This window comes from Nelumbo nucifera, chromosome 6 (assembly GCF_055504915.1).
Source record: "Nelumbo nucifera cultivar China Antique chromosome 6, China Antique-T2T, whole genome shotgun sequence".
Lineage (NCBI taxonomy): Eukaryota > Viridiplantae > Streptophyta > Magnoliopsida > Proteales > Nelumbonaceae > Nelumbo > Nelumbo nucifera.
In genome coordinates this window covers 23,641,370-23,702,746 of record NC_142654.1, presented here as the reverse complement: position 1 = coordinate 23,702,746, position 61,377 = coordinate 23,641,370, and the positions used below count along the sequence as shown (strand labels likewise).

The window sequence follows — 61,377 nt, the reverse complement described above, 5'->3', positions numbered from 1 at the left end:
CACAATGTATGGTTGTTAAGCAGTCTGAGGTGATTTGAAAGGTTTGATTGATTTAGATGTGTTCGGATCAAGGAAATCTGAATTCCAAGTGGATACGGGTTGTGGGTGCGAGAATGATCGAAATGAAAACTTTGTTTGATGAACGGGTGAATGAAGGAATCTTTAGTTCAAATTAATGGGTAGGTGTTTTAAGAGGTTCGGGTCTGGTGGTTGTGTCTGATCTAATGGTTGAGGTGTGAGTGAGGGATTGATCGGGGCATCAAATTGGTATTAGACAGGTTTAATGGTGGATTTGAGGGCTTTTGGGCTAAAAGTTGGGATTTTTAGGTTTTTCGGAGAGGTCGAATGAGTCTGATTGAGTGTTTAGGGTGAATTGGGTTTAGAGGTGGGCGGACTTAGCAAAAATCAGGTGCTTACACCCATGTCCATGTTGTATAACCAATACCCTTTTTGTCCATGAGGGTAGCCAACTAATATGCAACAATTAAAACGTGTTGCAAATTTGTCACGAGTCCGCTGAGATGCATGAGCATATCAAAAACATCCAAATACTCTGAAGTGATCATAAGATGGGGGTTTGCCAAAGAGATCTTCATAAGGACTTCGCCCCGAGAGCAATGGTGTGGGAAGATAGTTGATGATATGTGCAGTTGTTAGCACACATTCGCCCCAATTTTTGATTGGAAGTCCAGCATGGAATCATAAAACTCTTGCCACTTCCAATAGGTGATGGTGCTTGCGTTCGACAACCCCATTTTGTTGACGAGTATCAACACCAAACCGTTGATGAATAATTCCATGATCATACAAGCATTGTTTAAGGGGTCCATACACAAATTCAGATCCATTGTCAAATCGAATTCCTTTTACTTTAAACCCAGATTGATTGTTCACAATCACACAAGACATAATGAAAAATGAATAGACATCTAATATGCGTTTCAACAAATAGACCCATGTGGATCTAGTGAAGTCATCCATGATGGTTAAGAAGTAGTGTGCACCCATGTTGGATGGTGTGTGGTATCCTCCCCATATGTCACAGTGAAGCAGTTCAAATGGTGCGGAACTATGAATACAGTTAAGTGGAAATAGATTTTGTGTCTGTTTAGATCTAAAACATACACCACAACAAGCTTTATGAGCAGAAGTAGCTATAGGTAAAATATTTATTTGTGACAGTCTATCATAAGAGGCATGACCTAGTCGGTGGTGCCAAATGCTGGAGTAGTCAATGTTGATATTCCCGATAGTATGTAAGGTTGTAGTGGATGATGTTGTAGACAGATAGTAAATGCCATCACACCTATGTCCCATCCCAATCGGCTTATTGGATATCAAGTCCTTTAGAACGCAAAAGGTTGGAAAAAATAATACCGCACAATTGTAATTAGATGTCAATCTACTAAGAGAAATTAGATTGCATCAAAACTCTGGGATGAAGAGCACATTGTGTAAGGTGAGGCTAGGTGAAATGGTAACATTCCCTTAGGAGGTTACAGGTATGGTTTGGCCATCAGGGAGCTGAACGGGTTTAAACAAAACATACTATGGTTCAATTTGTGGAGCAAATGAGGTGGGAGCCATATGATTTGAGACCTCATTGTCAAGATTATAGGTTGAAGAATAAGAAGTCCAATATGGATGAACAAATGCCTTACATGCAAAATTTGAAGAGACTGTTTGTGCAAAACTGTTAAGCATAGTGATAAATTGCTGATATTGCTCTGCAATTAGGCTGGTAATTGGAGAACTTTCAAGTGTGGTGTCATTTTGATCAGAGGTAGAAGATTTTCCACTTGATTTATCATGATCTTGGCCAGCTATTGCTCGTTTTGATTTATTGTCACAGTTTGAAGGGTATCCAAACAATTCGTAACACCGGTCCTTTGTGTGACCATTCTTTTTGCAGTGGTCACAACGATAGCGTGAGCGGTCTTTTAAATTCTTTGAATTGTTCTTCATAGAACTGGAAACTTGAAGTGTTGCTGCATAAGGTACAAGAGTTTGACTTCCAACCAGAGATTGATGCTTATTTTATTGTAACACAAGAGCATAAATCTTGCTGGCATTGGGCAATGGCTCCATGCCTAGGATATTAGATCGAACAGTGTTGAATTTGTCACTCAATCCCACAAGGAATTAATAGATTCTCTATTTTTCTGTTTAACAATAAATTCTTTAGAGGATCCACATGTACAGATACCACATGTGCAAGATGGGATGGAGTTGTAGACAGCCAACTCATCTCACATGTGATAGATTATCTCTTTTTCTCATTCAACAATAAATTCTTTGGAGGATCCGCATGTACAAATACCATATGTGCAAGACGGGATGGAGTTGTAGACAACTAACTCATCCCACAAGCTTTTCATCTTTGTAAAATACACAGTGACAGGCAAATTGTCTTGTAAGGGAAGGGTTAATTCACGCTTGAGATGGAAGATCATTGGGGCATTACCTTAAGAATACCTGTCTTCCAAGTCTTTATAGATCTCATTGGCATTGTCTATGTATGCAATGCTTTCATGAAGGTTACGGGCCAAGGCATTGTAAATCCAAGAAATAACAGTGGAATTGCAGTGTTTCCATGATTGCAATTCAGCTGTCTTGATTGAGTCTGGTTTCTCAATCGATCCATCTACAAAGCCGACATTGTTCCTGGCCCTCAGAGCATTCAACATGGCTTTGCACCAAGTTGGATAATTCTCACCATTGGGGGGGGGGGGGGGTTAAGACGAGCACAACTCCTGGATTATCTGAAGGCTGCAAGTAATAGGGAGAATCTAGATCTGTTATTGCATCACTTTTGGTTGGATTGTTGGAGATGTCGTTCGACGCCATTGATTTCGTAGTTTACTACAAAGAGATTTCTTCGCACGCAAAGGAGGTAGGATTCCCCTGCTCTAATACCATCTAAATTCTATTTGAGCAATAGAAAAGGTAATAATGCTTTCATTCAATCAGATTTTATAGATACATGGCAGCTTGTCTATGCCAGTTGTAAAACAGAGTAATTGCCTAACTAACTAAGCCCCACATGGAGAGTTGTTTCTCCTAATAAGATGCAACAATCATGATGGATGCCAATGGTGATACTGATAGCAACTCTTTTGGGAATGCAGAGGCTTTACAGAAAAGCAAAAAGACTCTACCAAGTCATATTCAACCCATGAACTCGACCACCGGCATTTCTTTAGGGTTTCTCCCAAGAATAGTCAGATATAGAGCATGAGATCATCTAGTGAGCTTTGAACTAAATCACTGCCACCGCTACAACTTTCGAATGTGGTGGTCCTCCTTCCTCCGCCCCCTTTATCCTTTATCTATTTTTAAATTGACTTCTAGAAATGGACTTAGAACTGTTGAGGGCAAGTCAAAGGGTATTTTTTATATAATTTAAACTTAAATCAAACACATGAAATCACGTGTAAACGATTTATGATGGATACTTAACGAAGAGGGAGTTATACATCAATTGTCATAAATAGTAAAAGAGTGTTAGACATCAATTGTCATAAACAGAATGGGAATAATACTAAAACAATAGGGGTATAGTTAGTCAATTTCCTAAACCTTAGGGGTAGTTTAAGAAATTTGCCTGATAGCATATTGTATATAATATTTCATAACTAATGGATCGAATCAATCCGGTCCCAAGAGAGATATCGGAATCCAACTATTAATGGATTGAATACAGATTATAATTGGATTTGATTCGACTTATTTGTAGCCTTACGAAGGTAAATTAATGGATCTGGAGAGGATATATTTTCTAATGATGTGGGCAACATAGATCTATTCATGGATCTGGTAGCCCGATGGCCCAATCCAACTCAGCATATTCTAAGTTGGGCTTGGACATTATTTTAGGCCCATGAGCTTGGGATCAAACCTAAAACACAAGGCCTCGAATCAGCTTGGGCTTACTAAAAAAAGCTCAGCTTGAACCTAAGCCCGACTTAATAATATATGTTTATATAATAAAAACATACTTTGTTTAATATATATATATATATATATATATATATATATATATATATATATATATATATATATATACAATATTTTTTCTTTGTTTCTCTTCTCCTTTTCAAGTAATAGTGATATCTATTATTATTTTGATTTTGAGGGCTTTAATATAATCAAAAAACCTTTTTATTGAATGAAAAATAAAAAAATTGTTTTCAAAATTATGGCTGGACTCGGGCTTAAGACCTAAGCCTGGTCGAGCCAGGTTCAGGGTTTAGGCCTCAAAGTATTATATTGATACATAAGCAAAGTCCGGTCCAAACTCGGCCCAACACATGAATATGTCAACACGAAAGTGAGAAAAAAAAAGACCAAAGATAAAAATGAGAACATAATTACCTCTCTTAATTTTAGATCGAAGGTAGAGATCACAAAGTTACCTCTCACGTAGCTCATAGTCATTCTCCTCCTCCTCCTCCTCCTCCTCTACCTTTCTTTCTCTTTTGGGGGTTTTGGAGAAAACACTCGAAAGTCGAAACAGGTGTAAAAAGCAATATTTACTCTTATGCACGACACAAACCTAGGTCTAGACACAATTATGCATAAAATTCGATGAATTTTATAAGCCTTACCAATGCAAATCGGAACCACCGTATAAATTTACAATGATTCCACATTTGCAATCAAACCAAACGCAACCTTAATACTAGATTATGAATCCAAATACAAATTTACAATAATTGGAGCTCAAATAAAACAGTCTGGACCTCCTCTAAGCAAAAACTTTGCTCACATAGCATCCATACGGACATACATGTAGGGAGATGTTCCCAATGTGCCACCGGATTTCTACGCTTTCACAATGTGTGCGGCAATCCCATAGCCAAAATAAATAGGACAAGGCAAGCTAACAGCTTCATGGGCCAAACCATATATGGGCCACAAAATTTGCGTGCCTAAGAATATATGCAAATGAGACTGATCAATGCTCTGTACTACAACAAAACTCTATAATATAGATGTTAGGGAAAACAAACAGCAAAGTGATATCTCTCTCTCACATACACACACAACGGTGCATAAGCCTTGACATGAAGGTATATAATAATGCTTAACCTCCTTTGCTACAAGCCTACAACCAATACCATTTTAATGGTCATTGCTTCGACAACCTCCACTAATTGGCACAAATATTTTAGTGTGAATATTTCTTGTACTTTTCATTAGGAGATGTTTTCAATACACTGTTAGGATGTGTTGTAGGGTGAACGTTGTGACTAAACCCTTGGAATGACCCCTAGTAATTGCATTGAACTCACACCATGCAACTATTACTGATGAGAGATGCATAGGTTTTGAGCCAGGCATAGCCCATATAACTAGTGAGTGATGGGTGTCACGAGAAAGCAATCTTTGCCATATGATGGCCCGTTTAGGATGATTGAGTTGACGAAGATTCAACTAAGCTGATTCGGCTGTTTTGAATCACTTTGGATAAGGTATTCAAATATGCTAAAGGATACACCCTTCAAGTGACTCAGTAACAGCCTGTAGGTTGTATGTATAGGGCCCACCTTAGAAAGCCAACATCCATCACTATGCTTAAACCCTCCCAAACAGGTACTTAGAAAATAGGGATAACACATATTAGAGGGTCTTCCTCACTCCCAAACTCCCAATAGTTCATAGAAAACCATAGGTGCCAAGAAATTAAGGTTGCATTTGACATTTCTTATTTTAAGGAATTGTCTCCTTTTTTGTAGTTAAAAACTCAGAGTTCATAAGACCATTTTAACTGTAAAAAAAAAAACAAAAAAAAAGAGAGAGATATGTCCTTAAAATAAGGAATGCAAAATGTAGCATAAGACCACGAAGTAGTAGACTAATCATCCTTCTAATGCCATAGAAAACCAAAGAACCAACTATTGCTTGGTAAGTGCATTATGGTTTTAACTGTTGGGATATTCTAAGCTTCTATATCTTACCCCCAACATGCTTTATTGGTCAGGGAGGAGGGGTTCATATTTATTGAGAGTGATCAAGCTTCTAGCTATATAGTAAGTAGATCTAACTATAGGTTATCCCAAAGGGATGTACTTCTAGATGGGTCTATCATCGCAATCCCATATCCAAGTAGCACAAAGGGATGCTTAGGATTGCCGATGACCCTAAAATCCACACGATAAGGTTAAAGTTACATTGCTTAGTGGGTTTGGATTACGAGTGGTGGTAAAGCCGTAAAGCATTGATCGGGTTGAACTTGCGGTGTGGGGATGTATAGAGGGTTAATACTTGGGGATGGTGTAGTATATGTAACCAGAAGGCTAGGTGTATAGGTTGTAATTGTATGATTGGTTGTGCCTTATTGTTGTGATGTGGAAAGGGTGGGAATGGGTTGTTTATGTTGCAATTCTTGGTTTTCCGCTGCGAGTGCAATAAGCCATTGGTTCAGTGTGTGGGGAGCTCAAACATGACAATTGAAATCACTAAATTTAAAAATATGGCTAATCTAGATATTTACGGATTTGAACCTAGAGTGTAATGAGCTTAATTGTCATTCGAACATGCAAAGGTGTAAAAGGCTCCATTTCTAACATACTTCAACTGGTAGTTCCTCGGTTTAGGAAATATGGCCTTGATGTTCAGTTGGCTTGGCACCAATCTTCCTCTCGTTTTTTCTTTTTTTTTTATTAATATTCGAGACCCATTATCAATGCACCGATATGAATCACTAAGTAGTGTTTTCAACATGTCGTTGGCCCCAACCAGTTGAACTATACAAATTGTTGACTGGGTCATGGGTTGCATGCTAAATGTGTATATAAACTTTCAAGGACTATAATTTTGTGCTCCGATGTATGATTTAGATTTTTTGTCATTCTTTTGGGTATTTTTTGAGGTTTATGCATCCAATAAGCCATAACTGCATTCTCCACTATTTTTCGTGGAAAAAATTAAAGTTGTAGCTTGGAACATGTTTATACTTGTATGAGTAATATCTGCCTACTTGCATTCCCCACTATTCTTTTGGGTTGGATCTCGTCAAAATATAAATCAATTTGAACGGATTAGACAAACCAGTAAGGCATATTGAATTGGACTAGTTCAAACTTAATGGTCCAAAGTATTTATTGGATTGGATTGGAACTGGTCCATCCATAATATATCTATATTGAATTGGGCCAAATTGAACCAATATCTGGTCCATTTCAAAATACGTGTCAATCACCAGGTCTAGGTTGGAATCAATCTAAAACTATAACCAATTTGAACAGATTGGATGGTCCAACCATTGAATTAGACTAGTATTCATATCAGATTGGACCGGATCTAGATATATCCCGATTTGAATCCAACCAATCAAATGTTTAAAATAATTAATATTTATGTTATTAATTTATTGCAAAAAATAATAATAATTTAGTAATTTGGAATAGTGATATTAATGATTTTTTAGAAAACCAATAAATTACTACTAATTACTTGATAAAATAATTATTTCGTATACATTATCCATTAGTATTATATTTTATTTATTTTACTTTATGAATGATTAAATGTTATAATTTATTGTTAATGTTACTTATATATTTAAAATACTTGAATATTAGTAAATATACAAGTTTAGGTTGTAGTCATAATTTAATTAATCTAAGCCCAAGCTCAAGGTTTAAGGCTTTGAATTGGGCTTTGGTTGATCATCTACTTGACCCAACCCCCCTAAATTGCACCCTTAAAAGCAATGTGACAGTCGTAATTGGATAGAACCAAACTAAGTACAATTTATGCATGCATTGTTTTTTGGTTTATTTAACTATTTTTAGATAAAAAATATCAATATTCAACCCATATGAGCTATGGGGGATTGGTTACCCCCATTGTGTAGCATAATGAACCAAAAACATAAAAGATCTTGGGCCAAGTTTTGATAGTGCATTGACAATTTTATAAATTGCCTAGCTCAAGTTGTATCATATCCCCAAACTTAATAATATTTGTTTGGGCTTGGGATGAGGATGAGCTAGCCTGTGTTGATTTAATTATAAAACTATGAATAAAATTTTAATTTATTGTAAAAAATATATAAAAACTTATATCCATATATAAAATTTGTTATCTAAATATATATGTTTATAGCTTCCAAGTTGAGCTTAAAGGTTAGTTTGGGCCCTACCCACTAGGGCTGTAAATGGACTCAAAAAAATCTAATAGCCGATTTGACTACAAATCTGATTATCCTGGATTTGGATGCTATAACTTACATGATTAATAATCAAATTAGATGCAAATCTAACCCCATCCAATCCAACTACAAATTGAGTAAAATAAAAAACATTATTTTATGTATATATGTAGTATAATTATGTATACATACATATATATATATATATATATATATTATGTATAACTATATAAAGTTTATAATTGCTAAATTTACTATTTTATTTTTTATATATTTATAAATACATATATGCTTTAAAAATTATTATTTTTAAAACTTTTTTAATTTGTTGTCATTTTAAACACAATGATATGGTTGCAAATTAAATGTGAAGATGATCCAAAACCCGACATAATAATCAAATGCGAATGCAAATCTATATTTAATAATCGAATGCGAATACAATTGGATCTGATCTAAATCCATACCTTTATAGTCCTATTGTCTACATTGTGTGGGGTTGGTGTAGATTTGAGTTAGACCTAGCTTAGAATAAAATAGTTGCTTAAGCCTGGAAATTTGTATGTTTAACCAGGTTTAGGCTAAGTTATAAACATTCATCCCTAAGTAGAGTTTTAAGACATTTATAATTGGGTCATTATTAGTTATAATATTTTAATTAAAATTTATAGTTTTTATATGGAATGCAAGTGTTTTTTATTTTAATAATTTTTTACTTTTCACCATTATTTAATTATCATATTAATATAAATTATTTTTAAATAAATTTTAAACATATTTTAATTTTTAATTTATAAACTACTAAGGATGACAATGTTCCCTATCCTATTGGGTACTCAACTTAGGGTTAAGAATGGATATTGTCTCAACAGGGATGAGGATTGATAATGATACCCAACCGAGATGGGACTAAAGATGGGAGAGTGAATTCCTTGCCCCAAACATTAAACATCAAACATCAAACAATATGAAGGCTTCGTTTGGTTTATGGGATAAGGATGAGAAAAAGGGAATATTCAAAAAATATTCTCTTTTCTCTTATTTGTTTTGAGGGAAAATAGAGGGGTGGGATGAGAAAAATGTGGGATGCCAAATCCCAAAATCATGGAATCAGGGTTGCATCAAAATAGTGTGACCTCGATGGAAGAAACTCGAAAAACCACTGTTACCACTTACCATTAATGACGAGTAGAGGAGGGATAGGCCAAGAAAAACGAACCAGTGATGGCAAATAGAGAAAGGAAAGAAACCGTGTGAATCTGTCTTCCTCCCTTTCTCCCTTTCTTAGTGATCTCTTGTCTCCCTCACCGTTCTCAACGATCTCTCATCTCCCTCATCTTCTTCTTATACATGTAGGAGACGAAGGAAGGGGACTATCGTGGTTCATAACCATAAGAATAGTAGGAGACAGTAGTCCCCTAGTGGTTCACTTTGGCCGTTGTTCAGTGAGGTGCGACAAGGTGCGCTAGAATAATCAACACTGACGGCGTAAACCAAGTATTTTCTTGACCGTTACACAATCAACCTACCGTCTCCTACATGTATATGGATTATGGAATCGTTTGGTCTTGGTCCAACTCCTGGATCATTGCGCAGGACGAGAGATTGCTAAGAATAGTTCAACTATATATAGTATTGGAGAAGTTAGGAACCTGTGTGAAAAAGGGGGGACCACTATGCAGTGGTCGATTAAGCACCGACAAAGGAGGGGGGACTATTAGTGCCGGAGGACCTCTTCGGAGTTTCAGTCTCTCTCCCTCCGTCTTCCTCTTCTCTCTTCTTCCTCATAATAATGTTTTCTTATTATTTTTCCATATATAAATGAAACAATGAAAAGGTAAATTTTTATACTTTCCCATCTCATCCCATCCTATCCCATCCAAATCTTACCAGAAAGCAAAGGGAGCCAAAAAAGCAAACTTGACTGAGACATAAGGTCTTCGAAAAATCAAAGCCACTGTCCAATTGGAGACGAGGCTGAGTTAACATCAGCGCCTCACAATGCTCCACAGCACATACCGACAAATCTCCCCATGGGGCGCTGATGTGAATTCGTCGTGGCTGGTCCTGTGATTAAAGCATTGTTTGATGTTTGTTGGGCTTAATCAATGAACATATTCTAACTCAGCAGTGTCGTGAATAAAAGTGGATCTCTTGCCAAAAAAAATGTCATTCAGCCGTACATTAAGAACATCTTTAGAGTATACTTACAAAAATATATTCCTTATATATGGCTGAATGGCGTGTACCCAGGGTTTTAGCTTACAGAAAGTCCGTACTTGGTTGTTGGGATGCAATCAATCAAGTGTGGAGACAACATGAGGTTACAAACTTCTAACCTTTATGCATTCCACTTCTTTAAGACAGCAATTTCTGACTTCTAATATTATTTGGCGTCAATTCTGGAGCCTCAAGAATGATAGTCCTAAATTATTCATCTTCACTTGGAGGTTGTTTCAAATTCTCTGCCCACTAGAAGTAAACTCCACAAAATTCTTCTTTTATGTAACGACATATGTTCTTTTTGTGAATTGGCTTTAGAGATAATGGATCACTTATTTCTGCATTGCCAATTTTCTAGATTGGTTTGGTTTGGTTCCTCTATGAGCTTTAGGCCTGACTCATACCCAAGGAGAAGCTTATCAAAATGGATTTCTTTTGATTTGAGTAACGGTTAATCTTATGATTTGATTTGTGGTCATTACTTCAATATCCTTTGACACATTTGGCTTGCTCGGAATGCCCTCATATTTAATCATCAACACCAATACCCACAATTCATTATAGAAGAGGCTCGAGTGGATTGACAGTTGCATTATGATGTTATTCATCACTCTTTAGTGATACCTAACGAGAATGTTTATTTGGCCCCAATTACAACAATCCATTGGCTTCCACCACGTAGTGTCAAAATCAATTTAGGTGGTGCCATTGATAAATCTGGCATTGGTATTATTATTAAAGATGATAATGGATTATTTCTTTTTGCACGCGCTATTCTGACAGTAGCTCAGCTTGCACTCTTCGGCGAAGCCTTAACTATTTTGGAAATGTTTGGATTTGTTTCTTACCCTTACACCTCCGTAGAGTATCCACTCATTAAACATGCATTGTCTTGTTTTTCAGCGCACACTTGGTTGTAGCACCCACCTTCTTTGGAAGCTGATGCATTGTGTTCATTATCAGCCTTCCGGCATTTCGGAGAAAACAATGAAGTAAGGTCAACGTTCAAGCTGACTGGCCGTACAAAAGGAAGGATATTATGGTCATTTTAGGCACATAAGAAACACAAAAGCAAAGATCCCAAAAGAGGAGACTGGGAGTCTGGGAGAGCTTCTCAATTCTGGGCAGCTACACTTTGCTCAGACGGTTCAGCGAATTAGTAATACGGGGCCATGGAGATCGAGATGGAATCCATGGCGTCGTCGATTGGAGTCTCAGTTCCAGTTCTTAGATTCCTTCTGTGCTTTGCCGCCACCATACCCGTGAGTTTTATCTGGAGACTTGTCCCTGGAACCCTACTGAAGCATATCTATTCCGCGGCATCAGGAGCTCTATTATCTTACCTCTCGTTTGGGTTCTCATCGAATCTCCATTTTTTGGTTCCGATGCTGATGGGGTACATTTCGATGCTTGTTTACCGCAGGAGATGCGGGATTATCACGTTCTTCACCGGCTTCGGTTACCTCATAGGCTGGTATGCATTAGTTCATGTGGCTATTTATTTTCGATCCGATATTGATTGGTTGAGACTTGCACTTTTCTCATCCTTTTATCGAATTTATCTGATTTTCAGTTTACCTAATTGAATCATAAATTGATTTAAAGTATTGCGCCCTTATATTATAAGTTCTGTGTACAATTGGTACGACTAGATGAATTATATGGCGAGGGAACTGAGGTGCAATAATTTTTTTGAATTTTGGGTTCATACAAATATACAATGTATCTTAATTTAGCTTCATTAAGCAAGAAGAAGGAAGAAGGAGAGCATTCAGCATATTTATGTGATAATAGTACGTATACACGACTAAACTAGAAAATAAAATTCTGCTACGACTCGTTCAGTAGACAGAATCTAAAACTACTCTTACGATGTTCTGTTTTAGAGTAAACTTGTTCGAGCTCTGCGTCAACAGACTAACTTATGAACTCCTAAATTCTTTAGAACATTCATAGTTACTTGTAAGTCTCTATGTTTTATACTGTTTCAATAGAATAAAAAAGAAAATATATTTCTAACATTCTTCTGGAATAAATGTTTGTATATGTTTCTCTTGGGCAAGATCTTGAGTTCGGGGTGCATAACTTCCAAACAAGGATTAAATTTTTTCCTCCCAGAAAGACATATAGTAACTACCTCCAAGCTTCAAAATATGAAATGTGTTGTTGCGTATTCTATGATGCTTATCATTGTTGTTGAAGTGTTTTAAATGATACATTGTGACGTGACACTATCCCTGACAAAATGTGAGAACCAAAAAGTAAAAAAAAGGAGTTTTGGTTGGTTGAAACTCTCAATACACAAACTTTGATCAAAAGAATGATACTTTGAACTGTGACCACCTCCACCCCAGAAAAATAGAAAACACCACAAGAAAATAATCTATTTTCTTCATTCATCTACAGGTTTATAACTTCCAAAACCCAAATTTCAGTGCGGTCAGTAGGGTATGGTAACCTTTGGCATTTTTTTTGGATAAAGTGGCTACCCTCGGACTCAAACCCACATTCTCACACTTGCCAACTTGAGATAATATAATGTTTTATATAATTTTACCAAGATTAAATAAATAACTTGTGTTCATGTTTTATTTAACTATGAAATCTTTAGATTATGACCAAGAGTTCTGTCTTAGCAAAATTTTGTGCATGGAACCAATAAAAATTACTTATATGGACCCTTGTTCTACATGTCTAAATGGCACTCTGTATTTCTTTTTTTTTTGTTCTGATCACACCTGGAAATTGCAATTTCTCCAGCAAAAAGGGTATGAAAGAAGGAAAACTGCATATGTTCTACAAATATTACGTTGAACATTTCCCTCCTATGCTTGAAGTTATACCCTCCATACTACGGCGTAAACAGGTTAAACTCAGATCAAATATGCCTAAATCTGAAAATCAATAAAAATGTACCTAAATCTGATTTCAATTATACTACTTTTCTGATCCAAAACAAATCTTACCCAACAGATTCAGATCAAACAGGGACTGCATTCTGATATTATGTCATTATTAAATTAAACTAAAAAACCAGAATATTATATATCATTAATACAAAAAACTAGAAATGACTTTGGTGTTATATATAAGCATCATTAGTGAAATAAGTCAAACAACTTTCCATGAAACTTGAAACTATGATCATTTAGTAACAATATAACTATTATATATAACAGGGTCAGATCTGGACTGTAGTTGGTTATGATTGGGTTGGGTCCAGATTCTATCTTATTATAAATATATCTGATATTTGAGGTCCAAATCTGGCTTGATCTGATCAGATTTCCGATTTGGGATCAGACTATCAGATCTCAGGGACATTCCCATCATACTCCTATTTACTTGCAAGGACTAAGCGGTTGCTATGGCATAGAGGAGCCAGACAATGCATCTAATTGCTAAGGCTGATTGGTTAAAGAATTCTTTAGCTTCAACGAATAACATATCTTAAAGCAAGATGCCAAGTTACCTCTATCATAAAGAAAACTCTCCTCTTAGGAAAATGCGAGTCTGTCCATGTTTAGGAGATATTATCTAAGAACCTAAGTACCTATGGAGCTGTTCTCAGGCTATTCTGTGGCTGATTTGGTAAGAAATTGGAAAGAGATAGCCTTTCTTGGACTCCTCCTCCCTCTGGGTTCATAAAACTGAATTTTGATAGTAGTTGCTTAAGGAATCCAGGGCCTTCTGGGATTGGGGGAGTGTTTAGGAATGAGGATGGGGTTATTATTGCCATGTTCTCAGGCCCAATTGGAGAAGGAGACTCTCTTAGGGCTGAGATTCTTGCAGCCCTGGAAGGTATCCAAAGAGTGAAAGATATGAACATCAGATGTTTGGTCCTTGAAGGTGACTCGGAGGTGGTGATTAGATGGCTAAAAGAAGAAGACAGTGGCTTGTGGAGGTATAACAACGAGAGGAAAAAATTCAGATGGCTGAGTAGGGATATGGCAATGCAATACAGCTGGGTTAAAAGGACTGCTAACTCAGTTGCTGATGGGTTAGCCAAGCAAGGGGTGAATAGGGAATCTATATTTTGGGCTAATTTTTAACTTTTCTCCAATGTACTCTGTTGGTGGGGAGTTAAGACATTTTACCTCCCCCCTCTTGTTGTAATTAAAGTTCACAAAGTTTCACATCATTAATAAAGTTTCTTGTTACTGATAAAAAAAGAAAAACCTAAGCACCTATGATGCCTAGATGTGGATACCAAATTACCAACACAGACATGGATATGGTAAATGTGGAAATGAGACCTTTTCCTAAGATCCAAGTTTTGGATAATATACAAGCATGTTTATCCCATTCAAGGTGTATCTATCCAAGGTTCAAAGTATCGACACATATCGGCCCGTATCGGCCAATCCGTATCGTGCCGATGGCTTCCCAATATGCCCCTCCAGGGGTTGTATCGGGTCAGACCATGTTTCAGAGGGTAGTCGGGCCTTAAACCGACTCCTCTGAACTGGTTTTGAAAAAAAAAAGATAAAGGTTAAAAAAAAGTACCGATACAGGCCAATATGCCCTATTGGCGTATTTGCCTGTGTCGATACTTTGAACCTTGTATCTATCTTTGAAGCTAAGTGCCATTTTTTTCAGTACTTATAGCTTGCCAAGTTCAATTAAATTCTACCATGTAGAGTTTTTTTTAGAATGATTGTTACAATGTACCATTTATATGCTCTAATAGTATTGATGCTATGAAGACTCTAAAGTGTCCATTAAGTATGTAGTGTTGTATTGGATACATATCATGTCTTGCACCAGTATGCAAAGTATAGCCAAATATCTTGGTATCATGGTTGGGCATTATAAACTTGCTTATACATCTTTCTTGACCAGTGGCTTAAACTTTCTTTGTTAAAGACAAATAGGAAGCAAACAGTGATATAAATAAAAAAGTCTGTCCAATTTTCACATGAGATTTATTAGATTCAATCCCTTACATTTATCTTTAACTCTTATGTATTACAATGCTAGTAGGAATGGATGACCCCCATAAGAAGAAGTCACTGAATTAGGGAAGACGCACAGGGATACTGTATTTATTAAATAGTTGATTCTTCTAAATCTTTTCATAGTAGTTCTAGATTGATAGTGTGAAAGATAAGGTTTAGTTGAGCTGAGTTGGTTCTAGAATAATAACCTTTACAACTTTGTTTTCACCTTAGATGCATTTTATGAAGTAAAAAAGGTGTGGAAGTAAGACTCCACACCTTTTTTGCTATTTGGGAGGAAAGAAATGCAAGAATATTTGAAGAAAAAGAAAAAGTAAGGAAGCCTTGGTTGAAACAATAACTTTTGAGTGTGGCACATTGGGCAAAAAGCTTGAAGCAGTTTTCAGATTTTAAGGTTGAAGACCTTTTCAGCGTTTGGGGTGTTATTGCAGCCTCTTCATCTACAAGACAGCAGAGGTATGGTCTCCAATAGAGGGCTGGAAGAAGCTGAACTTTGATGGGAGTTATGTGGGTAATCTGGGTTTGGGGGGGGCATTAGAGATGAAGATGGAAACGTCATTGCTCTGTACTCTGGTCCTGTGGAATAGGGTGATGTGGCAAGGTCAGAGTTTCTAGCTGCAGCATATGAGGTTGAGAAGGCTAAAGAGTTGGGTATTAATATACTGATCATTGAGGGAGATTGGAAAACTGTGATAAAATGGAAATTGAAGGATCCTGTGATAAAATGGAAATCAAGGGACATATCAATCCGTGTGAGATGGGTGAGGAGATCTGCTAACAGCTTGACAGATAGCTTAGCTAAGCAAGGGGTACAAAGAACACATCTGTTTTGAGCTCAATTGTAAATTTGTTTTGGGTCAGCTTACTAAAGCTGGTTTCTTTCACAACTTCTTGTTGTATCCATGATTTTTTCTAATTAATGAAATCTTTTCTGCGTTGCTGATCAAAATAAAAAAAAAAAGATTCCATAGTTGTCATGAGATATACTTCCAACTCATAGCCTATTATCTAAAAAGGTTGACATCATTAGACCCTTTCTGGCTGGCCCTGGAAGCCTCCTCTAGTTCTCCTTTAGGGACCCCTATCCTACCAAGAAAGTCAGCAAGGTTGTTAGCAGATCTTGGGCTTGGTATCCACTTGATGGGGGTAGCAAATGTCTAATAGCCCAAGGACTGTCTACTCTTGATGATAGCCAGCCCATGCCAATGATGGAAACAGGTAGACTACCGTTTCCGAATTTTGAATTGTCTAAATCCACTGAATTAAACTATAGGTTATGAATTGTGCTTATATATTGTTTACCATCTTGTCAGTTATCTTGCTTCCATTACTTCATTTTCTATTTTTGAAATCTGTTCTTCACTTTCTGCTAAGGGATAAACAATAATCTGCCTATTTTGAAGAAGATAAAAGAGAAAAAACAGCCAAATTTCTGACTAAATATCATGTTTGTGACTTTGTTTAGCCATGTGTACTACATGAGTGGGGATGCATGGAAGGAAGGAGGCATTGATGCTACTGGTAAACATTAATTCAGATCTCATGCATACCTAGTAGGCTAGTATTTCCTATTTCAGAAGGTCCAATGTTTTTTTTTATTATTACTTAAACAAGTTACTTGCTTTGTCTAATTGGTTTTATTTTTTGATTGGTAGATGTTCATGATTATTTTATTGCTGAATAGAAAAGAAAAGAAAAGTTGAACTAAAAATAAAGAAAAGGGATAGAAAAGAGAAAAAGACCAATAACTTAACGATAGATATGGTGCTAAATAGAGCAGGATGGTGGAATAAGTTCATGTAGCCAGCCCCATATGGTTACTATCTATTTATCTATCCAAACCCCATATAGTTTGGACAAGGATTTTTTAAGTTGAATTGAGATAGGAAAGAAAAACCAGAAGGCTAGGTGCTAAATAGAGCAGGATGGTGGAATAAGTTCATGTAGCCAGCTCCATATGGTTATTATCTATTTATCTATCCAAACCCCATATAGTTGGGATGAGGATTTTTTGAGTTGAATTGAGATAGGAAAGAAAAACCGAAAGGCTAGGTCAGGTGCCAACCTCTCCATACACCAGAAAATAAAGAAAGAAAGAAAGGCTAATTTGGTAGGATAGAGCCCCAATAAACTCACTTCTACTTTACCTCACTCTTGATCCTAGGGTCAGCTAAACCATTGATGGATCTAACCCATGGAATGAGATTCCCCCTAGTTGCCACTGATCTAACCTCTCTTGTACAGTGATGCTACACCCATGCATCCTCTTCTCCATCCAACCACCACCTGTGAATCTCCTTCTACCTCCACCTGAGCACAGCCAAGGGCATCTTAATCACAATCCTCCCAACAAAGAATAACCGACCCCGAATAAAATCACTCTGTTCAACTGGTCTATAGTAGACATGTAGTATATTCCCTGTCGGGATTCATAAGCATGCCTTTGATGAGCCACTCTAATAATCTGGCCCAAAGAGCATCTATGAAAGTTTAGTCTAATAGTGTGATGAGCCACTCTAATAATCTGGCCCATCATGATGTTCCTCACCTCGAAAAAACTAATTAGCAATAAAAGAAGAAATTTCACCAACTTCCATGCCCTTTATTGCACATAATTTTAGTTTATTGACCTTGAACCTGAATTGACCTAAAAGATATCTTACAAATTGAGTGTTGGACGTGGAATCCAACACTCTCCTCCCCCTGTGGCTAAACACATCAAACGTGAGGGAATGCCATCCTTAGGCCTATCTGCGCATGCATCGGCCCACCTTGAAAAAATTCACTGTGGAGCATCTAGATAGATGGTGGGGTACATGGAGGGATTTGATTATGTTACGTGCCTTAGGAGAACTCACCCCTAAAAGCTAGCTGTTAGAGGGAGGGAACCAAGACACATATATACCTCCCAACAACATCCCATTACTACTGATGTGGGATATCTTACATTAGCATCCCATACACCATGTGGGACAAATGGATCGTAACATTCCACCACGCTCCGCAGTCCTGGTGCCCACACAGGTTGGCTTTGCACTAGTCCACCTAGTCCCGGCCGAACACTACAGTACCGACATCACCACCTGTGCCGCACGATTGCAACTGGGAGGCATAGTGTAGGCTTTGATACCATTTGTTACGTGCCTTCAGAGAACTCACCCCTAAACGCTAGCTGTTAGAGGGAGGGAACCCAAGCACATATATACCCCACAGCAACATCCCATACTACCAATGTGGGACAAATGGCTCGTAATAGATTACCTCCTCACATCCTATTTCGTGGAGAAAACAATGGAAGTCTTAAGTAGGGATTTCAACACCCAATGGAACTCCAATCTGAACTTGATTAGACCTGACCAAATAGAGAGAAACTATTTAACCCATCCCATATATGGTACATAAATATGAATATTTTCAATGCTGCAATGGCAATGGGTCAGGTTTAGCATGGGTCCATCTCAATCTGAACCCAGCCAGAAACCTGATCAAGGCTGGCCTGACCCTAACCTTATTAGGTTGGATCAGTGTAGGTTTACCACTCTTCCCCCCTCTGCAAAGTGCAGGTTTACCACTTAACTTGACCCACTGACATCCCTAAGTCTAAGAAATGTCATATTAGTTTGTTGGATATATATTTTTAATTTCTTGTTATTTTTTGATTGGTAACTGTTATACTTTATTAGTTTGTGTAAAATGAGTGTGTACATCAACTGCATGGGCTGGACATGACTCCACATATCCCATTTTAGCCATACTTGTTACAATGGCATGCTAGCTTGTGAGCTATTTTAAGTTCTTGTTAATTCCTGCACGATGGTGACTTGTTTTCAAATTTTGATGATTCTTCATAGAAATCTTGAGGTTAGAATCATTCCCAAGCTCTTTTCCCTTTTTCTTTAAGAAATGGCCATCCTGGAGCTCAGATAGGCACATCTTACTTTAGTAATCAAATTGTTGAATTAATCCTTGATTTTCAGCAAAGAGGTTTCTAATAGGTTGATGTGTCTATATATGAGTCCTAATCAAATTTTTAGGGTCCGTGTGCTCATATTTTGGAAAACTTGGCCATATAAAATACATTTTTCATGGGCAGCCAAAGGCTAAATTGTCCCTTTTTGAGTTTTGCCCCTCATTGTGGAAATTATTTTGAGGGCGTTTTAAGCAGTTCATGTGAGGTTTCTGTTTATTTATTTATTGATGAATCAGGTTTCTGTTGTTTCTTAGAAAGTCAGAAGTGAGGTTTAGTAATCTACATCGAAGATTTTTTTATGGCTGTGTAATTTACATCCAAGGATTTAAATATTTTTAAACACCTGGACCTGGGGCAAAAATATGTATTGATAATGACTTTTTCTACTAGAAGAATTTTAAATTGCTATCATGGTTACACCCTCAGCCAAATGTCATTAAACTCTATTTTGATGTTGCAGTATTGGCAAGCCTCAAATCTTCAAGTTTAGGTAGGGTGTTTAGAGATCATGAAGGCAACCATTTGGTACCACTTGGAGAAATGAGCTTCAGTGCAGACTGAATTGTTATCTTTACTCCAAGGGTTGATTCCTGATTACAATTCACAACATTGGAAATTTAAAGGGACTCTCAAGTGGTTATACCAAAAAAAAGATGGATGAAGGAGGAGATATCATATCCTTGGATGCATCTCTACCCCATCATGGAGGCAAGGATGCCAACTTCTAGATTGATCTCTGTATTTAGGTGGACTCTGACGTCTGCCAATTCACTTATGGATTCATTAGCCAGAAATAGGGTCAACATGGGTTCATAGTACTGGGATCCTGCCTAGAGGGATTGTTTTTTGGATAGATAATAGTAATGGGGGTAGATTGCTAACTACAACCCCTTTATACATTGGGAGGCCAATCACCTAGGCAACCAACTAGGCAGGTGATGCAGATATGAACATCATAATGGGGGCAAATTGCTAACTACGACCCCTTTATACATTGTTTTTTTTTTTTTTTATAGATAATAGTAAATTTATTAAAGATCACAAGGATACATATTACAAAACCCCACAAAGAGGCATGAGGTGCCGCCTCTAAACTATATCATAAAGCTTACAACTTAGCCCTAAAAAGCTGATTCCTATGTACCTCTTGTTTGGCTAAAGAATCTGCCAACCCATTTGCCGATCTTCCTTCCCACTGATCTGTGACTGATATATTTGATGTTAACGGATCGGATCGGATTCAAATAAGGGTATATCCGAATCCGGTCCAACACTGTTCATGACGGGTCTGATCCGATCCGATAGAATCTGATAGGCATGGATCTGTATTTGAATCTGATTGGGAACTCTGATCTGATCCGATTTGTTTTCTTTAAAAATTTAATAAATTATTAAAAGAAAAATAAAATATACCAATTTAAAATAAGAAAAACAAAAAATACAAGTATTTTTTAATTATTTTCATCATATGTACATGTTTTTTATAAAAAAATAAATAATATAACAAATTTACAAAAATACAATATAAATAATATATTTATAAATAAATAAATAACATATATATGTATTATATATTTATATAAATAAATGATAAATCTATAACATATATCGGATTGGATGGGGGGATCTGAATCCAACCCAAAGATCTGAACAGGGGTGACCTGAATTCAACCAAATTGGATCGGATCAGATCATGATCCGATCCATTTGCACCCCTATCTATAGAGGCTGCAGTCTATGGCTCTTTTAACCATCTGACCCCTTTATACATTGTTGCTAGTGTTTATAATCTTTTTTAGCTTGATAGGTGTATATAGTAAAGCTAAAGAATAAGACTCTTAATCTATTATTTTTTTTTTCTGAAACTAAAATAAAATTTATAAAAAAAAAGAAATTATAAGAAAGGTGACCACTTCTTTGAACTAGGGGAGTTGCTCAAAAATCTTTTCCCAAAGATCTGAACAGGGGTGACCCGAATTCAACCAAATTGGATCGGATCAGATCATGATCCGATCCATTTGCACCCCTATCTATAGAGGCTGCAGTCTATGGCTCTTTTAACCATCTGACCCCTTTATACATTGTTGCTAGTGTTTATAATCTTTTTTAGCTTGATAGGTGTATATAGTAAAGCTAAAGAATAAGACTCTTAATCTATTAATTTTTTTTTCTGAAACTAAAATAAAATTTATAAAAAAAAAGAAATTATAAGAAAGGTGACCACTTCTTTGAACTAGGGGAGTTGCTCAAAAATCTTTTCACTTTTTCCCAAAAATCATTTGCAAGTTGTCATTTGATCATTTGTTGATTTAATTTGTGCTTCAACAGCTTAGAATTAACATGTAATTACATAATACTTATGCATTGTTACATAAAAATAAGTGAAACATATATGTATTTATATAATTTTTGTTGCCTAGGCATTGACTTGCACTTGCTTTGCCAGACCAAAATGCCTAGGCATTATCTAGCTATCTTAACTACATTTTTTCTCCAACCAACAAAATAACTTGTAGCTCACTTCACAGTAGAATGCAACAACTGATGAGATGCCAAAGAAGTAATAGTTCAAGAAAATCAGCCTATAATCATTAACTAGTCTTGTTATTAAAAATCACATGGAGTTATTGTCTTATTTCCTAATTACCCTTGGCTATTTAGCATTTTTTTCATTTAAAAAGTTTGAATGTCCATTTTCATTACCAAGCTTCAGATCAAATTTATGCTTTGGTAGTTTTGTGATATCTTACTTTTAATCTTCTACAAGAAAGTCTTGACTCTTGAATAAAAGAAGGAAAAAGGGAGTTCTGAATCTAATGCATGTAACTTTTGGTGAAGGTTTTTAATCTTTCATATTGTTTATTTTGTTTAATTATTAATTACTACTTTAACCTTTTCTAAAAAATAGGAGCCTTGATGGTGCTCACGCTGAAAGTCATTTCCTGTGCAATTAATTACAATGATGGACTATTGAAAGAAGAGGGTTTGCGTGAGGCACAAAAGAAAAACAGATTGCTACGCTTACCTTCTCTAATAGAGTACTTTGGTTACTGCCTTTGCTGTGGGAGTCACTTTGCTGGACCAGTTTATGAAATGAAGGATTATCTTGAATGGACAGAAAATAAAGGGGTAGGTTTAGGATCTTGCTTTCATTTCTCATTTGTTACTTTCTTTACTTGAAACTGATAAAATATGAACCATTCAACCCTCTGCTTGCACAGATTTGGAGCCAATCTGCAAAAGGACCTTCACCATCCCCTTATGGTGCAACAATCAAAGCTCTACTTCAAGCTGCTATATGCATGGCATTGTATCTATATCTAGTGCCGCATTTTCCACTTTCCCGATTTACTGATCCCATATATCAAGAATGGGGATTCTGGAAACGGTTGAGTTACCAGTATATGTGTGGGTTTACTGCACGTTGGAAGTATTATTTTATCTGGTCAATATCAGAGGCTTCCATAATTATATCTGGTCTTGGATTCAGTGGTTGGTCAGATTCTTCTCCACCAAAGCCACGTTGGGACCGTGCAAAAAATGTTGATATTATTCGTGTTGAGTTGGCAAAAAGTGCTGTTCAGATTCCACTTGTGTGGAACATCCAAGTCAGTACTTGGTTACGTCATTGTAAGTTTCTCCTACTTCTCTTCCAACTAGAACTATTGCTTGTGAATGTCAAGTTAAATGGTATGGGGTTATTCTGATACCAGAATGACAAGTTGACAACATCCCAATCGTGGTTCACAACTTTGATATCTATGGGCACTTCGCCATGTAGATATTGGAGATATTTCACTAAATTTGCTTAGATATTTGGAAAATCTAAAATATCAGAAAAGATTTCTTGAAGCATGGAAATAGTTAATAAACCTCCAAGGAATCATTAGAATAAATATGATTGCACATTTAAGGCTTAAAACCCGTAGCGAAGAACTGTTTAAATCAAATAAGAGAAAATTGAGACACTTTAATAGGTATCTTTCTCCTTGTCTCCCTTTTAGTCTTTTAGCCATATTCTCTTCATTAAATATGTCAGTTCCTTGTGATTTTGACCTTTTTTTTTCTTTTTATATTACTATATGTTTTGATTAGTTTGAAAATACTCTTTTGTAGTCTTATGCATTTTACTTTTTCGTTTGAACTGTAGTCACTTGGTAAGTTAATAATATTAAAATAGTAAAGCCAACTATCCAATCACCAATTCTCTATGATTCTTTTAGGGCTTTTTTTTTTAAAATTATATATATATATTTTTTGAAAAGGTAAGGTAATTTATTAAAATAAGAACCAGTACAAAGGAGCCTAGGCCATTAGAGGCTGCCTAGAGCCACCACAAATTACAGGTACAACCAGTTCTGAGATCTAAACAACAGGCTCAAATTCTGATTTTTAAACAACTCCGATGCCGACACCCAGGACAGAAGTTTACCCACAACTATCTGCACCATTTCCTCTGAAGATTTAGCTTTGCCTTGAAAAATTCTGTTATTTCTTTCAATCCAGATAGTCCAAAGCACAGCAGCTGGGATAGTCTTCCAAACCAAGATACCTTTCTTGCTGAGACCCTCAATCTGCCAACACAACAGCAGATCCTTCACAGAAATTGGCATTACCCAGCTGATTTCCAAAGCTTGGAGAAAATGCCTCCAAATATAATTCGAGGCTGGGCAATGTAAGGCCAGATGTTCAGTAGTTTCTACTACCCCACCACATAAGCCACAGGACATATCCGAAATCCGAATGCCACGTTTCACTAGATTAACTTTGGATAGACATTTATTTAAAGCCATTTTGTGCAGAGCAAAAACTTCACTTTAGAAGGACCGAATGAGCTCCAAATCTGCCTAGCCGTAAAGTTTTCCTGACCTGAACTTATCAACTTACTGAACATAGACTTAACAAAAAACATGGCATCAGCTTCCCATTTCCATCTCTAAGCATCCTCCATGTTTGGGTCAATCCTTTGGTTCTGGAGCAGGCCCAGCAAAATTGCATACTCTTCAATTTTCCAGTCAAAGAGGCGCCTCCTACAAGTTAGGTTCCAATTGAAAGAGTTACCATATTGCCAATGAAACATCAAAAAGTTTATTTAATAATATTCTAAAGTTTTAAACCTTAAATATATAATCTATCAATGAAATTTGAATTATTGCTGACATATAGGCAAAATATCAGAAACCTAGCAAAATGGGGATTTTTTTGCCAATATTGCCAATATTGTGAGCCATGATTGTTCAGCAAGTTGCCCAATTTTAGTTAGGTTATAAACTTACAGCTGGTGGTTTGTTTAAAATGTATTAATGTCTTGGTCCTCTTGGATGTCTAGGAAAGTAACCTCAAGATATTGCAATCATGCAATGATTAGACTGTATAGGTCAAAGCATGTGCTTAAGCTGACATGTTGGCTAAACAAAGGACTGTGAGGGAGAGAATGTTCTGGGCAGTTTTGTAAGAAAGATTACTGGGGGCTCAACACCTGTTAGGGGTTGACAGCTGTACTGAACTCTGGAAAGTTATTTTTAAGTTGTATTAATGAAGTTACCGTTTCCAATAGAAAAAAGCATGTGCTTAAGCAATGTATCGTTCCTAACCTAGGCGAGCATGCACATGTAGGCACCAAATGATTGGTATATACACAATGTAAATATCTAGTATATATCCTATATTTTCCTATACAGATGTTCTCTGCCAATTTGTTATGATGTCTAGTTCGTCTGGTTCCAGCACCAAGCACTTGTCTGCATTGTGGTAAGGTTTTTGATTTTTTTGTTTTGGTTTTTTCTTGTTGCTAATAATGTGCTGTATATTGGTTTCACTTTTTTCTTTCAAATAATTACACTCATAAACATGTACATGCAATTCAAGACATAGGGCAGCCAGTGGAATCTAGTTATAATCTTCCTTTTTGGCCTTTTTTGCTACATTTGGTTTTGATATTTTCTTTATGTTACTTCAGATGTTTATGAAAGACTCATTCAGAAGGGAAAGAAACCTGGTTTCTTTCAATTGTTGGCTACGCAGACCGTTAGTGCTGTTTGGCATGTAAGTATGGTTATACCTTAACTCTTGTGAAGTTGTAATTTTGATTTTTTTTATCATGAACTTGTTATTCTCTAATTTCTATTTCATGGAAGTTAGTTTTGCAAAATCTGTAGAAGACTGCTGCTATTATTGATAGGCTATTCTCGTTATGATACAGATGGAGACTTCATGAACTATACTTACAGATGATTTTCGAATTTGTAGGCTGTGCTAGGCTCTTATTTGTTGCTTTTCAACCATGAGCTTGAGGTTGAAAATCTGACATCTAAAAGAAAAATAGCAAGGAAAAGTTAGTGTTAAGAATTTTTTTTGTCAAATAACCATAGAAAAACGAAAATAAGTTTTTGTCAATTATTTCCAGTTGTATTTTCCTAAAATGTTTTAAAAATTCCGTGAATGGTTTCATCTTTGGCAAACAACCCATGTCCATCTTTGTTACTTTGCCCGGGAGTGCTTCTCTTACTGCCTTGCCTATTTTTTCTTGCTTAACTTGGATAAGTGCTAATACTGTAAAAAAGAACGTGGACGAGTGCTAAAAGAGTACAAAAGTCGTCCCAATTCCTATTATCTCTCATATGAATATTCGTTTACACCATTTAACTGGGACCGGATTGGTTGGATACAAAATCTTACACACTGCTCTGGGCTACCTATCACAAGTGAACATGTCAGTACTCAGTACACATAAGGGTGTGGGGTCCTATGTTAAGGAACACTGACGTGTTCACTCGTGATAGGTTTTCCAGCCCAGTGTGCAAAATTTTGTCTCCAGCTAATAGACTGATTTAATTACTAGTGATCATAGGGAAAGTACATCCAAGTGACACGCCTATTTTTGTCTTTATGTATGACTGCTGCAACCAACTTTGACCTTTTTTCTGTTCTCAACAAATTACAGGGACTATATCCTGGATACATCATATTTTTTGTTCAATCAGCATTGATGATAGCAGGCTCACGAGGTATTCTTCTAATTTCATCTTTTTATTTGTGTAACGCTGTCTAGCATTTCTTGAATACTTTGTCTCTGTCCTTGAGCAGTCATATACAGATGGCAACAAGCTATTCCCGAGAACATGGGTCTCGTTGGGAAGATCTTGGGATTTATGAACTTTGCTTATACACTACTGGTTTTGAACTATTCCTGCGTGGGTTTCATGGTTAGTTCATATCTGTTTCACCTCCATTTATTTTGAATCCTTATCTTTCAGAATCAGACCTATTATTTTTGGTTGTTTGGTTTCTAACTTTTACTACCGGCATTAACAAGGTGTTGAGCATGCACGAGACACTCGCTTCCTACGGGAGCGTTTACTATGTTGGCACAATTGTTCCCATTGCGTTGATACTCCTGGGTTACATCTTCAAACCGAAGCCTGTCAGGTCTAAAGCTCGGAAAGAGCAATGAGGTGGTGAACGCGTTTTGATGCACTTCTCAACAGTTTGGAAGAAGTTATATAGAACCATAGATCCACCCCGTCTCTAGCCCAACAATTGAACCCCCCTCCCCCCACCCAAAAAAAAGGCACCCATTTTGATGGTACTGTAACATTTTTTTTCTTAATTTAAGAAGTCAAGTCAACATGCAATATCACTTCAAAATTTTTAGTCAGGACTTCAAATCTCTTCGGCTTTCGTTTCTGTGCATGTTTTACTGTAATCCATGATGAATGAAACTGGTTGGTGAACAGGCGCTTTAGATTGGCACTGAAGTGCATCGATGAGAATATGGTGGACTCTTCCTGCAGTGTTTGCATTCATGGCTCACCTCTCCCAACCCAATTGATAGATAACATCAGTCAGATAAGTTGACGAAATGATGACCCTTCTTAGGAGGTCAGTCCAAGTTTTTGAGGGCTTTCATGCAGCGGCTTCTCGTTAGTTATCATCAGTTTCACTTGCAATCGATTGATTTGGTGATTATTGTTAAAAAAACAATAATGAATATTTGCCTTCTTTTGGTTAAAAAGAGGGTATCTGCTCATGAATCATGATTTGTGATGAGCATGGTTCTAGGCTGCATTTGGCATTCCTACCTCCTTTTTACATTTAAAAATTCAGTGTTCATAGAGGTATTTTAACTGTAAAAAGGAGATATGGAATGCCAGATGCAGCCTAATATATTATGATATATGTATGATTTTTATAGACACCAAAATGCTAAATACTGACAGCTAGGGCCTTTTAATAGGTTTAAACATTAATGCCCATTCTATCTCTTCGTGAATCATTGAAAACTCTGGATACGCGATTTTTGTATATGTAGAGGATCGATATTTTGAGTTTGAATCACCAACGTAACGAGCAAAAAAATGGGTAGAAGAAATGGTTTTTTCTTAATTTTCATGTTTAGAGGGTAGTTCTCAGAAGTGAGGGAGATAACTTTGAAGAATTTTATGGTGGTGGTGGTGAGGGGGTCCAATAATATAAAATAAGTGATTCCTCAAGAGAGCATATGTGGGAATCAATAATTGCTTATTTTGGGTTCATTACCATTTTCCTAATTAATTATAATATTAGAAGAGACGCGTGCTATGCATAAGCTGGTGTTGTGGGTGGGTTTAAATAACCCTATGTTCAAATTTCGATTTTTTTTTTTCATTTTTTAATTAAAAATACAAACAAATAATTTTAAGAAGGCTGGGGAAAAATATGGGGAGGAAATAAATAAGATAACATGGTCAACTGCATTCTTAGGTATATATACTGAATGAATTACCATTTTAACCACTAAAAGACAAGAAAGTCATTCCTTTCATCCACTTAAGCCATTTAGGTTAGGTTACAGAATTTTTTCTCTACGACACTACAAACCAGTTCCATCAGGCAAAAAGTACTGACTAGCTGAAATGGTCACTTAACAATTAACATCCCTCTGAATATAGATATAATACAGGAAATCGGCACACCTGGCGCCTCACACGCACATCCTATCATGCATCATCAGATCCCGGAACCCCATAAAAAGGAAGCACGATTTCAACTGATGAGACACGTCCATAATCGCATGTGCATTCCTCGTCAGTGCGGGATGATAAACATGCGTTTAACATGAACGCCGTTAGCCATTCGTTTTGCTATCCTCTCCAACCGGCGAAGGAGGCAAAAGACATCACCGGCGAAGGCAAGATTCTTCCGGCGAGTCAGAGTCAGACTCTGCCTCTGGCTGCCTTCCTCAATAAATAGCGGCCCTCGAGCACTGGAGTCGTCGACTGTCATCTTTATTTCTCAGTCCGTCCGTCTCGCTTTTGTCGGTGCTCCTCGTCCCGCTCCAAGTGGTCTGTCTGCCCATTTATCATCTTCTCGGCAAAATGACTAAACGAGAATCGGTCGCATTTCCTTTCTAAGCTGGAACTGGTGGTAGGTGGGTACTGTAGCAGTAGTTCATCATTATCTTCGATTTAAGGGGGTTAATGGGGTGTTCTGGAATCATCTTTTTTACCTTCACTTTAACTTTTGGAAGCAATTGATTGATTCAGCCAAGAAGTATTTATATGATCGGATTAAGGTTTTTTCAGAAAGGAAAATAAAAATTGAATTCTACCACCGTAAAGCCAAATTCAACAAATCATAGTTAAGAGGAAAAGCAATTCTGATCTTGACCGATCGTTTTCATTTTTAGGGCTATGGATGATTCAGGGATTCAGGTGCTAACAGCAACCGGTTCCAGAAGGGCAGTGAGGATAGACAGCTTTCACTTGGTGGGTGCCACCGGATCGAGCGGTCATTGGCCTCTTTGATGGGTTTCAGATATCTTACCAGAAAAACTTGGCAGCTGCATTCCAAGAACAAATAGGCTTAAAAAGAGAAAAACGATTTCATTGGACCTCATTCAGTTGGTCAATGGCCATAAACTAAGCTTTACAGTTTACGCTATAGGAAGTGGAGAGAGCAGGGTAATTCCCTCATTTAGATTTTGGAATTTCAATTTCATGATCAGATTTACAGCGACCCCATTATTGGAGTTCAGGTTTTCTTCCTCTGTTGTAATATGAAGTTCTTTACTTTCTATTCTTGCTGTTTTGGTTAAAAGTTAAAAACAATTCTTCTCATCTTCTGACTTCTCGACTGTAGTAAGTACATTGTTGTGTAGGCCTGGCTGCACCCCTCGAACAGTCGTTCTCCCAAAGTATCATTTTTATAACAGGCATTGGATTCAATCTTCAAAATGAAGAAATGATCATTCCAGCTGACCATATAAACCTGATGCTCACCATCGTTGATGCTACCGCTTATCATGTCCCATATACCATCGAAGGATATATGTCCCTTCAAAGGACTCAAACTTCTCGGGACTGAAGAACCCTATGAAAGATCTGTCTGGCATGACTGAAAGAGGCTTAAGGTCTGCTTCTAGTACAATCTCGAGATCGAAGTGCTTGTCAGGGAAGCGTTGCATGTAGTCCTCGTTTTCACAGAGATTCCGCCACTCAGAGGAACCTTCTGTTATTAGAGTGTCGAATTCATCCTTTGTTGGAAGGGCACCTCCGTTTGATGGTCGATGGTAGCAAAGAAGACACTGGCTTTGAGCTTTGCCAGACCGTCTCGGCTGATCAGTTCCCTCTCTTCCCATCCATCAATAGATAAGCCATGTTTGTTATAGTTGGACCTATTTCTAGGATTGTCGCCGATCGCCGGTCGCCGGAAGAAGCTTGACTTCGCCGGTGATGCCTTATGCCTCCTTCGCCGGTTGGAGAGGATAACAGAACGAGAGGTCTAGGTGGAAAATGGAGAGACGCGGGGATGACGAACGGCGTTCATGTTAAACGCCCGTTTATCATCCCCGCACGAATGAGGAATGCACACGCGCTTTTTGACGCGTGTCATCCTCTTATAATGTCCGAACGGCCATTAACGCTTTGATTGAAGCCGAACCCGCCCAGCACCGCTCGTGGGACTTAGCCCAGGCAGGTCCGTCTGCCAGCCAGGCTGCAGGTGGCATGATTCTTTTTAGAAAAATAATAAAAAGGTTAACATAAAGTAACAAGATAAACAAGAAATAAAAAAATACAATAAAAATGAAATAAAAAATATAACAAAAATGAAAATACAAATTTATATACATATAGATGCATGTATATTAATATATTATTATTATTATTCTACGTATTTATATAAATAATTTATTAATATATGTGGTTTGTACTGAGCCAGTATGCGGACTGTACCGTGCTGGCATGATCCATTTTTCGTGCTGTGCCGCTCTTGCTATAATGGTCGGGTTAGCCCTCTTTACCGCTCTTAATTAGAGAAACAGAAAGTGAGAAAGTTGAGGGGAAATGAAGGTCTTGTTTGGAAGTGTTTAAGTTAAAAATAAGTGTTTATTTAAATAAACATTTGTTTGCATTTGATACTCAATTTTTTTAAGTACTTATTTAGAAAATAAGCACTTATTTTGTAATCGGGTGTTTGGTAGTTATTTTTTCTAATAAACACTAAATAAGTATTTGTGATCATTTTGTTCTTCATTTTGTTTTTCAAAATTTCAAAATATACTCTTTGAAAGCACTTTTATTAAATTACTCTTATAAAAGCATTTTTGTAAAAACACTTTTATGAAAACACTTTTATAGTACTTTTATAAAGTGCTTTCATAAAAATGCTTTTATAAGAGTACTTTCATTAGTGTTTTTTTGTAAAAGTACTTTTATAAAATTCAATTAGAGATAATTCTACAAGTGGTATTTTAAAATTCAACTAGGGATAGTTTTAAAAGAAAAAAGTTGAAAAAATGCTTATTGTATAAGCACTTAAAAAAAGCTGGAAATTTGCGTTTGAAAAATAAAATCTTATTTTTAAAATAAACACTTATTCTTAATGACCTAAATAAGCATTTATTTTTAAACACTCTCAAAAATCGCCTAAGTATTTTATTTTTTACAAAATTTTTATATCTTTCCCTCAACTTTCTATTCACTTATTTTCCATCAAACCAAACATAGGCTTGGCCCTTGGGCTTGTGAGCTGCAATTCAACGGTGTCTATCAATCAGTTTGAAGGAAATGGGAAGTTTATCGATTAATACTATAGTTGAGTTCAGATTGCAGCTTCGATTTCAGGCCGATAAACGGCATTCCTCTTATCTTTTTACGTCGCGACGCCCTTCTTGCTTTTCCGGGATTATTGCCGGTATTCGTAACAGACTAAGAAGAAGGAGAAACACAAGAGTTTCAGCTCGTGTCGACAATTCTGGAGAATCAAAACAGCAACAGCAGCAGCTCAACCTCTCGGTTCTTCGCTTTACGTTTGGTTAATACTTAATAGAGCTCTCTCTCCCGTTTATTATTTATCCATTTATTTATCTCTTCTTTATGTGTGGGTGGTGGAAAATGCGGGGGTTTAGGTATTCCTGGATTGGACGAATCTTACTTACCCAGATGGATTGGATACGCTTTCGGTTCGCTGCTGCTCTTGAACCACTTCGTCGGTTCGAATTCATCCACTACTCCAGCACAGCTTGTAAGTGGGTGGAAAAAAAATTCCCTGATTGCCGTCTCTACTAAAACTTTTGAAGTTATTGTCGGGTTTTATTGATTGTTTTGTTGCGCAGCGATCAGAGGTTCTGGGTCTTTCGTTGTCGGCTTTCTCAATTACTCTTCCCTACCTTGGAAAATTTCTCAAGGTAACTCTGAGTGCTCTATTTTTTTTTTCTTTTACGTTGTAAAGCAATTTCATGAACCGCTGCAAAGTTTCGTCAAAAATTGGATAAGAAAAATGGAAAGGGAAAAAGCTTTTGGTTCCTTCAGACCATTTCGAAGATTTTTTTTTTCCGGGAAATTGTAAGGGTTAATCTAGACCTCAATGGGTTCTTGTTAGACGGTTCTCCTGTGGCTGGAATAGGTGAACGGCAACCGACCTCCAAGGCATTCAAGAGCCAAATGCTTTTGAATGATTAAGAAGAGAAATTGGATGTACTCATTCACTGCCTTTATGATGCAAAGGCTGGAGCTCCCCCCTCCAGTCAAAGGCTGGATGTTAACATTATCAATCATTCATAAATTCAAAAATTCAGCCGAGGTTGCATCTTATCCGGGCATAAAATTCATTGTAGAATTGTTCCTTACTTGATGAAGTTATTTCTGAATTTTATTGAAGTTCACTATGACTGGGATTGAACCCTGGATAGCCAGTATCAACATTGAGTAATGACCTTTTTTTTTATGTGGAACCTGCTGTGTCTTTACTCTTCCATAGAGTTGACATAAAATGAGATGTTAAGTCCTGGCAATTTCATCAACTGGGGCTTTGTTTTATGCATTTCTGTATCATATCTCTAACGAGCATCAATTTTACATCAATTCATCTTGCAAATACAAAAAGATGGACTATATTTAATCACGTGGGGCTACTTTTTAGAATATCCTCTTTGTATTTTTTGCTGAACATTTCACTTATTTATCAAAATAAAAGGAAAAGATATGGTAACAAATTTACGGTTGTTTTTCCTGCTTATTAGGAGCTAGTTCTGGATTTTGATCTCTTTCTAGTATATTAACATATTTTGCTTTGCTTTTTTTTTGCACCATTTATGTCACATTGGTGCTTCATGATTTAATGGTGCTTTTTAGTATGCAAATCAGTTTTTGTATTACTATTACCTATTATTGATAAGTGTAATATCTTTGGAGTAGAAAGATCATTAATTTATTCTAACATTGTCTTAGAAAATAATTGCATCCTAATGCAGTACAAAGAGAAACGGCACTCAATAACTTCCACTACTGGTACTAGCCTAAAAAAGTGATAAATCTGATCATTAAATGCTGAACTAAATAATTCCTTGGTTTACCAGGACTTCTCCATGTGGTCTGTAGAGCTCATTGTGCCTAACATCTCTGTAATTTGAGGAGCTTTGAACTTGCAGTGCCTGCCTCACAGTATGGAAAGTTATGCAGGGTGCAAATCTTGTGGATCAATCTACTCTGCCTGAGGGGAACAAGCAAATATTTATAATGTCAGAAAATCTCTCTGATACCATGAAGGAGGATTTGGCTTGGGGAACATATGTTTTGTTGCGAAATACAAACACCATATCAGTGGTACTATGCCATACTCTTCTTGTACTTAATAAAATTGAATATGTGGAAAGTAATATAGAGATGCACTATTTGCAAACTGGTTGGATGGTGGAATTTGTGCCTCGAATTCTAGGGCATATTACTTGCTCTTTTTTGGGCGATTTCTTAATTTGAAGGTCTTCTTGAGACAAGGAAAAGGATGATATATACATACATGTATTTCAGTATATTTTGAGTAAGAGATGGTCCTCCATGATATTTTGGGCTCTCCATGGTTTTAGGGGGAAGTTGTAGGGAAGTCCTTTGGACATCCCCTTCTCACTTATTATGACAAGGAACCAAATGCAAACTTAAAGGTCCAAATTAACATGGAGCTACTGTGGTTTGAGTTTCAAGCATTAAAAATCTTACTATTAAGCTTCTAATTAGTAATTATGTTTGAAACATAACACTTAACAATTTTTACTGCTTTTCACTTTCACCAGCTTATATCAGTTGGGGATGTGCTGTGTATACGTGGCTATTGGAGTACACCTGAGGATGCAACAAAAACCCACATGCTTGATTGGTTTGGAAGACAGGTTCAGCAAATTGGTCTTTCTGATCTGAAGGATACACTTTATTTCCCTCAGAGACCAGGTAAACCATGAAGTTTCTTGTTTCAATTCTCCAATATGGGTAACAATACCTCTATTGGACTGGTCTCATTTTCTATTCCATATATCTGTTTCTATTGGCCATAAAACAAATTTTGTTAATTCTTCAGTGGGGTGGTAGGGGATTCTCTACCTTGATGCATATAAACCTATTATACCCAGATACCTGTATAAGGATGCTCTATCATGTTAGATACTTAAAATTTTTAGTGTAAATTTTGTACCTAATACCATATCTAGCTGTGTCCTTGCTGTATCCGGGTAACACAGATTATGCCGCACAATAGAACAGGATGAACAAATCAAGCTAAAATGATCAAACAATGGAGGTGTGCAGTGTGCTATGTTGTCTTAGAATGCTCTAGGTCTAAGGGGTGTTAATTTCACTTGAATTGATTAAAAAGGAAAAAGGAAAAAGGAAAAAGGAAAAAGGAAAAAGGAAAAAGGAAAAAGGAAAAAGGAAAAAGGAAAAAGAATAAAAGGTAAGGAATGTAGTATTCAATACTTTCTAGAAGCTCAGAGATGGTTCATTCTTTGCAGTTGATCAATGTTTGTCTGTTGAAAAGATTCAATTATACTTACTGGAAGATCAGTCATGGTTCATTCATTAGTCATCGAAATTTTTTGAGTAACAGCCAGTTCTTGCCATTTACTTTGGGATGCAGATAATTTAGGACACTTAGAGTCTTAGTGCTCCCCAGTTTGCTTGGTAATTTGTCCTTGAAAGAAGAGGATAATCATTTTTGTTAACTTCTATCTACGCCTGACACTGGTACAAAATGTCTAAGTTGCATATGGCATGAGATGTTTGGAACTAGAGAAGGTTTAGGAAACCCGGTTAGACCCTTAGCCATATAATTTTAATTGAGATTCCATGATTTACCAATTTCCTGTTGGAGTGTCCATTTAATAGCAACAAAATCCTCTATGATCTGGTATTAGCGACTTCATTCTCTGCTGATTTGTAGTAGCGATGTTTCTATATTTTTTACTTGAACTGCTAGGTTTTATTTTCTATTAATAGTATCAACTAACATAATGAGATTTTTTTTTTCTTCAGATTCTGGGGTTTGGGAGATGCTCCCCAAGGGAATTCGTTCTTTTTTGGTCCAACCTGTGCTAAGAGCTTGTAAATTAGGTGGCAATGGAACAGAAAAAACAATACAAGGTTTCATTCTATTGGCTTCCAGCATGAGTTATGCATACAACAACAGAGACAGGGACTGGATAGGAGCTGTTGCGAACAAATTTAGAGGCAGTGCATGTATAGATTTGTAATGAATTTACTCACCTTTATTCTGTTGTAATTGTTCTAGGTATTCCAATGGCTTAAGAAGAAATGCCCCTTTTATTGTGGGCCTTCTTTTTGTTTTTTTTTGGATTCAGTGTGATAGCTGTGAAAGAGTTGTCCTTTTCCTTCCACCTGATTCCAGAAAAAGGCAGTTTATGTCCTTGATTATTTAAAGCCACAAAATAACTTTTGAATTTTCAAACTGAATGGTTGTTTTCACTCTTAGATGCACCAATTCATTGACTAGCCCTCTGGCATGAGGGTTAGATTGATATTTAATTATGTAGAAAATTAAGATTAAAGTTCCAAGACTTCGAGTTTTTGGAAAAAAAAAGTTGCTGTAATATGGGGAAATAATAGGTTGGATGATGTGATTTGGAGTTGGGATATGGCTATAGGATCTCTTCTTTCCTGAATATGCAAATTTGGGCAGCAACATCATGCATACAATTATGATATGGCAAGAACCCTCTAAAAGCTTTTGAATGCATAATTTAGAACAAATTTTTAACTTCTTCAAGTTACTAGAATTATGTTTAGTGCTTTTAAGAACTGCAACGCTATTTCGTTACCTTGCCACTGTAAATTGCTTTAGTTTCTGCAAAGTGATTCTTCATGTTGGGTTTTTCAATTTAATCCCAACAGGTCGCATATTTTCTCAGAAGTACATGTAACTGCAGTTTGACCATTAAAAAGTTAAAGTGAACAATTTTTGAGCTTCATCCTCCTCACTTATCTTTGTCCACTGTGGAATTTTCTGTAGGATAATAAACATAGTTCCCATAACAGGTTAAATTTGTTGGCTTGCAGCAATATGCTATCAACAAAGCCTGTGGCAAACAGGCATGAGTTTCTTCTCCACTTCTTATGTTGAATACATGAGCTGGAGGAACACTTGAGTCCCAATAAAAACTTATCCAACCTATGTATCAATTTCTGCCAAAGGAAATGAAAGAGAGGACTCTAATTGAGACACATTGAACAAGAGAATCTTCTTGACAAGATCCAGAGAGAATTTGAAATTGTTCCTAATGGCCAAGATTAGGCCTGGCATAATGTACTGCAATTCTGTTATATCTTGTTTGGTAGAATACCTCTGAAGCTCACAGGTCATATCAGAGGGATTGGGTTATAGCTATTTTAACATTCTGAAGAGGAGTAATAAGCAAGCCATCAGACTAACCTCCCTTGGACTGAAGTGAAGCCGTGGTAGTACCGAGTAATTTGGCTTATCTACCAACCATTTTTAGTTTTAAAGGCCAGGATTTTTTGGTTTCATAAACCCAACCTTATATATCATCTTTGGATTGGGTTGGCTGGGTGTTCAACACCTTGGGTCGGGCTAGGGCTGAGCTCAACCTCATCAAACCCGGCCCATCTTGCATCCCTAGCAAGGAGGAGACATTTTTGGAAATAGAAAATATCTCAATTATGTTATAGTCCTTGTTTATGATGAAAACTCTGCTTTCTACCCTTTCTCTACATGGAAGAAACAGGTTAGTGTAAGGAACAAACACCATAGATAATGCTCAATTTACATGGTTCAAAAAAATCATTTGGTTGTGTGCTTGTGCAGATTGTTGTACACGACGTTTCAGATGGAAACCAGTGAGTTGTTGGCATTTGGTAAACCGTGAAACTTGTAATTGGTGGCAATTTATGCAGATGCTGTAGCCTGTAGCTATCTGTTTCTTGTGTTGCCAGAACCAAAATGCTCCTCCGTAGGGCTTGATCGTCTGGGGTCTAAAATAACAACCCTGTAAGGTTATAGACGTTTTTGACTTAATAGTGTTTCATTTGGTTGCACATAAAATGAATGAAAATAAATGATTTCCTCATTTCCATGAAAAAAACTATTTAACAGTGGCTGCTGTAGTTGTCTATGGGAAACGAACGGTTATGCACTTCAGATATACAAAAACGAGATTTGGGTTTCTACGTGAAACATTTTGGGTTGATCAATATAAATTGGTTAGAAATATTTTTTCTACCGAGTTGAAAAATATAAATTGCTGTTTTCACCTTGAACATCAAATGTATTGATGAACCCAAAACGTTTCAAGTAGAAACATCAAACAGGCAAACAATGGTGCCAGACACAACCCTTAGATGATGATGGCGGTGATGTATAAAAACAAGATTTCCTTCTAACTTTCTTTAACACATTTCTAAAAAGAGGGTCAGCTGTCTTGATCTAAGTGTCTTGACACACTATATATCTACCAACCATCGATGTGTCTTTTCCAAGCTATATTAAAGCATCAGGAAGCTTTAGAAAGTGATTCATTTTTTCCAATGAACATCATTTCCCAAGGAAAATTGTTTCCTTTCCTTTGTTTATGTGCAACCAAATGCATCCTACATTGAAACTTGTTGGGGGGAAATGGAGGAAAGCAAACAATTTCTACTGAACGCAAATGTTTTTTTTTTTTGAAAAATTAGTGGTTATAGGAGAATGACATTCCTTTTGGTGTGTTCTATAAATCACTTTCTGAGAAGTGGATCAGTCCTCTTAATGTGAGTCCCGTATCATCCGTATGCTTCTACAATTTAGGACTAATTCCAAGTTAAAGGAAGCACCAAAGGAAATCAGGAAAATGGCCCTTTTGCTAATTGATATCAGGCTGCTTTTGGTTGCATCTAAAACGTAGGAGAAGGAATGATTCCCCCCAAAATTATATTCGATAGAAATAGATAATCTTTCTAATTTTCCTGCAAATGGTTTAACTTGGAAAGAAACCTGAATTGTGAAGAAACATATGGGTTTCACTAGATTTGAGCTAATTAGGCCAACCATCTGTTTGGAAAATGGCTGATAGAAAATATCAAGGAATGCCATTTTCAGGTAACTATCAATCACTTTATGGAAGATGTTTGTTTCCTATGTGCAATAAATAAGAGGTTAGAGAATAACGTATTTTCTGAAAGTGAAAGTCATTCATTTTCCTTCACTTCATCTGCAACTGCAACCAAACAGGGTCTCAGTCCTCGGGGATTCCTTTCTTATCCTTGCTTTTACATGCGACCATTTGCATCTGGGCAAGGTTTTGTTTTTGATCAGAGGCGAAATGATACAACAATACCTAAAAAAGACAATTTTTGTGGGTTCCTACGTGTCATCTGTAATGGCGTGAGATGGTAAACTACCTGCTCACATTAGGGCTGCAAAAATGGTATCTGTTTATAATTGGATTGAATATAGGAGTGGATTTGAGCCGAGCCGAGCTGAATAGTACGAGGCTCGAGCTCGAACTCGGTTTGAGCCAGAACGTTGAATTCGAGTTCGGCTTGAGTAAAAAATTTATAAGCTTGAGTTTGATTTTGAGAAAAAATATTTTATAAAAATATTTTTTATTTGATATTTAAAAATTAAGAATTATATATATATATTCGAGCCGACTCACAAGCATCACAAGCCAAGCTCTAGTCGGCTCGTTTAATAATCAAGCCAGTGAATTGGGCTCGAGCAACTCGTGAAAAACTCGGCTCGTTGCCATCTCTATGGACCAACCCCTATAATGTTGTGTTTTTATTAAAGTCATTGGTTCAAAAACAAGGATTAAAATATTGATACGCTTAATACCATTAAGTAGGTACTGGTGATACCCCCGAGTTTTGCTTTTTTACTTTTTAAAAATTTTATAGGTAGTAGAGGGTCTCGCCCAATATTTAAAAAGTCTTTATATTGGTGTATCCATGTGTATTTAAATGTATAGATACGTATATGATTGTGTTTTAGTCCTTGGTTAAAAAGTTTCATAAAATTTATTTTCAATATATTTTGTTCATGATATACAATATCAAAATAATTTTCAGTGCATTTTATTAATAATATATATTATTTTGATTATTTCTAGTTTAAATTATCTATGCTATTCAATTACAACCCAAATCCGATTTGAATCCAAATATAAACGAATCTACCTCAATACTTCATGTCCTAATTCGATTTGATCCGTTCGCAGCCGTTGCTAGCATTAGCTTCTATGTTAACCATGAGGATCAAGAAGAAACAATTTCCATATGGCAGTCATAAGGGGTTTCAATTTTTTACCCAACCCATCTAAACCAGCCCAACCCAATGCAACCACTTAAAATCCAACCAAACCAACCCAAGTGCTTGGTGGGTTGTATACGAGTTGACAACCCTTTTGTCAAGCTTAAGTGGGGGTGAGTTGGGTTGGGTGGTGGGTACCCATTACAAATCCCACCAAATTCTGACATTCTCTCTACCCAATCTTCTTTCTCTGGTCACCATTGCCCCACACTTCATTCGCTCTCTTCACGTGCACATGCACGTGCCTGATATACCCTTTCTCACTCTCCACTGATTGGATTGCAATTGCAAGTTGGCCGTCTAGGCATCTATATGTGTAGAACACAAATTGAGCCCATTTAATGGAGTGAGTGGCTGGTAGCAGTAGGTAAGTTGGTCTTCTATCCAATCCAATCTCAATCCACCCATATTACATTTTAGTAGCTGCTAAACTAGTCTTAACTTTTTTTTTTTTTTTTTATCAAGTTGCAGCGGGCGGGACCCACATGTAACGAACTGACGTGGCGGGTTTTGATTGGCCCTGTATTACGAGTAAAAGTGTAGGCAATGCTGGCCATTATTGTTCTCTCTGCAGTCTCGCTTAATGTTTTTTTCTGGACACTTAAATGTCAATCTCCAGACGCCAGACACCTGTTCTGTACTTCCCCAGATGATTAGCTGATTTGCACTCTGCTCCCAAACATTAGACGATAGATGATAGATCCTCCAGATTCCAATCAGCAGCCACCCCTTTGAAGAAGAAACCGAGGGTGGCCCACTTTTGCTTGAATGTCCTCTCTACATGACTCATCCATCTGGACGCCACGTGTAAAACTAAGACAACAGGAAGTAGGACGAGTAGTTATCAGAAGGCCACGTGTGCGCAACAAATACTACACACATCTCGATCAATGATCACCAATTCACCATTATTGATCAAACCACCCTCCGATTGAGTCACAAGTCAAAATTAACTCTCTAACAAACCAAATCGCATCTTCATTATTATAGATTTTAGTTAATTAATTAATTAAAGAAAAGGTGGGTGCATTGTCCCCCATCAAATACGAATTACGACGGAACACCAAAAGCCACCAACCCCCCTTCTTCTCCATAATTTTAAAACAAGAAATTAGAGAAAAAAGAATTAAAGTTTATAACTGTTTTTTATTTTAATTAATTAAATTAGAATTATACTTTTGGACAGACCGCACTCCACACTGACCAATCCAACAACCGACCTTCGTTCTTAAGCATTTGTTCTGATATACGCGCGCGTGAGGGTGTCAAGTGTGTTACACCATCTCTTTCGGACGACGTATATATATTTACAATCACAATCGCTCGAAACCACGTGCCGGAATTGCGATGGACGACCAAGACTTTGCCACGTGTCATTTAATCCGACCCGATCTGGTCTACCCTTTTGAGTGTCGGTGGCGTGCTAGGCAAAGCAGAGAGAGAGACGGAGAGTCGAAAGCAAGACAAAGAGGGAGGAGACGGGGGACCCCGGTCACAGTACCATGTCTTTAATGGAATAGTCGTTTGCCACGTGTCTCACAAAAGGAATCTTGACGTCAGCGATTCCAATTTGCTGGGTTGCCTTGAGAGAGAAATAGAGAAAGAAAGGCGAGAGGTTGACGTGTCTTCATTATTTTTCATTCCCACAATTGGGCTTATTCTTCTTAGCAATGACAAACTTGTCCCCCCCCATTTACCACCCGAATTGAACACATTAAATTACATTAACACCACTGAAAGAAATGGCGCTGTTTAAAGCAAAGGTAATCAAATCATTGTGGGTTGGGGACACAATAGTAATTTTACAGAAAAGTCCAACTTCAGATCAGTCAACCAAACCAAGGGACACTTATTATTATTTTCGTACTTTTCTCTGTTTTCATATTTCATCTGGTATTACTAGAAAAAAAATTAAAAATTAAAAATTAAATTTATTAATCATTTTTCATATTTATCTTTCCTATGCTTACAGTTGATTAAATAGAGAAATTAGGGATTTCACACGCGTCGACTGGATTGTGGTAGGGATTGATTGAAGCGTGCGGTGGGTCGATTGCGATGCGCCACTGGTTTTGGGTTGTGGAAGGTTCCGGCCAGCGAGAGAGAGAGAGAGAGAGAGATGAGAGAGACAAATCTGAAGATAAAAAGAGAGTTTGGTGAGATTTCTGTGTTCAATTTCTGTATTTATTACTGATATTTTGGGAGGATAAAAGCTAAAAAAAAAGCCATTAGCAATTAGCCATCTCTGTTTTTAATCTTTATTTTATATATTTTCCCTTTTTATTTTGCAATTCGTCCTTTACTTTTAAACAGAGGAGTTGGCGGCTTTTGCTGATGTCTTCTACGCTTCTACCTTCCTTTTTTCCCTTAATTAATGATTTATTTAATATTTAATATTTAAAATTTATAAATTCTTTCTCTCGTCGCAGTTTCGATTGATTCGCTGGCCTTTCATTTTTTCTGGTCTACTCCTCTTCGTTTATAAGAAAGGAGAGGGTTTTTACTTTTTTAGGTGTTTCGTTGTTGGGTTTTTTTATATAAGTTTATTCTTTCGAGTTCGATTAGATTTCTATCATTTTTATCATTTATTTCTTCGATTTAGCTCGGGCTTTGGACATTGATGAGGAGATATACTTGGGATTGGGAGCAGGAGGTGTAATCATTGTTTTCGGGCTTCTGCGATTGGTAACCAGTTGGAAGAGGCTCACTCGATTTTAAGTTGCTGTCTGCCTTCTTTTCCGAGACGAATAATTGGTCGATATTGAAGAGAAGGTGGAGGAGGGCAGGCTGGAGCATGGAGAGGATTTGATTTGTTTCCTGCTGGGCAATAAGAAGAATCGGAGTTCCTTGCAGTTTTCGAGTGATTTTCTGGTTTGTGATGCTTGGTTCAGACGTTTACATCACTAGTTCGTCTTCTGACTTGGTGGGTCAGAAATGTTTTTCTTTGATTCCACTAGAGATTGTTGCGAAGCGGACTTTCAAGAGATCTGAGTCTCAGGTTCTTTCTTCTCTCTCGGGTTTCCTCTGACCCACCAGGAGAAATAGACGAAAGAAGAAAGGAAAGACATAAAGAAATCCAGAGGAAGAAAATTTGGAGTTTTTGACATTTTGTAAAACAGGAACAGAATAATCTCATTCCACTTTGGCTCAGGAAAGAAGGAAAAAACAAAAGGAAAAAAAATTGGTCGAGATGATGCGAATGAGGACGAAGACCACCGGAATGTCGCCGGTGAATGGAATCACGGGGAACGGAGTAGGTGGGTCGGAGGTTGCAGATTGGGAACTCAGACCAGGGGGAATGCTGGTTCAGAAGAGGAACCCGGATTCCGATGGGGGTGCAATCCCTGCTCATACCATCAGAGTTAGGGTTAAGCACGGCTCCAATTACCATGAAATCTATATCAATTCTCAAGCCTCATTCGGTAATTACAATTTCTTGCTCTTTCACTCTTCTATTTCTATTCCTTTTTCTGCCCTTCAAGGAAACAACTCGATTTTGATGAAATGAAAGGAAGAAGCAGAAATGTGCAATGTTAATACAAGTAGCTTCTAATGGTTTGCAGGTGAGTTGAAAAAGCTGTTGGCGGCACCGACTGGATTGCATCCTCAGGACCAAAAGCTTTTCTTCAAAGACAAGGAGAGGGACTCAAAAGCTTACCTAGATATTGTGGGAGTGAAGGACCGATCGAAAATTGTTCTGGTCGAGGACCCAACTAGCCAAGAAAGACGGTATCTTGAGATGCGCAAGAATGCCAAGATGGAGAAGGCAGCAAAATCAATCTCAGAAATCAGCTTGGAAGTCGACAAGCTCGCTGGTCAGGTATTGCTCAATTTGCAGTGAAAAACTGTAAGCTGAAAACCCATACGCCCTCCCCTTCTAACTTGAGACTTATTTTACGTCCAGTAGGGGGAATTTAACGTGTTCTTTTAACCGTAATTGGGCAGGTCTCGGCTATTGAATCATTAATCTCTAGAGGTGGGAAGGTTGCAGAGACGGAAGTGCTGAATCTGATTGAGCTGTTGATGAATCAATTGCTTAAGTTGGATGGAATTATTGCCGATGGAGATGTGAAATTGCAGAGGAGAATGCAGGTATTTTTCTCATTGCCAATCAAACCCCATTTTGTGAATTGTTACTGTTGCATATAGCTGCTGCATACTACTATTAGTTTGTTAATTAGCCTAACTAGAATCTCAATTTCCACCCTTTGGTCATGAAGGTGAGGAGAGTGCAGAAGTACGTAGAGACCCTTGACTTGCTGAAGATCCGGAATGCAATGCCCAATGCCAATGGTGCTCAAATGCCAATACAGCAACAGCAAAGACATTCAACTGGACAAATGTCAACATTGCAACAACAACAGCAGCAAAAGCATTCAACTGGACAAATGCTATCAATGATACAGCAGGAAAAGCAGCAGCCGCAAAGGGAATGGGATTTACTGGGTCAAATTTCACCAGTTCAGCAGCAACAGCAGAAGCCACAGCCTGCAAGGCTTTCGGCAGCAGGACCAGTGGTGGTGACGACCCAATGGGAGACATTTGATTTGGTGCCAGTTCCTTCAACATCCACCACCACCACCACCACCACCACTACCAGTCAGAATCCTCCTCCCAAGTTCAATTGGGAGCTTTTCTAGCAAATCAATATTGTATATCGTATCAAGCCAATGTGTTCTAGTGTTTGGGTCGTCTGTGTGCTTTGGGCTTGTCTCCAGTCAGTTGGGTCTCGTTTTTCTCCATTCTTTTTTTTGCTCTGTATTTAGAATTTTAGTTTCTGAGAACATCCCCCTCTACTCTCATTCACTCCATCAGGAATAAAGGGGGTTATTATGATAGTGATTTTTATTATTTTATTTCTTTTTTGAGTTCATTTGTTGTCTGTATGCGTCAGGTGGGTGAAGATGGAGATAGGATATAATATGTATATGAAGATTTATTTCATGAAAAGAAAAGTAGTTTTAGATGTGAAAGAGAGATGTAGATAGGAATATGGGGTTTAGTAGTCCCATTTTTTAAGAACTGTCGGTGTAAAGCCTCTCTCTCTCTGATGCACCATTCAATCTGACTTTCAAGCAGGTTATGCAGAATGAGAAACAGAAATAAAAAGGAACAAGAAGAAAAACTATTTGGTTTGGGTTCTGGTAATCGAATAACTAACCCCAAAAAAATGATAAAGAAGAGATGTCTGACTTCAAAGCAGGATGGCAGGATAGTGGAGTGGTTCACTTCATATGAAAATTCAAAGGCAACGTTTTGGGGCAATGTGAAGTAAGATCTACTTTACATATTTATTCTCAATTTTGAGAACGTGCTCCTTATTTTTAGTTCTCTGCGTTCTGCGAGTAATAAGCATCCCACCATGAACAAAAGTTCAACTCTACCGAAGGTCAACTGTAACACATGGCCACTTAAAAGAAATACTTAAACATCTTCCGTGAAAAAAGCTACTCCACCAAGGTTAATAATAACAGATAGCTACTAAAAAATTGACAATTGTGTGTGTGTGTGTGAGAGAGAGAGAGAGAGAGAGAGGAACTACAACTCAGAGGCTTGAAGAACCATTTCTCTTCACTCAGAGGAGGTTGGACTTGGAAGAGGATTTTTTTAGTTGGGTGTGATTCTCGCACTCTCTAAACAAGATCATTTTTTAATCTTTCATTTATTTATTTTGGTGGAATAACAAAGAGGATGAAATGAAAAAACACGCACAGCAACAAGGAGAGGAAACTCAGTCTACACGCAAATATGTTGAGAAGAACGAAGAAGATGAAAAAACAAGCACAGCATCAAGAGAGTAAACTCGGTCTACATGCAAATGCTGTAAAAATTTCTTTACACTGAAAGATGAGCAGCATTGTTTCAGAGCTCTTTTGATAAAACATAATTTGATGTCAAGAAAACAGTAGATAACAAGGATTTTACTACTGTAGGAACAAGCTACTACTTGAGTAAAGCCACTATGTTATGATTGACCATGGAAGCCTCTGTGTTGTAAAAATAACCCAAGAACTCCATATCCATTTCCAGTCTGATTTTGCTCCGTCTTTTTGGACATAAACCCATCTCTGCGTTGGTTGTTGCTTTGTATCTTGATACTCTTATGTGACTTCAACAGCATGGAAACTGTACCAACACTCTGCATCTGAATCCCCTACTAAGATGGAGTTCAATAGTTTGCAGTTCTATTTCAACAGTATTGACCCAGATCATAATTGAGAATGACAAGATCCATTTTTAGGTGGTAATAAGACATCACTTTGTCCATAGTTCTATGATCTAACTACAACCAGAATCATTTCCCCCAGCTGCTCTAATTTCAATGCACAATAAAAAAACAGTGACTGTCCATTCATGTTTTAATGTCCTTTCCAGCCAGTGCAAATTCAATGACCATCTCTGCTTTCTCAGTGCAAATTCTTTGACTCAAAGCCATGAAGAGTATCCCAAGATCAATTCCCAATGTTAAATGTCTTTTCCAGCTGTACTGACCATATAATGGCATGGAGAAAGCAATACCATTGATATTTAAAGATTTTCACGAAGTGATACCATAGCTTAGCTGTGAAACTCCAATGGATGAATATGTGGTTTGGGCTTTCCTCAATCTGGGCGCAAAGAACATTGTTTGTCAGGCCCATTCCTCTTCTGTTGAAGTTATCCATCACAAAACATTTGCCCAGTACTGTAACCCATAAAATAAACTTTGATGCAGTATACCATATACCCCACCTGAGCTAAGGAGCAAAGCAGAACGACTTAGGCATTGGGATTGTTGGGTTGTCTTACAAGTAGGTCCTCATGTTGCTTTGGCAGGAAAATTAATCCTTAACACACTGTTCAGCCAACTAAAGAAAGAGAGAGAAAAGAAAATCCCTGGATGTTCCCATTGCCATTTCCTGAAATCAGTTTCGGCTGCTGATTTTGGAGCCTGAACAAGAACTCTGATATTTGCTTCACCTCCTGATCATTTACATACCTTCTAAATCTAGGGAGACACACTACTTCCCCATGAGATATTTCATAGTAATCTGCCACTTCAGCATTTCTGTCTTGTGCTGTCATGAACAATACTGGGAAAATCTCCACAAGGGGTGAATTGGAGCACCAAGAATCCATCCAGAAGTTGATCTTACTGCCATCACCCCATTCATATTTAATTCCTTTAACTGTGGGAAAGCCTTTCCAATACCTCTTCAGTTTCCAAACTGCATATCCATGCAATTGCCTGGGTTCATTGACATTCCATTGGTTATTGCTAATACCATATTTTGCAGCAATGAATTTCCTCCACAGCCCATCTGATTCTTCAGTGAACTGCTAGAACCATCTTTGTAGAAGGGAAATGTTAACTATTTTCATCCTTTTGATGCCTAGTTGTCCATTGTCTTTGGCCACTCATATGCTGCTAGGATTAGTCTTGCCCAATTCAGCCCAAGGCCCTGCCTACAGAAACTAGGGTTGTTCCTAGGCCAAATATAGGCACAGTGTTGAGTTTGGATTGGTTTGGGTTTGACCTTGGCCCAGCCCTAGATATCTAGGTATGTACACATGTGACTCTGACTAATCTCAGCTCTTGGTAAGGTGTGGATCACACATGTGGTTCAAAATGACTTTCCCTTGACAAGATATTCTCATAATTCTAATATCTGGTTTAAGTTTGGGCCAGCCTGACTCTGAAAATATGAGTTTGGGCTGGGCACCTTGGGCTGAGTTTGGGCCTAGAGCTGGTCCAAGCCCAAATTCTGGGTTTGAGCCTTGGGTTGGGCCAAGCTCAACCAAAGAAGGGTCTGGCCCTAAGCCCAACCCTATATGAAACCATAATAGTAATATTAGAACAAGGCACTTCCCTTGTGATTCTTATCACCCAAGCAGGTGCTTAGTTGCCTAAATGGGTGCTTTTTTTAAATAAGCCGTGGCATTCTGAAAACTTACTATTTAATAGAGGATATAGTCCTTGGTAGAGTGGAATGGAAAAATAAGTCACATAGTAGAACCCACATGGTTCGGATTATCGCTTTATGATTAGTTGCCTAAACAGGTGCCCTTTTTAAGATAACCCATGACATTCTGTTAACTTATTATTTAATAAAGGGCATGGTCCTTGGTAGAGTGGAATGGAAAAATAACTTAATAAGAGTCACATAGTTAACCCCACGTAGTTGGAATTAAGGCTTTACTTAGTTGTGTCTACTTTGATGTTGATCAGTGTTTTAGATGAAAAGACTAGAAACTACTGTAGTAATAGGAACAGAAATCTTAGGATGTAATGGCTTCTATAGGACTGAAATATAGATCACATAAAAGCACAAAACCTATCTATTTAGTACCTATTTTACTCATAAATAAAGCAGCATCACTGAAGTTCCTCTGGAACTAAAATCACTGAAGAGCCCACCTTGACTTAAAGGGGGGACCACACCCACTGTTAGAGTACAACCTAATTCAATAGTTGAAAAATAAGACACTTACCCAACAATCACCACCTTGGCTTATTTCTCATCTACCTCAAAGATCTTCCATTTGTGTCTCTATTTTCAAGTACTGCAAGCATCTATTAGCCTTGAGAAATGCCACCGTCTACACATAACGTGAAACACTTGGTCTTGATACCACTTGATTCAAACAAAGTGACTAATGCACCTGTGTAGTTGCACCCAAGTTAACAATCCTAATTAACTCCAGAGAGGTACCTCAATTCTTCCTCTCTCTCTCTCTCTCTCTCTCTCTCTCTCTCAGTAAGAATTTTTACCCTCACCATCATCTGTGCCCTAGAAACTTGTAGCATGTGTCTTTGTTCTAATTGTGAAAAAGACACTCCATGCATGTGGCCACAGTACTTTACTTTGTACACTCTACTTCTAGCAATCTATTGAGGTTTTGGAAACCATTGTACTCCCAACTAGATGATACAAGCCTTACACTTCTCTCCCTTCATCAGGACTCTACTGCCACATGTGGTTTATATCACCTTGGGGTAACCTATTTGCAAGTTTATATCATTTGATTCAAGAACATCTTTGATATATTCTTGCAACTTCATATCAATATGGAACTTCAAGTCTCACTCTTAATACTTCTTACTCTCATGCTATCTATGATAAAAAGAATGAAGGTTTCCATTAAAAATAGATCTGATGTTCAAATCATTAGACAACTTCAAAACATAAATGACAAAACCCATTGTCTTCATTGGTTCAACATCCCAATGTGATGCTGTTTGTATTTTCCTTTAGGATATATTTCTAGCCAAAGTTACATCAAACTTTGTCGCAAAAAGATCAAACTCCAAAGAATGCTTATGCAAAATGACATTTTTTATACTTGTGATTCTTGCTGCAATTTGTAGTACATCTCTTTGTACATAGAGCTTAAAAGATTGAAATTGAAGAGGATAAGGTTAAAAATACAAGGCTTGGTGCTGATTTTGGTATTGAGAATTAAGCCTAGTATGCCCATTGATTTGGTTCTCTTTCCTATTGATGCAAGCTCAACATATATGCAACATTTATGAGGAAAATAGGCAAAAGATCATTGGCCAACATTCATGAGGAAATTATGTAAAATTAGGAAAGATTAAAAACACGAGCAAGGAAGAAAGGGACAGGAGAAAAATGAATGGATTGCTGGTCAATTTGAGATGGTAGATAATTGGGAGACCCAAAGATAGCTCTAATGGAGGAAGAGCAGGATCTAAGAGGAGCCCTAAAGATAGAGTTGATTTAACATTGAAAAGGGAAGAAATTTGTTGGAAACAGAAGTCATATCCAGATGGATCAAGGCAAGGGATGGAAATCTAGATACTTTCATGCTTTGGAACATGGAGATGAATATAGAATTTAATCTCTCATCTTGTAGTGAACAAAGAAACCATAATAAATCAAGAAGAGATTGCAGGGATTTTGGTTGAGCACTTTAAGCCTCATTATGACAAACAAACATGGTTTGTTAAATGAAAAGAAAGGACTAAGACTAAAATATTAAAAATCATACAAGAAGAGATCCAAACTAATAGCAAAATCCAAAAACATGGGCAACAAATGAAAAATACAGAAAATGACACTTACACCAACAAAGAATAACTCTACAAACAATGATAATTACCTAGAACCCTTAATGGCAGGCCTCCAATGGAATAGGAGGTTCAATCTAACAGCCAGACCTTGCCACTCTTGGAGAGTAGTTCAAACTCCAAGATTTTCCAAAATGGCCAGTAATCCAAACCCAACCTATGATCATCTAGGAGTTGGGATTTCAATTGGTAGCCTTGACTTGGCAATCATAGATGCCACAAATAAATGCAATAGACAAAACCCTATTGTCATACAAAATGGACAAACAAGTAGAAGATATGCACCAAAAGAAATTTCATGAAATGAAGGCCGGCCAAGTTTGAGAAAAATGAACATCTGAAATGTTTTTGTGAGCTATGATGTTGGTAGTTTTCACAAGGAAAAAGTTTGGAAAATAGAGATTGAAATACAGATTGATGCAACATAACCAAATGAAGCACTGTTTTGAGAGTAGGATAGCAGCAATACTAATAATAGTTATCAGTACAAAAATGGAAAGAAGAAGAAGATAAAATGATAGAGGTAAGAAAGATGAAAGGGTATAACCTTACTGCCAAAGCCAAATTTAAAGGATGTTAGAGGCTTTCTGGAACAATGAGATTCAGTCCTACATGCATCTGAACATAGTTGTCAACGCAACGCCTAGGCGACGAGGTGCCCTTTGAAGCTCACCTCACCTAATCGCCAAGCAGTTTTCTACTTCCTACTATAAATAGTGTTTTATTCATTCTTTTTTGAGATTATAATTATAAAATAGACATTATTAAACTAAAATAATCATCTTGTGTGTTTATATACTAATTTCTTTTTATTATTTTCTTATTAATTAGGGTTTAATCAACACAAACATTGCTAAATGCTGTATTGAACCCTCAAAGACATAAAAACCTGAACCAAGAAGTAAGGGAGAACTTAAAATTTTATCTAATCAGCATGTTTTCCTCTTCCATATATTCTTCTTCTACTTTTCTTCTTCTACTACTAGTACTACCAATACTTTTTATTTTCTTCTTTTCCTATAACAAAAATAAGGGTTCAACCCCTATATTTTTTGAATTTTATTTTCCTTCTTCCTTTTCTTCTCATGAATATGTTGATTTTCTATACTTTAATATGAAATTTATACTTTTCTTATGAAAATCATGAATAATTATTAAAGAAATATGGTTATGGTACCTAGGGAGCTACCCTAGGATCTATGTTTTTAACATAAAAAAATCCGTTGCCTAGGCGACAAGGCGCCCCCCCAGTCACCTAGCCTCACCTTGGCGCCTTGAAAACTATGCATCTGAATGAATTGCACAAATCAGAAAAGAAAATCTTAGTGACTACTTTGAGAAAAGATATATATATATATATATCAGAGTATCTCTAGAGGAATAAAACCATATACACAATGAAACTCTAGTGGATACTAATCTTCTGTTGTAACAATCTCTGAGTAAAGCTTTTACAACAAGGGGGGATGCTAAATAAATGAGAACTCCTAAGAAACCTAGCAGTACAAATACTAACTGCAAGAAATAATGCTCCTTAGAGGATAACCCAATTTTTTTCTCAGGGCTCAACTTAGAAGGATGTTCATGGAGATCGTCCCTAGGTAGAGGGTCTAGTGTCAACAGGCTGGACTAATAGGTCAATTATGGCTTGCAGGCAATCTTGCATCATCTCCTACATCATATTGCCAAATGGTTTAGAGAGTTTCTTTAGATCATTCTTGGCACAAAGTGAGTCAAACTAATTTAGCAAGCTGATTTCAGTAATAAATAGATTCATTTGTACTTTTTGGATGTCAGACCCCTTGGCAGTGATATAAGGTTTCTGAAAATATCAATTTAGCATTTTTTTTATCAGTAAATATGTATTTTATTAAAATTCAGATTGTAATCAGTTTATACAACTTGATGATGGGACTGATGATCCCCTTTCATCACTCTATTCACCCCTCATTACAGTGTAGCCCAAAATAATTGCTGTCTCAATGCCCCTTGTAGCATTGTTAGAGGAATTAATGCATATATCTCTTTGGTCATATAGAAAGTGTCACATTGGTACATGGTTATGCATTAAGAGCTTTGAATTTATCACCAGGTGGAAGAAATACATTATGAGTTTGTGTCACACTCTTGGAAAGAAAATGGACAACCTCTAAATGGGTTCTCACACTTTATGATGGGATTTTAACCAAAAACTTAAACTTTCCAATAATCAAAGGCAAACACAAAAAGGAGTTGCTATTGATGAATTGCAATAGATCTCTCAACTACCAATAACCATAGAGAATTTGGGGTTTAGATGCTGGTGGTAGGATAGATACTGCTGTTACTATTTTTTTCAAGCTCTTACATACTTGAGCCTTTCCTTCCATCCCATAGTCACACTCCATTGCTCATCTGGAATCATGTAAAGCTGCTGGTGCAATAAAAACACAGAGAAGTTGACAACCACATTGCTTGCTAGTCTGACATCTATATATCTTCTATGAAACTAGAACACAATTAAGATATTCTCCAATATTTAGAGCAAAGTTACCAGCCCTTGTTTAGTTTAGGCCTTAAGGAATGTAGCAGTACATGGATTTGAGAAATGAGAGTGGAACGGTCTTAACCTTAAGCCCAATGATGGTCCAAGGCTCCAAGCTATCTGGGTAGATTGGATAAGGACTTAACCTTATGCCCTTTTTTGGTACATAAAACACATGATTCTCTCAGGGGTTTATGATGCAATGTTATATCCTTCTTTACCAAAGACCAACATTAACGATTGCACAAAATTGAAAGAGGAATCATAATGAGTTTTCTTGAAACGAAAGGAGCTCGCCCATGGGTCAGATTCATGGATGGAACCTGAGCTGTTAAACAATTGATATGATGCGCTCCAATGATGGGATTCTCATGAACACATTCATACCAAACCCTCTAACTCTAATTTGGAACATACAATTCCATCCATCCATCCTTGCACTCTTTTTCATCTTCCTTTTATTTAATAATATTTTTCACGGCTCCAGTAAGAACACAAAAACCAATCAGAAACCAGTAAAGCAAAGAAAAATACTAAAGCTGATGGAGCTGGTGATTTTGTCACTAAAACCGATCCAATCAAACTTCCAAATAATTAATATTGATTGAAACCAGACAAGCGAGAATGAAGAACTCGCTTCGCTGAATCAATATAAGCAGAATCAATGAAAAGGAATTGGAGGGAGGGAAGCGCACCTGATTTTACCCATATAAGAAATTTCACTAGATCGAAAATTCTGTACTGTCAGCTGTAGAGTGGAGCCCTCTAAGATTGTGAACCCCTTCGTCACTGATTGACCTTCGGAGTTTTTTTGGACCCATCCACTCCACTCTAGAAGAGATTCCGGTAAGGCGGTACTTCAGTTACTACTGGCCAATGACCTCGTACTCAATACAGGGACGGAAGAGGGTTTTCCCCTTTTTTTTCCAGCAATTTTCTTTTTTTTTTTTTTATTTTAATAAAGATTTTCCATTCATTAACCTTTACATTTGTGCCCTAGCACTGAACTATCAAACTATGTCCAAAACAAGTACTACTTAGTAGGGTGGTAGGCTTTATGTTTTCCATATTTTCATGGTGTCTAAGTTGATCCGTATTTTGAATCGAATCTTAGAACCTGTTTGGGAGGGCTTGAGGGTTGATTGAGTTATATTGACTGAATTGCTTTGGGGAAAACTATCAAAAATAGATTTATGAAGAAGTTGATTTTTTTGACTCATGTAAACTTATTTCTGACTTTTTGGGCTTTTCACCAAATACAACTTCACAACTTTTCATATAAGACTTACACCGCAAATACCCCTCCCCATCCTCTCCCCGTAATTAAGATACTCTACCTCATCCCTCATGGTAGGGTGAGACATTCATTCTTCATTAAGGATAGAGAATCCTCGAATTTTTCATACCTTGAAACAATCACCTAAAAATAATCTAATTTATTGACATTTTACAAATAAGATTAAGAAACATTTGGGGTATTTTAAGAATTAAATTATGACAATTTATAAGTATTTTAGAAATGAAATCACGAGATCCTAAGATTTTAAGAATTTGGAGAAAACTTATGAGATATTTTAAAAATTAATATTAAATTTAGGGATATCTTACTAATTTACTATTGGGTTTGGAGAATTATACGTAAACCCTGTTCTTGCCCCATCATTGGTTCAGAGCAAAAATATTTTCCCTGTCCCGTTTAAGATTAGGTAAAACCCACCCATTCAGGGTGGGCCTTAATTTTATGAGAAAAATTACCATCCCTAAGCACTTACTAACCCATAATCTCATGCTTACGGTTTGAGATTTTACCATCAACCCAAATTCATATATTATATGAACTAAAAATAACTTTGGTATTATATATCATGAACAAAATGAACTGAAAACAATTTGTTTGAATATTGCACCTACTGCCGTTTAACAAAAGTATAGCATTCAAACCAGCTTTCCTAATGAATGCAATATAAATTTAGTATATAGACATATACATTTAAATTGAAATTGATTTGATAGTGGTGGATTAATATTTGATCCAATCTTGACTATCCAAAAAAAATGATCCAATTTGTAACACATTGAATTTGGGTCATGATTGAAGTGGATTTGAATTAGGACAAATGGATACCATTTGCAGCCTTAGTGCTACTACATTATTTGTTTTAATTGAGCCATAAGTGTGTTTGGATCTACCAATATTTGGGCCTTTGATAGACAAAAGCTGAAGCCCACCGTCTAATGCACGCATAGTTGCCCACCCCCTACCTATTTTTCACCTTGTGCTAACACCTTAGTCCTACTACAGCAATAAAATTTCCATGAGGACCCACTATTTTTAAGTACTTAGGCTGAATTTTTTATTCGATTCAGGAGAGTAAATCAGTTTTAATTTGTAATTAAACAGCAGTGGGGCTTATTTGAGTTGGGAAATAAATTTCACAAATTTCTGCTCAGTTAATTAATTAAACAGCAGTGGGGCTTATTTCACGATCAGTCAAACCATGATCGTAAATTCGATTCCAAATCAAAATCATTGTATGAGTTTTATCCGGTTTCCTCAAGAAGTTTTGAAAGAATTGGATAAAACAAAGACGGTTTTGGTGGTCAAATAACGAGGGAAAGTCTACTTTTACATGGGCAAATTGGGATACTTTGTATTTTCCCAAGAGGCAAGGGGGTTCTAATATTAATATATGGAGTTTCCCATGGATTTGTAAGAATGGTTCCTTTATTGTGTCAACTAGGCCTTTTACTAGGTAAGGGTGTCAATGGACTGGTTTTAGATTAGACCCCGTTCACTCCAAAATCAATTTGAACGGATTGTATGGACCAACAAGACATATTGGATTGGATTAATCTGATCCAAAATATTTATTAGATTGGATTGGACCTGGTCTGTCCATAATAAATTTAGATTGGATTGGGTTGGATTAAGCCAATATATAGTCCATTGATATAAGATAAGAATATAGGTGTCAATGGACCAGATTTGGATTGAAACCAATCTAAATCAAAACGAATTTGAACAGATTAGATGATCCAGACATTGAATTGGACCAATCCAAAATGGTCCAAAATATTCATTGGATTGGATTGGATTGGACCTGATCCATTTATAATGAACTCACATTGGACTGGATCGGATTGGACCAAATCCAGTCCAATTGGCACCCCTACTACTAGGAATCAACAAAAGATTGTTACCAGACATCTTATTGATCAAAGTTCAGTTTCTTGGGAAAGAGAGCTTGTAAATACTATCTTAAATTGTTTTGCTTTAAGGGGTCTGAAAGATTTTTTAGTATTAGATTATTAAATGAGCTTTGGATGAAAGCTGAAAGCTTAAAGGTCCCTCGTTTTAAATTATTTCTTTGGCGTGTTTCTAGAGGTTTTGTTCAATCTAGGAGAACCTTTCTCATAATGTGTGTTTTCATAATGAATATTCTAAAATAGTTGTTCATTTGTTTTGTTTTGCTCTTTCTCTAAGCAGTTTTGTTTGCTAGTTCTTGGAGATTTAGGGTTAATAATTTTATCAATTTTGACTCTATGTTAGATTTTCTTATCAATTTTGTCTGAATAGTTTGCCATCTAGTTATGATGGGGGGCAGTTTTTTGAATGGTTTGGGTGGCCTTTTATTATATCTGACAAGCTAGGAATATAATTTTGTTTCAGGGTTCAAAGAAATCATGTTTTTGGGTGGTTCAACATCTAAATAGTGGGGGATACCTGATTAGATATGAACTTTTGAATTAAGCCGAATTTGAGCTCAATCTCTAACTCAAATTGAAATCAAACTCGAATTTTCCCTCATCTACGTTTTTTAGTGAATTGAGCTCAAATAACCAGATATTTGGCTCAACTCATATCCACTCCTTGTATATTAAATTCATACTCAAAAAACTATTGTAGACTTAATCCTCAACGGTTGAACTCTTGTATTATTTTTTGTTAGTAGGTAATGATATAGTTACTTTATCTATAAAAAAAGATTGATTTTTATAAAGATATAATTTTCTAATTTGAATTTTAGAGTTAGATCGGAACTCTAGCAGCTCTGCATATAATTTTCTTTTGAATTAAACAGATTCACCCTTGTTATTATATTTTTTTGAAATATTATAAAAAATCATGGAGAGAGTCATGTAGTCTTCTCCCTTGTATAACATGTATTGTAGATAATAGATACTTCAAAACTATAGAAAAGTCCCTAAACAAAACAAATTAATAGTTATACGACTTAGGCCAGGTCTAGTCAAAGTCGGTCTAATTTCATTCTAGATGTCTTAACAGAATTCTAGAACTTGGAGGCCCGGCCCAACTCAGTATAAACCTGGTTACCATCTATGTATTATATGTGATATATATATAAAACTTACATCCATATCTTATATGCAATAATAACTATATTTTCTGGGGCAGAGTGTTAGGCAATCAAAAAATACAGTACGTCCAAAAGATGAACATAACGTATGGATGGATGGAAAAACTATAAAGAATGAGATAAAAATGGCCAAAATAGGTGATAAAATGAGAGAAATCAAACTAAGATGATTTGGATGTATTGGAAAATATCATAATCACAAGTTGAAGAAACTAGAAGAACTAGGGAAAGACTAGATGAAATGATAATGGCTCATAATTTAACAATATGATATTGAATAGATCAAAGTGGTGGAATAAAATTCATGAAACTACCCCACATGGTTGGTTGTATGGATTTTCTTTTTCTTGGTTTACAATAACAAAAAGTTATGTCAAGTCAATTACATTATGGAGGTTTGTAACATAAACAATACAAATGTTGTTACAGAAAAATCAGAAATGCACAAATGATATCAAGGGTGAGAGGACTATAATATCTTTTGGTTATAGGTTTTGTGATAATTCTCAAATTCCATAGGAACTACTTTTCCTATAGTCTATCTTCTTTGCAGAAAACAAAACAAAAAAATGAGATAGGGAGTAAAAGAGGTAGGGTTTGAAGAAAAATAGGCGGGAGTGTTTGGGTCTATTATGGCTTTTTTTATGAAAGAAGAATAAGCAAATATTTATTTTTTTAATCTTGGAGTTAAGTGGAGCGGCATTAAAAATTTAGAGAGAACAGTTCTTAACATTTTAATGGGATTATTACTAGGCCACTGCCTCCCACCACTTGTGTGGGGGGGAAGGACCCCCCAACTTTATACTTGGCTCCGCCCTATAGGTTGGCATAAGGTTGTGTTGAAGTTGTTGAATTGAATGATTTGGGGGGTGTTCTATAACATGAATGTTTTTGTTTCATTTGTTTTTGAAATCACATCAGCATCAACAGAAAAACATCAACAGAAAAACGTAAACATGCTTTTGAACTTTGTTTTTGTTTTGAAATGCAAAAAAAAGTTTGTTTTATTTCAAAAAACAATATATGTTATTGGATTAATCAAAATAATGGTTTTAAAACAAAACAAATCTTGTAGTGTAAAAGTTTTTTGATTTATAGAACATGATATTAAGGCCCCATTTGGTTTGTAGGAATAGGGGTCTGGAATCGGAATAAGAATGAGCTATTCCAATTCTAACTGTTTGGTTGGACGGAATCGGGGTCTCATTCCCATTCCTACTGGAATGGCATTCCCCCATTTGAGGGAATGGCCATTTCCTGCCCTTCCCTTGGGAATGAAACATCATTCCTGCTGATTCTGATTCTGATTCTCATTCCCATTCCTATTTGAATCAAACAGATCATGGGAATGGACCATCCCAAATTCCGGCTGTAAACCAAAAAAACCCTAAATAACTAGGCAAAAACATGTTTTTGAAACTAGAAATTCAAGAACATTTTTTAGTTTCAGCTTCATACGCACATATACAACCAAAAGTATGTTTTTTGCATTTTTTTTTATTGTTTTGAGAAACCACATATTTTTCAAACCAAATGATTTCGATTTATTTTTAAATCACGCAACAAGAAAACAATTTACATTATAAAATACCCCTTTAAATATTTGTCTTTTAATGATAAAATAATTAAATAATAGAATCAAGTTTGGAAGTATCGACACACTGATGCACGAACGGGTGAATCAAAGCCACACAGTTCACTTTTTTTTTTTTTTTCCAAAATTTTACAAGGGTCTTATTGCCTGATAATTAATCCTGAGTATTCAGCATAATAGGATGTAGCCGGAATGATACCATACGCCTGATACACCCAATTTGAATTAAATATTAAAAGATATTAATGGACTCAACTTGCTTCAACCATTGAAAGGAGCCCACAAAAAATATGTCAATAAGCTTTTCAGTTCAATCACTTCACTTCTTCTTTTTTATTAGTCAGCAATCTGTATTATTTGATTGATTTCCTTGGATTCTTCATCGACTGTACATTGATGTTTTTAAGTTTGGACGATAGCAGGGGCAGTTACTTCCTTTGTTCCCAGCCGTCAAATGTCAAGTTTATTGCAAGATCCCATCTTTTTTGCATGGATTTAGTGGGACAACACACTTTATATGTTATGGTCCCACCATCAGACTTGGATCATAATCTGCTAGGCCCATGGGCTTAATTAGACTTATTCCTGGGCCGGGCCGGGCTTTATTCTTTATGAATAGAAATTTGTTAGGCTCGAGCCCGAGTCCAAGCTTGGCCTGATTAATGGGCTTACAACTTGGGCCCGAGCCTGGCCCTGATAAAAAGCCCAAAGTCCGAGCCCAAGCCCAAGCCCAAGCCCGAAGCCCGATGGTGACTGTGTTCGCTGGTGATTATGTTTGTCAGAGCTGAGTTCACGGTGACTGTGAACTGCGATTTTAACAGTGAAAAGTGTGTTAGTTAGCATCTGAGAGAGAGAGAGATAGATAGAGAGAGAACTCATCACCGCCGCTAGTGCCTATATTCGTTGCCTCGTCGGCGTTTGAGATTTGAAAGAGAAGTGAGAAGAAAAATGAGAGAGAGAAAGAGAGAGAGAGAGAGAGAGAGAGAGAGAGAGAGAGAGAGAGAGAGAGAGAGAGAGAGAGAAGGAGATGACTCACCGTCGGAGTTGTAGTGTGGCTGCCTGAGAGTGTGAGGATTGAGGAGGATGTGAAGACTGAAGAGAAGAGATGTTCGTCTAAGGGGAAAGAGGTGAAAGAGAAGAGAGGTTTGGCTTATGGAGTTAGGGTTTTTTAAGTTTAGTCTATAGGTTGGGCCGGGCCGGGCTATTTTGGCAAATCCCAAGCCCGGCTCGAATTTATTGCGGGCAAGGCTTTTTGGCCCGGGGTTAAGCCCACAGACTCATTTGCGTGTTCAAGCCCGTCCAGGGGCCGGGCCAGGCTGTCGGGCCACCCGGCCCATGAACAGGTCTAGGCTTAATAATGGAGCGCAATTTAGGGTCTTGTGGAACCAAATCTACCCACTGACATGGCCTAAGGGTGGTGATGGAAATTTGACTCATCCTCGTGGGGTCTCACCTTGCCCCATCCTGGTTGGGGTGGGTTTTGGGGAAATCTGAAATTTTGGGGATCAGGGATGGGCCGGGGATGGTATTTGTTCACCCTGCCCTCCAACCTGCCCCGATTATATTATATTAGAGGTGGGTTTAAAAAATAAAAATAAATAAATTTATAAGTATTCAAGTAAGAATGATTGAGATGGAGTGGGAAAAATTGGGCATCCTTGCTTAACGTTGGGATGGAGATGTGATTGGGATTTCTAGCCCTGATAGGATTTAGGGTAGGATATTTAAGTTCAGGGTCGAGGACTGGGCATGCAAAACCCAGCCCCGCCCTTCCCTGTTGCCATTTTTTTAAGGAACAAGTGGACTGCAATCCATCTCAGAAATCTGAAATTGTAGCCCCCTCCTAATCTACTAGTAGCTCCCCTATAAACCACATCCTACTCATAGATTTGACATCAATCCATGGTTAGGATTCAGTCCACCCTTAGAAATCTTAGCTCCACCCTAGGGGTGGACTGAACGGTTAAAACCCCTTTTTTTAATTGCTTAGGGCCTAGGGCTCCAAGTCGGATTGTTTGATTTGAAAAATTTCAACTATATCAGACTCAGGGTGGGATTCGGGCTTATTGAAAATTTAACAATTTGCCAGCCCAACCCAACCCATGTTGCAGTTCTAACTGGATCCCTCGCCAAACCAAACCAATATCAGATTTCAGTATTGGTTGATTGGGTCATGCTTCTTTGGTTTAACCGGTGGTTAGATCGTTCAACCAACAGAATAAAAACCTCATGCCCGAGAAGTCGATGGTTCACCGGTTCACTGGATTATTAGATCCGGGCCTGACAACGCTAGTGGATTTTTAGCCCATTGGAGAGGGCTTTTGCGTTGTGGTTGAGCACCCATGTTTCGTTGAAGTTACTTGAAATAGCTTACTATTTCAGTAGTAATTTTTTCGTCCGAAATATGATGTTTGGCTTCCTGGATTTTCACTAAACACAATGTTTCTTATGTTTCTGTGTGGGGTCCAGCTCGGAGTGCTACTACTCCAGAAAACCCTCTCAAATGGGCACTTTGTGCAAAGGGTATTGTGTTTGGTTGCACTGCAATTTTATTTGAACTATTAACAAATGCATGGGAGTGCAAATGAATAGAATGCAAGTTCTGGTTTAATTTTGTTTAGGGTTTTACTTTATTATGCTTCAGGTCTTATTTTATTTCATTTGTATTCCAACTAAGCAAAATAAGATAACATTTGAAACAAAAATATATCATAATTTACACTCAAATCATTTGTACTGCAATTAAATCAAATAATTTGTACTACTATAATTTTGCATTAATACAAATAAATTTGCACAGCAATCAAAGGCAGCCTAAAATCACTTTTGCTTTACTTTATGGTTGTCAAAATGTTGAGGTAAGATGGAGAACAGTTATTTTATTTAAGAAAAGAAAATTTGAATGTTATAAGGAAGAACCAGTGAAATGGTGGATCCCCCTTCCAGATTACTCTTTTCTCTGAAAATGAAAATGAGAGGATAACTAAGGTCTGGATAAGCTCAAAACACTTATTGGCACAATTTTGTTTTTTTACAGCTAAAAACTCAAAGATGAAAAGCAAAAGCTTATCTAAAGTGGGGAAGACATTATTAGGTAAGCGGGGACCTACTGCTACCTGTAATTGGAAGTTGAAAACTCAAAAATCAAAGAACCAACAAACATGAACTCTCAGGGGACGACGATCATATGGGTGTGAGTTGTGAGAGGGGACCGAAGCAATGTTAGGTTTGCTTGCTCCTAATCAAAATCTTTAAGGGCCCATTGGGTTCAGTCACCACAGAGGCTTTATCTTTTTCGAATCAAGGCCCATATAACAACCATGTATATATAATTAAAGCCCAAGCCAACAACAGCTAAACTACAAATAAAAGCCCATAGACTAGCCTGGCCCACTAAAAATGGGTTTACCCAACAACCAGTTGCACCCTCAT

The 61,377-nt window shown here is 37.0% G+C and overlaps 3 protein-coding genes and 1 long non-coding RNA gene across 6 annotated transcripts; 3 read left to right on the top strand and 1 right to left on the bottom strand.

Moving 5' to 3' along the window:
* Positions 1–10,523: 10,523 nt before the first annotated feature.
* On the top strand, positions 10,524–26,976 carry LOC104612706 (lysophospholipid acyltransferase 1). Its single transcript, XM_010280246.3, has 9 exons — positions 10,524–10,608; positions 11,285–11,855; positions 16,805–16,860; positions 22,218–22,438; positions 22,531–22,939; positions 25,269–25,354; positions 26,253–26,316; positions 26,396–26,514; positions 26,625–26,976. Exons 2-9 carry the CDS (start codon positions 11,554–11,556, stop codon positions 26,760–26,762), a joined length of 1,395 nt encoding a protein of 464 aa, XP_010278548.1. The 5' UTR covers positions 10,524–10,608; positions 11,285–11,553; the 3' UTR covers positions 26,763–26,976.
* A 1,134-nt stretch (positions 26,977–28,110) lies between these two features.
* HCF208 (chaperone (DUF2930)) lies at positions 28,111–35,554 on the top strand. 3 transcript variants are annotated; one of them, XM_088889487.1, is made up of 7 exons: positions 28,111–28,714; positions 28,977–31,603; positions 31,698–31,813; positions 31,905–31,976; positions 33,250–33,393; positions 33,858–34,011; positions 35,089–35,554. In XM_088889487.1, the coding sequence occupies exons 2-7, from the start codon at positions 31,357–31,359 to the stop codon at positions 35,304–35,306; spliced, it is 951 nt and encodes a 316-aa protein (XP_088745613.1). In that variant the 5' UTR covers positions 28,111–28,714; positions 28,977–31,356; the 3' UTR covers positions 35,307–35,554. The 3 variants fall into 3 exon arrangements, with proteins under 3 accessions (XP_088745613.1, XP_088745612.1, XP_010278546.1); XM_088889486.1 differs by having other exon boundaries at positions 28,111–28,718; XM_010280244.3 differs by having other exon boundaries at positions 28,111–31,603.
* Positions 35,555–41,361: 5,807 nt separating this feature from the next.
* On the top strand, positions 41,362–44,349 carry BAG1 (BCL-2-associated athanogene 1). The gene is made up of 4 exons (XM_010280243.3): positions 41,362–42,798; positions 42,940–43,196; positions 43,322–43,468; positions 43,597–44,349. The coding sequence occupies exons 1-4, from the start codon at positions 42,567–42,569 to the stop codon at positions 44,014–44,016; spliced, it is 1,056 nt and encodes a 351-aa protein (XP_010278545.1). The 5' UTR covers positions 41,362–42,566; the 3' UTR covers positions 44,017–44,349.
* Positions 44,350–51,666: 7,317 nt separating this feature from the next.
* On the bottom strand, positions 51,667–53,072 carry LOC148790668 (uncharacterized). Its single transcript, XR_016077280.1, has 2 exons — positions 52,668–53,072; positions 51,667–51,861 (listed from the first exon to the last, which is right to left on the bottom strand). It is a non-coding gene; the product is annotated as an uncharacterized LOC148790668 (long non-coding RNA).
* Between the last annotated feature and the right edge of the window lie 8,305 nt (positions 53,073–61,377).

Bases quoted from the DNA above. Each gene is read 5' to 3' on its own strand.
- LOC104612706 (XM_010280246.3), top strand. From the start codon at position 11,554: ATGGAGATCGAGATGGAATCCATGGCGTCGTCGATTGGAGTCTCAGTT. The intron at 22,940-25,268 runs GTAAGTTTCTCC...ATGTTACTTCAG, and splicing joins CAGTACTTGGTTACGTCATT to ATGTTTATGAAAGACTCATT. The intron at 25,355-26,252 runs GTAAGTATGGTT...AACAAATTACAG, and splicing joins CCGTTAGTGCTGTTTGGCAT to GGACTATATCCTGGATACAT.
- BAG1 (XM_010280243.3), top strand. From the start codon at position 42,567: ATGATGCGAATGAGGACGAAGACCACCGGAATGTCGCCGGTGAATGGA. The intron at 42,799-42,939 runs GTAATTACAATT...AATGGTTTGCAG, and splicing joins CAATTCTCAAGCCTCATTCG to GTGAGTTGAAAAAGCTGTTG. The intron at 43,197-43,321 runs GTATTGCTCAAT...GTAATTGGGCAG, and splicing joins TCGACAAGCTCGCTGGTCAG to GTCTCGGCTATTGAATCATT.
- HCF208 (XM_088889487.1), top strand. From the start codon at position 31,357: ATGGGAAGTTTATCGATTAATACTATAGTTGAGTTCAGATTGCAGCTT. The intron at 33,394-33,857 runs GTACTATGCCAT...CACTTTCACCAG, and splicing joins ATACAAACACCATATCAGTG to CTTATATCAGTTGGGGATGT. The intron at 34,012-35,088 runs GTAAACCATGAA...TTTTTTCTTCAG, and splicing joins TTATTTCCCTCAGAGACCAG to ATTCTGGGGTTTGGGAGATG.